The following is a 61,272-nucleotide window of genomic DNA, read 5'->3' as shown; positions in this document are numbered from 1 at the left end:
CTGAACTTCAGCACCTTCAATCGACAAGTTTCCCCCTGGACCAAACGCAGCCCCAACGCTCTGCTGCGCGCGCGGTGCTGCCATCGCTGGTAGCAGCATCCCTGCTTCGCGGCACAGCTGGCAGAGCAGCTGGCTGAGGACAGGCTATCCAACTTGCAAGGACCCACAGGCATCACCTAGCCCGGCTCCCGGCTCCGCACAGCAGCACCCAGCCTTAGGCCACGTGGCACAGAGTCCCACGAGGCTCCCACAGCTCCCAGCTGTGCCACCGCCCTGGGGAGCTGCTCCGCGCCCAGCGCCCGCCGCTGCTCAGCCGTGCCCCGACAGCCGAGCCGAGCCGAGCCTCCCCTGGCGCAGCTCCGTGCTGTTCCTCCGCCCCGTCCCGTCCCGTCCCGTCCCCACACAGCGCACACCAGCGCTGCCCCTCCGCTCCCACGAAGCACCGAGGGCTGCCGGGACGGAACCGCAGCCGCCGGGACAACCACAGCTGCCATGAAGGAAGGAGCTGCGCTCCTCCTCTCCACTATAGCACGCCGGGCATCCCAGGGCGCTGCGGAACCCGCGGCCCCGTGCACAGGACCCTCACGGCGGGCCGACGACGACCGCCACTTCATCTCGCTAGGCGCGCCAACGGCAACGCGAAGCTCTTCTGCAGAGCCATGGCGAGCAACACGGCGACCGGCGCAGCCGCGAGCCCGCCGGGCAACGGCGCCGGGCCCCGCTAACGAAGCGCTTCCTTCAGCGCCTCGGAGAGAGCGCGGCCACCACCGCGCGCACCTCCGCGTCCGCACCGCGACGACAACCGCGCGCCGCTGACGGAGCGGCCCGGGGCGCGGCGGCGCAGACGCGCTGTGGAAGGCAGGGCGGAGACGGCGGCCCAATCCCCGCGGCTGCCCAATCAGCGCCCGGCGCGCGCGGAGAGGGGGCGGGGCCGGGCGGGACGCGGGGCCGGGGACGCCACGCGGCGCCGCCATTTCGCGCGGGCCGCGCCGCTCTTCTCGTCCGGCCGCACAGAGCGCCGCGCCGCCCCTTCCCCGCTGCGCAGCCCTGCGCTCGCTCGGCCTTCTCCGAATGCTTCGTTAGCACGGCCGGCCCCATCGCCCCGCGTCTTCCCTGCTTTTCTTTGGTTGGTGGCCCTGCCTGCAGCAGGGGGGTGGGAGCGTAATGGCTGTCGAGGTCCCTTCCAACCCAGGCCGTTCTAGGATCCTATGACGCAGCCAAACAAGCCTCGTCCCAGCAGGCCACAGCTCGAGAGGAGGGGAGGGGGCAGCAGCATTTCTCAAGTTCAACCGCATATTTCTCTCAGTGCGATGCACTCCTCATGGTCTTTGTCCCATGAAACCCCCTGCCCAGCAATGCTGCTGGGAGACGGAAATGGAAGGAGAGCTGGGGGCAGGCCTGGTACAGAGCAGAGCCCTGCAGCCACCCAGCTGCAGTCCTGCTACCCCGGGTACCGATGGCACTTGGCTCCAGGGGCACTTTGCTCCAGATGAGCATGCCGTGCACGGAGCTGAGGCCGCGATGCCCCAGGGGGCTGCACCCAGCCTTAGGCCACGTGGCACAGAGTCCCACGAGGCTCCCGCAGCTCCCAGCTGTGCCCACCGCCCTGGGGAGCTGCTCCGTGCCCGGCGCCCGCCGCTGCTCAGCCGTGCCTCCACAGCCGAGCCGAGCCGAGCCGAGCCTCCCCTGGCGCAGCTCCGTGCTGTTCCTCCGCCCCGTCCCGTCCCGTCCCGTCCCCACACAGCGCACACCAGCGCTGCCCCTCCGCTCCCACGAAGCACCGAGGGCTGCCGGGACGGAACCGCAGCCGCCGGGACAACCACAGCTGCCATGAAGGAAGGAGCTGCGCTCCTTCTCTCCACTATAGCACGCCGGGCATCCCAGGGCGCTGCGGAACCCGCGGCCCCGTGCACAGGACCCTCACGGCGGGCCGACGACGACCGCCACTTCATCTCGCTAGGCGCGCCAACGGCAACGCGAAGCTCTTCTGCGGAGCCATGGCGAGCAACACGGCGACTGGCGCAGCCGCGAGCCCGCCGGGCAACGGCGCCGGGCCCCGCTAACGAAGCGCTTCCTTCAGCGCCTCGGAGAGAGCGCGGCCACCACCGCGCGCACCTCCGCGTCCGCACCGCGACGACAACCGCGCGCCGCTGACGGAGCGGCCCGGGGCGCGGCGGCGCAGACGCGCTGTGGAAGGCAGGGCGGAGACGGCGGCCCAATCCCCGCGGCTGCCCAATCAGCGCCCGGCGCGCGGCGCGAGGGGGCGGGGCCGGGCGGGACGCGGGGCCGGGGACGCCGCCATTTCGCGCGGGCCGCGCCGCTCTTCTCGTCCGGCCGCACAGAGCGCCGCGCCGCCGCTTCCCCGCTGCGCAGCCCTGCGCTCGCTCGGCCTTCTCCGAATGCTTCGTTAGCACGGCCGGCCCCATCGCCCCGCGTCTTCGCTGCTTTTCTGTGTGCTGTCGATACATCCGAAGAAGTCTTTTCTGCTTCCCCGATAGCCCTTGCGAGATTAAATGCCAGTCGTCCGTGGCCCACCGTGAGGCTCCCACCGCGGTGCTGTCTGCGGGGCGGCTGCTCTTAGAGAGGGACAGGCACCCAGCCTGGAAGGACCTCGACAGGCTGGAACGGTGGGCCCAGGCGAATCTCGGGAGGTTCGACGCAGCACAGAGCAGGGTTTTGCAGTAGGGCTGGAGGAATCCCAGGCGTAGGTGCAGACTGGGAGAAGTGCTTTGGGACAGCCGGGCACAGAGGGACCTGGGGCCCGGGTGGATTACAGACGGAACGGGAGCCAGCAGCGTGCTCTGCAGCTCGGAAAGCAAAAGCTGTCTTGGGCTCCATCACGAGGGGGGTGGCAGCAGGGACAGGGAGGTGACGGTCCCTCTCGACTCTGCCCTCGCGAGGCCCCATCTGCAATACTGTGTCCAGGTCTGGAGCCCCCAGTTCAGGAAAGACAGGGAGCTGTTGGAGAGGGTCCAGAGGAGAGCCACAGAGATGATCGGGGGGCTGGAGCAGCTCCCCTACGAAGCCCTCCAGGCTGAGGGAGCTGGGCTTGTTCGGCCTGGAGAAGAGAGGGCTGAGGAGTGACCTCAGGACAGCTTTCCAGCACCTGAAGGGAGCCTGCAAACAGGAGAGGGAGGAGTCAACTCTTTGAAAGGGGAGGTAACAGCAGGACAGGGGGGAATGGTTTGAAGTTGAAGGAGGGAAGGTTCAGGTTGGATGTCAGGGATGCTCTTGACTATGAGAGCGGGGAGGAGCTGGAACAGGCTGCCCACAGAGGCTGTGCATCCCCCGTCCCTGGAGGTGTTCAGGGCCAAGTTGAGTGGGGCCCTGGGCAGCCTGCTTATAGGTATATACGGATGTGTGTTTCTATACGGATTAGATACGGAGATTGGTGGCCCTGCCTGCAGCAGGGGGGTGGGAGCGTAATGGCTGTCGAGGTCCCTTCCAACCCAGGCCGTTCTAGGATCCTATGACGCAGCCAAACAAGCCTCGTCCCAGCAGGCCACAGCTCGAGAGGAGGGGAGGGGGCAGCAGCATTTCTCAAGTTCAACCGCATATTTCTCTCAGTGCGATGCACTCCTCATGGTCTTTGTCCCATGAAACCCCCTGCCCAGCAATGCTGCTGGGAGACGGAAATGGAAGGAGAGCTGGGGGCAGGCCTGGTACAGAGCAGAGCCCTGCAGCCACCCAGCTGCAGTCCTGCTACCCCGGGTACCGATGGCACTTGGCTCCAGGGGCACTTTGCTCCAGATGAGCATGCCGTGCACGGAGCTGAGGCCGCGATGCCCCAGGGGGCTGCAGCTCCCTGCCTGCACCCTGCAGACACGAAGCAGCGTGTTGGGGAGGAAGAAGGGGAGCAGAGGACTCGCAAAGGCGATGTGCCTCTGCCGTGTGCTGGCGTTACCCTGCAGCACAGCAGCGGGTAGCGATGCTACCATCCAGGGGCAGTGGCAGGGCGTGGGCTGTGCCAGAGGGCAGACCAGGGCCCCGAGAGGCGTGCTGGCAGGACAGGCTCTGCATTCACGAGCACCGCCTGCTGGCTGCCCAGGCCTTGGCTCCCGGCCCCAGTGCTGTGCCACCGATGCTCCTGGTGCAGCCACTATCCTCCTGGGTGCTGCCTCAGCCGAGCTGCCCTGCAGCGTTTCTGCTGCACACTCTGCCAACACGCGTGAACGTATGTGGGGGGGAGAGGTTACGGAATCACAGAATCCCAAGGTTGGAAACGACCTGCAAGTTCATCTGGTCCAACCCCCCTCCCATTCCTATCAGTACCACAAGCTACTAAACCATCTCTCGTAGCTCCTCGTCCAGGCGCCCCTTGAACACTGCCAGGGATGGCGACTCCACCACCTCCCTGGGCAGCCATTCCAGTGCCTGACCACCCTCTGAGAGAAGAAGTTTCTCCTCATGTCCAACCCAAACCTCCTCTGGTACAACTTCTGGCCGTTTCCTCGGCTCCTACTATTTGCCTGGGAGAAGAAGCCAGAACCTTTTGCACCACAACCTCCCTTCAGGAAGTTGCACAGTGCAGTGAGGTCTCCCCTGAGCCTCCTCTTCTCCACACTGAACAATCCCAGCTCCCTCAGCCGCTCCTCATAAGGTTTGTGCTCCAGACCCCTCACCAGTTTCGTTGCCCTTCTCTGCACACATCCCGGGGCCTCCATGTCTTTCTTGTGGTGAGGGGCCCAAAACAGCACAGCACTCGAGGTGCGGCCTCACCAGTGCAGAGTACAGGGGGATGCTCACCTCCCTGCTCCTGCTGGCCACACCATTTCCAATGCAGGCCAGGATGCCGTCGGCCCTCTTGGCCACCTGGGCACACTGTTGGCTCATGGTCAGCCCAGGTCCCTTTCCTCCTCGCACTCACCCAGCCACTCATCCCCAAGCCTGTAGCGCTGCATGGGGTTGTTGTGGCCAAAGTGCAGGACCCGACACTCGGCCTTGTTAAACCTCACCCCAGTCACCTCGGCCCGGCCATCCAGCTTATCCAGATCCCTCTGCAGGGCCTCCCTGCCCTCAGGCAGATCGACAGCACCTCCCAGCTTGGTGTCATCTGCAAACTTACTCAGGGTGCACTCAGTCCCTTCATCTAAGTCGTCAATGAAGACATTAAACAGGATGGGCCCCAGCACCGACCCCTGGGGGACACCACGTGAAACAGGTCTCCAGCTAGACTTCACTGCATTGACCACCACCCGTTGAGCACGGCCCTCCAGCCAGTTCCTTACCCAACGGAGGGTAAAACTGTCCAAGCCACGGCAGCCAGTTTCCGCAGAAGGACCCTGTGAGAGACCGTGTCAAAGGCTTTGCTGAAGTCTAAGTAGATACATCAACAGCCTTTCCCCCATCTACCAGTCTGCTCACCCAGTCGTAGAAGGAGATGAGCTTGGTCGAACACGACCTGCCTTTCATGAACCCATGCTGGCGAGCCGTGTGATCTCTCCCAGGAGGATTTGTTCCATGACCTTCCCTGGCGCTGAGGTCAGGCTGACAGGCCTGTGGTTCCCCGGATCCTCCTTACGGCCCTTCTTGTAGATGGGCGTCACATCAGCAAGCCTCCAATCCTCTGGGACCTCTCCAGTCAAGCAGGAGCGCTGGCAGGTAGCCGAGAGCGGCTCAGCAATCACCCCCGCCAGCTCCCTCAGCACCCTAGGATGAAGCCCATCCGCTCCCATGGACTTGTGACTGTCCAGATGGAGGAGGAGCTCCCTAACGGCCTCCACCTCCATCTCCGGGGAGACATGCTGCCTATCAGCCCAGATATCCAGATCAGGGCACAAAGCGCCCCGAAGATAGCTGGTCTGACTATTAAAGGCAGATGTGAAGAAGGCGTTGAGGACCTCAGCCTTCTCCTTGTCATCTGTGGTCACGTTCCCCGCCGCGTCAATTAAAGGACAGACATCATCCTTGGTTTTTCTCTTGCCATTGGTGTATTTGTAAAAGGATTTCTTATTCTCCTTTACTGCAGTGGCCAATCCAAGTTCAAGACGGGCTTTCGCCTTCCGGACTTCCTCCCTGCGGCACCCCATTGCCGCAACGGCGCTCTTCTCCCTGCAGCCTGGTCACCAAGAACAAGAGGGAGCTACGAGCAGCTCCCTCTGCAGCCGGAGCACTTCTGGGTGCAGGCACTGCTGGAGCTATCCAGGACAGAACAGCTGCTCTCCCACCGCTGCGAAGGAAGTGAGAACACGGAGATGGTGCACAACACGTCAAAACGCTTGCTGAGGAGTCAGGAGCTCCGGTGCCTAAATAGATCTCTTGCCCTAGCAGACTGGGGATTCTGTGGTTTATTTGCGACGCCATCTTCAGTCCGCACCCACACAAGACCTGCGAGTTGATGTGTCTCCCAACTCCCCACTGGAGCTGACGGCCCCCCAGCACAGCCCCCCCAGTGGGCATCCCAAAGCCACCCCTCAGGGCCCCCAGCACCCCAAGCCCTGCTCATTGTGACATCGGCACCGCGTCACCAACACCCACGTTCTAACGGTGACATCACAATGTGCAGGGCAGCTTCACACTGCGCTCGCCCCTGTCCCCCCAGTCCCGGGTACCTCTGGATCGAGGAAGCAGCACCACTGCTTTGCTCCAGAAGTAAAGCCCAGGAATGGAGCTGAGGTCTCGACGCCTCAGTGCGCCACGTCCCAATCCCCCCACCCGCCGCCCTGCGCCACGGCCCAGGCCCGGACGGGAGCCGTCACCCCCAGAAATGAGGCCAAGTGTCTCGGAGGAGGAAGGTGAGTGCAGAGCATTCCTGCTGCAGTGGATGTGCCTCCGCCACGTGCAGGAGCCACCCTGCTCACGGGCTTGGGGTGATAATGCCCTTGTCCCCACCGCAGGGTGCAGGCTGTGCCGGCGGGCAGAGCACGACCCCGACATCTATGGAGACACGTGCCGTCAGGACCGGCTCTGCATCCATGAGAACTGCCTGGTGAGCCCCAGCCCCAGGCCCCCAGCCCCCAGCCCCCAGCCCGCCGCTGCCCCCCACGCGCACTAACAGGTCCCCGGTTGCCTCCTGCAGTACCACGCCAGCGGGCTGTACCAGCGCGGCGCTGACGATGAGGGATTCTTTGGATTCCTCATCCCGGACATCGAGGAGGTGCTGCAGCGCGTGGCACAGAAGGTGAATAGGGCGACGCGTCCCCACCTCGGTCCCCGTGCCACGTGGCTGGGAGACTCCAGCAGAGCCCTGGTTGTCCAAGGAGACCCACGGCTGCACAAATCGCAACTGATGAGTGCTGCGGGGTCCCTAGCCACGTGGCCCACCACATCATCACCGTGCTCTGCTGGGCAAGGGTCACCTGTGTGTGCACAGCACTGACGCCCAGCACCGCACTGCTGTCCCCAGAGATGCTGCGTCTGCCAGAACCAGGGCGCCTCGGTCCGCTGCCATCACGGCAGATGCTCCCGCACCTTCCACTACCCCTGCGGAAGAGAACGCGGCTGCATCTCCCAGTTCTTTGGAGAGTACAGGTGAGCGCGGGCACCCGCGGGGCTGCAGGATGGATGGGGCAGGAGCTGAGCTGCCACCTCCATCCATCCTGCAGGTCCTTCTGCTGGCAGCACCGGCCGACCCAGCACGTGAGGCCACTGCAACAGGACAACCCGCAGTGTGCCATCTGCTTGGAGGCGGTGGAGGGACGCCCCACCTACACCACCCTGGTCTGTCCCTCCTGCACCGGCGCTCAGTTCCACCGCCACTGCATCCAGGTAGGCGGCATTGCCTCCAGACCACAGCATCATCCCCAGCACCACCCAACTCTGCCACCCTGGCATCGTCCCCAGCCCTGGGGCCCCCAGCTCATCTTCTGCCTTCCCCAGGCCCAAGCTCTGCGCGCTGCCCTGCACCACTTCCGCTGCCCGCTCTGCCAGGACATGCAGACCTTCCAGGCAGAGATGTTCCGCCTCGGCATCAAAATCCCAGACAGGTCAGCACCCTCCGCCCTGCCACCGCCCGCCCCCCCCCCTCCACCTCCCCTCGCACTGCACTCAGCTGTCCCCGGCTCCCTCCCACAGGGATGCGGCCTGGGAGGTGGAAGAGGGAGCTTTCCATGACCTGTACCAGCGGCACAGCTCCTGTGACACCGGTCTCTGCCTGTGCCCACTGGGAAGGGACCACTCTGAGAACACCGGGTGAGTGAGCTCTGACCCCAGTGTCATGGCGACCTGGCGCCTTCATCCCCTCCTTGCAGCTGGGATGGAGGCTGGCCAGGATGCTGAGCTCAGCACGGCACAAGCTGTGCCCTGGTAGCTCAGTGCCAGCCACCGCCGTGGGAGCGCACGCACGCACCGCCCCACGGCTGGCATCCCACAGCCCTGGGACCCCTGGTGACCGTGCGGCTCTGGCTTCTGTCACTCCCACAGGCCCTGGAGGATGCTGCTCTGCAGCTCCTGCGGTTCCTGCGGCACCCACCAGCACTGCTCTGCCATCGCAGAGGACGTGGAATCGTGGGAGTGCAGCGGCTGCAGCGGTGTGGGCACCGGTAAGAAATGCAGCACGGGGACGTGGTCCCCACAGACACGTGGCCGTACGTCCTCGGGAGAGGACGTTGGAGCCACGATGGGCACAGACATGTGCACTGCGCTCATCTCCCGCACCTTGCAGCCCCTTCAGTGTCAGCCGCGGCGCAGTGATCCCCGCACAGCACCCAGCTCCTGGCACTTCGGCTCCAGCACAAGAGGCTGCGACACCGCGACGCTCAGCTGCCTGCGCGGCTCACAGCAGCCCCGCAGCCACTGCGCCTTGCCAGCCTCTGAACAACGGCCCTGCTGGCTGAAGCGCCACAGCGGAGTTTGCTGATGTGCCGGAGCACTGCGGGGCGCGACACCACCACTGCCACGACTCTCCTGCCTGCGCTTCCCTGCTGAGCTGCTGCTGCTTCTGCAAGAGCGAGCGATGGGAGCCCAGCCAAGGTGTCAGCACCGTGGAAGATGCCAGTGCAGGGAGCTGAGACCAAGGGTTTCGATAGTCCAAGTAATTTCTCTTGGCATCGAAACTCCTAACTCCTTACTGTGACTGCTCATCTGATTGTGACTGCTGCCCAGAGAAGCCGAGAACGGCCCATCCCTGAAAGCGTTCAAGACCAGCTTGAAGGGAGCCCTGGGCAACCTGGACTGGACCTCACCTGGACGATGGTGACCCTGCCTGTGGCCGGGGGGTTGGAACTTGAGCCTTACGATCCCTTCCAACCCAAGCCATCCTGTGACTCTATATGTCAAACACCTATTCCTTTCAATTGTCTTCTCCATCAAAATAAACATCTTATTTAAAACTTCACTGACTTGGATGGAGTGGAGCCACTTCACATACAGCTCCTTATTCTCAGCCCCAGCGCAACAATGAAGGCAACGGCAGTGCTGCACATCCTTACCGAAAGGACAAGCGCCACAGAAGTTGCCTCTGAACTTCAGCACCTTCAATAGACAAGTTTCCCCCTGGACCAAACGCAGCCCCAACGCTCTGCTGCGCGCGCGGTGCTGCCATCGCTGGTAGCAGCATCCCTGCTTCGCGGCACAGCTGGCAGAGCAGCTGGCTGAGGACAGGCTATCCAACTTGCAAAGACCCACAGGCATCACCCAGCCCGGCTCCCGGCTCCGCACAGCAGCACCCAGCCTTAGGCCACGTGGCACAGAGTCCCACGGGGCTCCCGCAGCTCCCAGCTGTGCCACCGCCCTGGGGAGCTGCTCCGTGCCCGGCGCCCGCCGCTGCTCAGCCGTGCCTCCACAGCCGAGCCGAGCCGAGCCGAGCCTCCCCTGGCGCAGCTCCGTGCTGTTCCTCCGCCCCGCCCCGTCCCGTCCCCACACAGCGCACACCAGCGCTGCCCCTCCGCTCCCACGAAGCACCGAGGGCTGCCGGGACGGAACCGCAGCCGCCGGGACAACCACAGCTGCCATGAAGGAAGGAGCTGCGCTCCTCCTCTCCACTATAGCACGCCGGGCATCCCAGGGCGCTGCGGAACCCGCGGCCCCGTGCACAGGACCCTCACGGCGGGCCGACGACGACCGCCACTTCATCTCGCTAGGCGCGCCAACGGCAACGCGAAGCTCTTCTGCGGAGCCATGGCGAGCAACACGGCGACCGGCGCAGCCGCGAGCCCGCCGGGCAACGGCGCCGGGCCCCGCTAACGAAGCGCTTCCTTCAGCGCCTCGGAGAGAGCGCGGCCACCACCGCGCGCACCTCCGCGTCCGCACCGCGACGACAACCGCGCGCCGCTGACGGAGCGGCCCGGGGCGCGGCGGCGCAGACGCGCTGTGGAAGGCAGGGCGGAGACGGCGGCCCAATCCCCGCGGCTGCCCAATCAGCGCCCGGCGCGCGGCGCGAGGGGGCGGGGCCGGGCGGGACGCGGGGCCGGGGACGCCGCCATTTCGCGCGGGCCGCGCCGCTCTTCTCGTCCGGCCGCACAGAGCGCCGCGCCGCCGCTTCCCCGCTGCGCAGCCCTGCGCTCGCTCGGCCTTCTCCGAATGCTTCGTTAGCACGGCCGGCCCCATCGCCCCGCGTCTTCCCTGCTTTTCTTTGGTTGGTGGCCCTGCCTGCAGCAGGGGGGTGGGAGCGTAATGGCTGTCGAGGTCCCTTCCAACCCAGGCCGTTCTAGGATCCTATGACGCAGCCAAACAAGCCTCGTCCCAGCAGGCCACAGCTCGAGAGGAGGGGAGGGGGCAGCAGCATTTCTCAAGTTCAACCGCATATTTCTCTCAGTGCGATGCACTCTTCATGGTCTTTGTCCCATGAAACCCCCTGCCCTGCAATGCTGCTGGGAGACGGAAATGGAAGGAGAGCTGGGGGCAGGCCTGGTACAGAGCAGAGCCCTGCAGCCACCCAGCTGCAGTCCTGCTACCCCGGGTACCGATGGCACTTGGCTCCAGGGGCACTTTGCTCCAGATGAGCATGCCGTGCACGGAGCTGAGGCCGCGATGCCCCAGGGGGCTGCAGCTCCCTGCCTGCACCCTGCAGACACGAAGCAGCGTGTTGGGGAGGAAGAAGGGGAGCACAGAGGACTCGCAAAGGCGATGTGCCTCTGCCGTGTGCTGGCGTTACCCTGCAGCACAGCAGCGGGTAGCGATGCTACCATCCAGGGGCAGTGGCAGGGCGTGGGCTGTGCCAGAGGGCAGACCAGGGCCCCGAGAGGCGTGCTGGCAGGACAGGCTCTGCATTCACGAGCACCGCCTGCTGGCTGCCCAGGCCTTGGCTCCCGGCCCCAGCGCTGTGCCACCGATGCTCCTGGTGCAGCCACTATCCTCCTGGGTGCTGCCTCAGCCGAGCTGCCCTGCAGCGTTTCTGCTGCACACTCTGCCAACACGCGTGAACGTATGTGGGGGGGAGAGGTTACGGAATCACAGAATCCCAAGGTTGGAAACGACCTGCAAGTTCATCTGGTCCAACCCCCCTCCCATTCCTATCAGTACCACAAGCTACTAAACCATCTCTCGTAGCTCCTCGTCCAGGCGCCCCTTGAACACTGCCAGGGATGGCGACTCCACCACCTCCCTGGGCAGCCATTCCAGTGCCTGACCACCCTCTGAGAGAAGAAGTTTCTCCTCACGTCCAACCCAAACCTCCTCTGGTACAACTTCTGGCCGTTTCCTCGGCTCCTACTATTTGCCTGGGAGAAGAAGCCAGAACCTTTTGCACCACAACCTCCCTTCAGGAAGTTGCACAGTGCAGTGAGGTCTCCCCTGAGCCTCCTCTTCTCCACACTGAACAATCCCAGCTCCCTCAGCCGCTCCTCATAAGGTTTGTGCTCCAGACCCCTCACCAGTTTCGTTGCCCTTCTCTGCACACATCCCGGGGCCTCCATGTCTTTCTTGTAGTCAGGGGCCCAAAACAGCACAGCACTCGAGGTGCGGCCTCACCAGTGCAGAGTACAGGGGGATGCTCACCTCCCTGCTCCTGCTGGCCACACCATTTCCAATGCAGGCCAGGATGCCGTCGGCCCTCTTGGCCACCTGGGCACACTGTTGGCTCATGGTCAGCCCAGGTCCCTTTCCTCCTCGCACTCACCCAGCCACTCATCCCCAAGCCTGTAGCGCTGCATGGGGTTGTTGTGGCCAAAGTGCAGGACCCGACACTCGGCCTTGTTAAACCTCACCCCAGTCACCTCGGCCCGGCCATCCAGCTTATCCAGATCCCTCTGCAGGGCCTCCCTGCCCTCAGGCAGATCGACAGCACCTCCCAGCTTGGTGTCATCTGCAAACTTACTCAGGGTGCACTCAGTCCCTTCATCTAAGTCGTCAATGAAGACATTAAACAGGATGGGCCCCAGCACCGACCCCTGGGGGACACCACGTGAAACAGGTCTCCAGCTAGACTTCACTGCATTGACCACCACCCGTTGAGCACGGCCCTCCAGCCAGTTCCTTACCCAACGGAGGGTAAAACTGTCCAAGCCACGGGCAGCCAGTTTCCGCAGAAGGACCCTGTGAGAGACCGTGTCAAAGGCTTTGCTGAAGTCTAAGTAGATACATCAACAGCCTTTCCCCCATCTACCAGTCTGCTCACCCAGTCGTAGAAGGAGATGAGCTTGGTCGAACACGACCTGCCTTTCATGAACCCATGCTGGCGAGCCGTGTGATCTCTCCCAGGAGGATTTGTTCCATGACCTTCCCTGGCGCTGAGGTCAGGCTGACAGGCCTGTGGTTCCCCGGATCCTCCTTACGGCCCTTCTTGTAGATGGGCGTCACATCAGCAAGCCTCCAATCCTCTGGGACCTCTCCAGTCAAGCAGGAGCGCTGGCAGGTAGCCGAGAGCGGCTCAGCAATCACCCCCGCCAGCTCCCTCAGCACCCTAGGATGAAGCCCATCCGCTCCCATGGACTTGTGACTGTCCAGATGGAGGAGGAGCTCCCTAACGGCCTCCACCTCCATCTCCGGGGAGACATGCTGCCTATCAGCCCAGATATCCAGATCAGGGCACAAAGCGCCCCGAAGATAGCTGGTCTGACTATTAAAGGCAGATGTGAAGAAGGCGTTGAGGACCTCAGCCTTCTCCTTGTCATCTGTGGTCACGTTCCCCGCCGCGTCAATTAAAGGACAGACATCATCCTTGGTTTTTCTCTTGCCATTGGTGTATTTGTAAAAGGATTTCTTATTCTCCTTTACTGCAGTGGCCAATCCAAGTTCAAGACGGGCTTTCGCCTTCCGGACTTCCTCCCTGCGGCACCCCATTGCCGCAACGGCGCTCTTCTCCCTGCAGCCTGGTCACCAAGAACAAGAGGGAGCTACGAGCAGCTCCCTCTGCAGCTGGAGCACTTCTGGGTGCAGGCACTGCTGGAGCTATCCAGGACAGAACAGCTGCTCTCCCACCGCTGCGAAGGAAGTGAGAACACGGAGATGGTGCACAACACGTCAAAACGCTTGCTGAGGAGTCAGGAGCTCCGGTGCCTAAATAGATCTCTTGCCCTAGCAGACTGGGGATTCTGTGGTTTATTTGCGACGCCATCTTCAGTCCGCACCCACACAAGACCTGCGAGTTGATGTGTCTCCCAACTCCCCACTGGAGCTGACGGCCCCCCAGCACAGCCCCCCCAGTGGGCATCCCAAAGCCACCCCTCAGGGCCCCCAGCACCCCAAGCCCTGCTCATTGTGACATCGGCACCGCGTCACCAACACCCACGTTCTAACGGTGACATCACAATGTGCAGGGCAGCTTCACACTGCGCTCGCCCCTGTCCCCCCAGTCCCGGGTACCTCTGGATCGAGGAAGCAGCACCACTGCTTTGCTCCAGAAGTAAAGCCCAGGAATGGAGCTGAGGTCTCGACGCCTCAGTGCGCCACGTCCCAATCCCCCCACCCGCCGCCCTGCGCCACGGCCCAGGCCCGGACGGGAGCCGTCACCCCCAGAAATGAGGCCAAGTGTCTCGGAGGAGGAAGGTGAGTGCAGAGCATTCCTGCTGCAGTGGATGTGCCTCCGCCACGTGCAGGAGCCACCCTGCTCACGGGCTTGGGGTGATAATGCCCTTGTCCCCACCGCAGGGTGCAGGCTGTGCCGGCGGGCAGAGCACGACCCCGACATCTATGGAGACACGTGCCGTCAGGACCGGCTCTGCATCCATGAGAACTGCCTGGTGAGCCCCAGCCCCAGGCCCCCAGCCCCCAGCCCCCAGCCCCGCGCCCGCCGCTGCCCCCCACGCGCACTAACAGGTCCCCGGTTGCCTCCTGCAGTACCACGCCAGCGGGCTGTACCAGCGCGGCGCTGACGATGAGGGATTCTTTGGATTCCTCATCCCGGACATCGAGGAGGTGCTGCAGCGCGTGGCACAGAAGGTGAATAGGGCGACGCGTCCCCACCTCGGTCCCCGTGCCACGTGGCTGGGAGACTCCAGCAGAGCCCTGGTTGTCCAAGGAGACCCACGGCTGCACAAATCGCAACTGATGAGTGCTGCGGGGTCCCTAGCCACGTGGCCCACCAGATCATCACCGTGCTCTGCTGGGCAAGGGTCACCTGTGTGTGCACGGCACTGACGCCCAGCACCGCACTGCTGTCCCCAGAGATGCTGCGTCTGCCAGAACCAGGGCGCCTCGGTCCGCTGCCATCACGGCAGATGCTCCCGCACCTTCCACTACCCCTGCGGAAGAGAACGCGGCTGCATCTCCCAGTTCTTTGGAGAGTACAGGTGAGCGCGGGCACCCGCGGGGCTGCAGGATGGATGGGGCAGGAGCTGAGCTGCCACCTCCATCCATCCTGCAGGTCCTTCTGCTGGCAGCACCGGCCGACCCAGCACGTGAGGCCACTGCAACAGGACAACCCGCAGTGTGCCATCTGCTTGGAGGCGGTGGAGGGACGCCCCACCTACACCACCCTGGTCTGTCCCTCCTGCACCGGCGCTCAGTTCCACCGCCACTGCATCCAGGTAGGCGGCATTGCCTCCAGACCACAGCATCATCCCCAGCACCACCCAACCCTGCCACCCTGGCATCGTCCCCAGCCCTGGGGCCCCCAGCTCATCTTCTGCCTTCCCCAGGCCCAAGCTCTGCGCGCTGCCCTGCACCACTTCCGCTGCCCGCTCTGCCAGGACATGCAGACCTTCCAGGCAGAGATGTTCCGCCTCGGCATCAAAATCCCAGACAGGTCAGCACCCACCGCCCTGCCACCGCCCGCCCCCCCCCTCCACCTCCCCTCGCACTGCACTCAGCTGTCCCCGGCTCCCTCCCACAGGGATGCGGCCTGGGAGGTGGAAGAGGGAGCTTTCCATGACCTGTACCAGCGGCACAGCTCCTGTGACACCGGTCTCTGCCTGTGCCCACTGGGAAGGGACCACTCTGAGAACACCGGGTGAGTGAGCTCTGACCCCAGTGTCATGGCGACCTGGCGCCTTCATCCCCTCCTTGCAGCTGGGATGGAGGCTGGCCAGGATGCTGAGCTCAGCACGGCACAAGCTGTGCCCTGGTAGCTCAGTGCCAGCCACCGCCGTGGGAGCGCACGCACGCACCGCCCCACGGCTGGCATCCCACAGCCCTGGGACCCCCGGTGACCGTGCGGCTCTGGCTTCTGTCACTCCCACAGGCCCTGGAGGATGCTGCTCTGCAGCTCCTGCGGTTCCTGCGGCACCCACCAGCACTGCTCTGCCATCGCAGAGGACGTGGAATCGTGGGAGTGCAGCGGCTGCAGCGGTGTGGGCACCGGTAAGAAATGCAGCACGGGGACGTGGTCCCCACAGACACGTGGCCGTACGTCCTCGGGAGAGGACGTTGGAGCCACGATGGGCACAGACATGTGCACTGCGCTCATCTCCCGCACCTTGCAGCCCCTTCAGTGTCAGCCGCGGCGCAGTGATCCCCGCACAGCACCCAGCTCCTGGCACTTCGGCTCCAGCACAAGAGGCTGCGACACCGCGACGCTCAGCTGCCTGCGCGGCTCACAGCAGCCCCGCAGCCACTGCGCCTTGCCAGCCTCTGAACAACGGCCCTGCTGGCTGAAGCGCCACAGCGGAGTTTGCTGATGTGCCGGAGCACTGCGGGGCGCGACACCACCACTGCCACGACTCTCCTGCCTGCGCTTCCCTGCTGAGCTGCTGCTGCTTCTGCAAGAGCGAGCGATGGGAGCCCAGCCAAGGTGTCAGCACCGTGGAAGATGCCAGTGCAGGGAGCTGAGACCAAGGGTTTCGATAGTCCAAGTAATTTCTCTTGGCATCGAAACTCCTAACTCCTTACTGTGACTGCTCATCTGATTGTGACTGCTGCCCAGAGAAGCCGTGAACGGCCCATCCCTGAAAGCGTTCAAGACCAGCTTGAAGGGAGCCCTGGGCAACCTGGACTGGACCTCACCTGGACGATGGTGACCCTGCCTGTGGCCGGGGGGTTGGAACTTGAGCCTTACGATCCCTTCCAACCCAAGCCATCCTGTGACTCTATATGTCAAACACCTATTCCTTTCAATTGTCTTCTCCATCAAAATAAACATCTTATTTAAAACTTCACTGACTTGGATGGAGTGGAGCCACTTCACATACTTACAGCTCCTTATTCTCAGCCCCAGCGCAACAACGAAGGCAACGGCAGTGCTGCACATCCTTACCGAAAGGACAAGCGCCACAGAAGTTGCCTCTGAACTTCAGCACCTTCAACAGACAAGTTTCCCCCTGGACCAAACGCAGCCCCAACGCTCTGCTGCGCGCGCGGTGCTGCCATCGCTGGTAGCAGCATCCCTGCTTCGCGGCACAGCTGGCAGAGCAGCTGGCTGAGGACAGGCTATCCAACTTGCAAGGACCCACAGGCATCACCCAGCCCGGCTCCCGGCTCCGCACAGCAGCACCCAGCCTTAGGCCACGTGGCACAGAGTCCCACGGGGCTCCCGCAGCTCCCAGCTGTGCCACCGCCCTGGGGAGCTGCTCCGCGCCCGGCGCCCGCCGCTGCTCAGCCGTGCCTCCACAGCCGAGCCGAGCCGAGCCGAGCCGAGCCGAGCCGAGCCGAGCCTCCCCTGGCGCAGCTCCGTGCTGTTCCTCCGCCCCGCCCCGCCCCGTCCCGTCCCCACACAGCGCACACCAGCGCTGCCCCTCCGCTCCCACGAAGCACCGAGGGCTGCCGGGACGGAACCGCAGCCGCCGGCACAACCACAGCTGCCATGAAGGAAGGAGCTGCGCTCCTCCTCTCCACTATAGCACGCCGGGCATCCCAGGGCGCTGCGGAACCCGCGGCCCCGTGCACAGGACCCTCACGGCGGGCCGACGACGACCGCCACTTCATCTCGCTAGGCGCGCCAACGGCAACGCGAAGCTCTTCTGCAGAGCCATGGCGAGCAACACGGCGACCGGCGCAGCCGCGAGCCCGCCGGGCAACGGCGCCGGGCCCCGCTAACGAAGCGCTTCCTTCAGCGCCTCGGAGAGAGCGCGGCCACCACCGCGCGCACCTCCGCGTCCGCACCGCGACGACAACCGCGCGCCGCTGACGGAGCGGCCCGGGGCGCGGCGGCGCAGACGCGCTGTGGAAGGCAGGGCGGAGACGGCGGCCCAATCCCCGCGGCTGCCCAATCAGCGCCCGGCGCGCGCGGAGAGGGGGCGGGGCCGGGCGGGACGCGGGGCCGGGGACGCCGCCATTTCGCGCGGGCCGCGCCGCTCTTCTCGTCCGGCCGCACAGAGCGCCGCGCCGCCCCTTCCCCGCTGCGCAGCCCTGCGCTCGCTCGGCCTTCTCCGAATGCTTCGTTAGCACGGCCGGCCCCATCGCCCCGCGTCTTCCCTGCTTTTCTTTGGTTGGTGGCCCTGCCTGCAGCAGGGGGGTGGGAGCGTAATGGCTGTCGAGGTCCCTTCCAACCCAGGCCGTTCTAGGATCCTATGACGCAGCCAAACAAGCCTCGTCCCAGCAGGCCACAGCTCGAGAGGAGGGGAGGGGGCAGCAGCATTTCTCAAGTTCAACCGCATATTTCTCTCTGTGCGATGCACTCTTCATGGTCTTTGTCCCATGAAACCCCCTGCCCTGCAATGCTGCTGGGAGACGGAAATGGAAGGAGAGCTGGGGGCAGGCCTGGTACAGAGCAGAGCCCTGCAGCCACCCAGCTGCAGTCCTGCTACCCCGGGTACCGATGGCACTTGGCTCCAGGGGCACTTTGCTCCAGATGAGCATGCCGTGCACGGAGCTGAGGCCGCGATGCCCCAGGGGGCTGCAGCTCCCTGCCTGCACCCTGCAGACACGAAGCAGCGTGTTGGGGAGGAAGAAGGGGAGCAGAGGACTCGCAAAGGCGATGTGCCTCTGCCGTGTGCTGGCGTTACCCTGCAGCACAGCAGCGGGTAGCGATGCTACCATCCAGGGGCAGTGGCAGGGCGTGGGCTGTGCCAGAGGGCAGACCAGGGCCCCGAGAGGCGTGCTGGCAGGACAGGCTCTGCATTCACGAGCACCGCCTGCTGGCTGCCCAGGCCTTGGCTCCCGGCCCCAGCGCTGTGCCACCGATGCTCCTGGTGCAGCCACTATCCTCCTGGGTGCCGCCTCAGCCGAGCTGCCCTGCAGCGTTTCTGCTGCACACTCTGCCAACACGCGTGAACGTATGTGGGGGGGAGAGGTTACGGAATCACAGAATCGCAAGGTTGGAAACGACCTGCAAGTTCATCTGGTCCAACCCCCCTCCCATTCCTATCAGTACCACAAGCACTAAACCATCTCTCGTAGCTCCTCGTCCAGGCGCCCCTTGAACACTGCCAGGGATGGCGACTCCACCACCTCCCTGGGCAGCCATTCCAGTGCCTGACCACCCTCTGAGAGAAGAAGTTTCTCCTCATGTCCAACCCAAACCTCCTCTGGTACAACTTCTGGCCGTTTCCTCGGCTCCTACTATTTGCCTGGGAGAAGAGGCCAGAACCTTTTGCACCACAACCTCCCTTCAGGAAGTTGCACAGTGCAGTGAGGTCTCCCCTGAGCCTCCTCTTCTCCACACTGAACAATCCCAGCTCCCTCAGCCGCTCCTCATAAGGTTTGTGCTCCAGACCCCTCACCAGTTTCGTTGCCCTTCTCTGCACACATCCCGGGGCCTCCATGTCTTTCTTGTAGTCAGGGGCCCAAAACAGCACAGCACTCGAGGTGCGGCCTCACCAGTGCAGAGTACAGGGGGATGCTCACCTCCCTGCTCCTGCTGGCCACACCATTTCCAATGCAGGCCAGGATGCCGTCGGCCCTCTTGGCCACCTGGGCACACTGTTGGCTCATGGTCAGCCCAGGTCCCTTTCCTCCTCGCACTCACCCAGCCACTCATCCCCAAGCCTGTAGCGCTGCATGGGGTTGTTGTGGCCAAAGTGCAGGACCCGACACTCGGCCTTGTTAAACCTCACCCCAGTCACCTCGGCCCGGCCATCCAGCTTATCCAGATCCCTCTGCAGGGCCTCCCTGCCCTCAGGCAGATCGACAGCACCTCCCAGCTTGGTGTCATCTGCAAACTTACTCAGGGTGCACTCAGTCCCTTCATCTAAGTCGTCAATGAAGACATTAAACAGGATGGGCCCCAGCACCGACCCCTGGGGGACACCACGTGAAACAGGTCTCCAGCTAGACTTCACTGCATTGACCACCACCCGTTGAGCACGGCCCTCCAGCCAGTTCCTTACCCAACGGAGGGTAAAACTGTCCAAGCCACGGCAGCCAGTTTCCGCAGAAGGACCCTGTGAGAGACCGTGTCAAAGGCTTTGCTGAAGTCTAAGTAGATACATCAACAGCCTTTCCCCCATCTACCAGTCTGCTCACCCAGTCGTAGAAGGAGATGAGCTTGGTCGAACACGACCTGCCTTTCATGAACCCATGCTGGCGAGCCGTGTGATCTCTCCCAGGAGGATTTGTTCCATGACCTTCCCTGGCGCTGAGGTCAGGCTGACAGGCCTGTGGTTCCCCGGATCCTCCTTACGGCCCTTCTTGTAGATGGGCGTCACATCAGCAAGCCTCCAATCCTCTGGGACCTCTCCAGTCAAGCAGGAGCGCTGGCAGGTAGCCGAGAGCGGCTCAGCAATCACCCCCGCCAGCTCCCTCAGCACCCTAGGATGAAGCCCATCCGCTCCCATGGACTTGTGACTGTCCAGATGGAGGAGGAGCTCCCTAACGGCCTCCACCTCCATCTCCGGGGAGACATGCTGCCTATCAGCCCAGATATCCAGATCAGGGCACAAAGCGCCCCGAAGATAGCTGGTCTGACTATTAAAGGCAGATGTGAAGAAGGCGTTGAGGACCTCAGCCTTCTCCTTGTCATCTGTGGTCACGTTCCCCGCCGCGTCAATTAAAGGACAGACATCATCCTTGGTTTTTCTCTTGCCATTGGTGTATTTGTAAAAGGATTTCTTATTCTCCTTTACTGCAGTGGCCAATCCAAGTTCAAGACGGGCTTTCGCCTTCCGGACTTCCTCCCTGCGGCACCCCATTGCCGCAACGGCGCTCTTCTCCCTGCAGCCTGGTCACCAAGAACAAGAGGGAGCTACGAGCAGCTCCCTCTGCAGCCGGAGCACTTCTGGGTGCAGGCACTGCTGGAGCTATCCAGGACAGAACAGCTGCTCTCCCACTGCTGCGAAGGAAGTGAGAATACGGAGATGGTGCACAACACGTCAAAACGCTTGCTGAGGAGTCAGGAGCTCCGGTGCCTAAATAGATCTCTTGCCCTAGCAGACTGGGGATTCTGTGGTTTATTTGCGACGCCATCTTCAGTCCGCACCCACACAAGACCTGCGAGTTGATGTGTCTCCCAACTCCCCACTGGAGCTGACGGCCCCCCAGCACAGCCCCCCCAGTGGGCATCCCAAAGCCACCCCTCAGGGCCCCCAGCACCCCAAGCCCTGCTCATTGTGACATCGGCACCGCGTCACCAACACCCACGTTCTAACGGTGACATCACAATGTGCAGGGCAGCTTCACGCTGCGCTCCCCCCTGTCCCCCCAGTCCCGGGTACCTCTGGATCGAGGAAGCAGCACCACTGCTTTGCTCCAGAAGTAAAGCCCAGGAATGGAGCTGAGGTCTCGACGCCTCAGTGCGCCACGTCCCAATCCCCCCACCCGCCGCCCTGCGCCACGGCCCAGGCCCGGACGGGAGCCGTCACCCCCAGAAATGAGGCCAAGTGTCTCGGAGGAGGAAGGTGAGTGCAGAGCATTCCTGCTGCAGTGGATGTGCCTCCGCCACGTGCAGGAGCCACCCTGCTCACGGGCTTGGGGTGATAATGCCCTTGTCCCCACCGCAGGGTGCAGGCTGTGCCGGCGGGCAGAGCACGACCCCGACATCTATGGAGACACGTGCCGTCAGGACCGGCTCTGCATCCATGAGAACTGCCTGGTGAGCCCCAGCCCCAGGCCCCCAGCCCCCAGCCCCGCGCCCGCCGCTGCCCCCCACGCGCACTAACAGGTCCCCGGTTGCCTCCTGCAGTACCACGCCAGCGGGCTGTACCAGCGCGGCGCTGACGATGAGGGATTCTTTGGATTCCTCATCCCGGACATCGAGGAGGTGCTGCAGCGCGTGGCACAGAAGGTGAATAGGGCGACGCGTCCCCACCTCGGTCCCCGTGCCACGTGGCTGGGAGACTCCAGCAGAGCCCTGGTTGTCCAAGGAGACCCACGGCTGCACAAATCGCAACTGATGAGTGCTGCGGGGTCCCTAGCCACGTGGCCCACCACATCATCACCGTGCTCTGCTGGGCAAGGGTCACCTGTGTGTGCACGGCACTGACGCCCAGCACCGCACTGCTGTCCCCAGAGATGCTGCGTCTGCCAGAACCAGGGCGCCTCGGTCCGCTGCCATCACGGCAGATGCTCCCGCACCTTCCACTACCCCTGCGGAAGAGAACGCGGCTGCATCTCCCAGTTCTTTGGAGAGTACAGGTGAGCGCGGGCACCCGCGGGGCTGCAGGATGGATGGGGCAGGAGCTGAGCTGCCACCTCCATCCATCCTGCAGGTCCTTCTGCTGGCAGCACCGGCCGACCCAGCACGTGAGGCCACTGCAACAGGACAACCCGCAGTGTGCCATCTGCTTGGAGGCGGTGGAGGGACGCCCCACCTACACCACCCTGGTCTGTCCCTCCTGCACCGGCGCTCAGTTCCACCGCCACTGCATCCAGGTAGGCGGCATTGCCTCCAGACCACAGCATCATCCCCAGCACCACCCAACCCTGCCACCCTGGCATCGTCCCCAGCCCTGGGGCCCCCAGCTCATCTTCTGCCTTCCCCAGGCCCAAGCTCTGCGCGCTGCCCTGCACCACTTCCGCTGCCCGCTCTGCCAGGACATGCAGACCTTCCAGGCAGAGATGTTCCGCCTCGGCATCAAAATCCCAGACAGGTCAGCACCCACCGCCCTGCCACCGCCCGCCCCCCCCCTCCACCTCCCCTCGCACTGCACTCAGCTGTCCCCGGCTCCCTCCCACAGGGATGCGGCCTGGGAGGTGGAAGAGGGAGCTTTCCATGACCTGTACCAGCGGCACAGCTCCTGTGACACCGGTCTCTGCCTGTGCCCACTGGGAAGGGACCACTCTGAGAACACCGGGTGAGTGAGCTCTGACCCCAGTGTCATGGCGACCTGGCGCCTTCATCCCCTCCTTGCAGCTGGGATGGAGGCTGGCCAGGATGCTGAGCTCAGCACGGCACAAGCTGTGCCCTGGTAGCTCAGTGCCAGCCACCGCCGTGGGAGCGCACGCACGCACCGCCCCACGGCTGGCATCCCACAGCCCTGGGACCCCCGGTGACCGTGCGGCTCTGGCTTCTGTCACTCCCACAGGCCCTGGAGGATGCTGCTCTGCAGCTCCTGCGGTTCCTGCGGCACCCACCAGCACTGCTCTGCCATCGCAGAGGACGTGGAATCGTGGGAGTGCAGCGGCTGCAGCGGTGTGGGCACCGGTAAGAAATGCAGCACGGGGACGTGGTCCCCACAGACACGTGGCCGTACGTCCTCGGGAGAGGACGTTGGAGCCACGATGGGCACAGACATGTGCACTGCGCTCATCTCCCGCACCTTGCAGCCCCTTCAGTGTCAGCCGCGGCGCAGTGATCCCCGCACAGCACCCAGCTCCTGGCACTTCGGCTCCAGCACAAGAGGCTGCGACACCGCGACGCTCAGCTGCCTGCGCGGCTCACAGCAGCCCCGCAGCCACTGCGCCTTGCCAGCCTCTGAACAACGGCCCTGCTGGCTGAAGCGCCACAGCGGAGTTTGCTGATGTGCCGGAGCACTGCGGGGCGCGACACCACCACTGCCACGACTCTCCTGCCTGCGCTTCCCTGCTGAGCTGCTGCTGCTTCTGCAAGAGCGAGCGATGGGAGCCCAGCCAAGGTGTCAGCACCGTGGAAGATGCCAGTGCAGGGAGCTGAGACCAAGGGTTTCGATAGTCCAAGTAATTTCTCTTGGCATCGAAACTCCTAACTCCTTACTGTGACTGCTCATCTGATTGTGACTGCTGCCCAGAGAAGCCGTGAACGGCCCATCCCTGAAAGCGTTCAAGACCAGCTTGAAGGGAGCCCTGGGCAACCTGGACTGGACCTCACCTGGACGATGGTGACCCTGCCTGTGGCCGGGGGGTTGGAACTTGAGCCTTACGATCCCTTCCAACCCAAGCCATCCTGTGACTCTATATGTCAAACACCTATTCCTTTCAATTGTCTTCTCCATCAAAATAAACATCTTATTTAAAACTTCACTGACTTGGATGGAGTGGAGCCACTTCACATACTTACAGCTCCTTATTCTCAGCCCCAGCGCAACAACGAAGGCAACGGCAGTGCTGCACATCCTTACCGAAAGGACAAGCGCCACAGAAGTTGCCTCTGAACTTCAGCACCTTCAACAGACAAGTTTCCCCCTGGACCAAACGCAGCCCCAACGCTCTGCTGCGCGCGCGGTGCTGCCATCGCTGGTAGCAGCATCCCTGCTTCGCGGCACAGCTGGCAGAGCAGCTGGCTGAGGACAGGCTATCCAACTTGCAGGGACCCACAGGCATCACCCAGCCCGGCTCCCGGCTCCGCACAGCAGCACCCAGCCTTAGGCCACGTGGCACAGAGTCCCACGGGGCTCCCGCAGCTCCCAGCTGTGCCACCGCCCTGGGGAGCTGCTCCGCGCCCAGCGCCCGCCGCTGCTCAGCCGTGCCTCCACAGCCGAGCCGAGCCGAGCCGAGCCGAGCCGAGCCGAGCCGAGCCGAGCCGAGCCGAGCCTCCCCTGGCGCAGCTCCGTGCTGTTCCTCCGCCCCGTCCCGCCCCGTCTCGTCCCCACACAGCGCACACCAGCGCTGCCCCTCCGCTCCCACGAAGCACCGAGGGCTGCCGGGACGGAACCGCAGCCGCCGGGACAACCACAGCTGCCATGAAGGAAGGAGCTGCGCTCCTCCTCTCCACTATAGCACGCCGGGCATCCCAGGGCGCTGCGGAACCCGCGGCCCCGTGCACAGGACCCTCACGGCGGGCCGACGACGACCGCCACTTCATCTCGCTAGGCGCGCCAACGACAACGCGAAGCTCTTCTGCGGAGCCATGGCGAGCAACACGGCGACCGGCGCAGCCGCGAGCCCGCCGGGCAACGGCGCCGGGCCCCGCTAACGAAGCGCTTCCTTCAGCGCCTCGGAGAGAGCGCGGCCACCACCGCGCGCACCTCCGCGTCCGCACCGCGACGACAACCGCGCGCCGCTGACGGAGCGGCCCGGGGCGCGGCGGCGCAGACGCGCTGTGGAAGGCAGGGCGGAGACGGCGGCCCAATCCCCGCGGCTGCCCAATCAGCGCCCGGCGCGCGCGGAGAGGGGGCGGGGCCGGGCGGGACGCGGGGCCGGGGACGCCGCCATTTCGCGCGGGCCGCGCCGCTCTTCTCGTCCGGCCGCACAGAGCGCCGCGCCGCCGCTTCCCCGCTGCGCAGCCCTGCGCTCGCTCGGCCTTCTCCGAATGCTTCGTTAGCACGGCCGGCCCCATCGCCCCGCGTCTTCCCTGCTTTTCTGTGTGCTGTCGATACATCCGATACATCTCCCATCGGCTGTGCCTGCACCTCCCATGGGCGCGGGTTTCCCTCCCCAGGAGCACCTGCACACAGCCTGCCCTGCTTGCGCACTCAGCCAAGTGCCAGCCGTCCTTCCTCCAGCTTGCAGCTCCCCGTGGGCTGCTCACTATTCAGGGTCCTGCCTTGCTGGACCACCTGCACAGTCCCACCTTTGCTGTCTGCAGGCCGTCCTTGGGCTTCTCCTTCCCACCTGGCGCAGGTGGGACCTGCAGCACATCAGTCAGGAAGCGGATTATGGGACAAACAAAGGGCGTTTGTCCAGGGCCGGGTTCGTCCCCTGGCAGCCACCTCACCGCAGCCCTGTGCCAGCACACAGCCTCCTGAGGGCTGCAGTATCCCCTCCTTTGGCTCTCAGAAAATGTCTTCGTCTTAAGTAGGAGAGCATCCCAGAGCTTACGACTGACGGCCGTGTGTTTTGCTTTGCTTTGCTTTGTGTGGTTCAGAGGCTGTGCAGTGCTTGCTTCCAGCCATGGCAGGGAGCCAGGGCGGCTGGGAGTTTTGCAAAGTTTGGGCAAAAAAAGACTTAAAAGACACCTTTGAAACTGATGTTTGTGAGCAGACTCATTAGAACTCTGCTGCTCCTGCAAAATACAAAGTCAGTGCCTAATTGCTAATTACCAAACCCACAGAAGGCAGTGCCTGCAGATGGGTGATGGTGCTGTCAGTGACAGCTGTTTTGAAGCCAGCTTTGTGCCAAGGAAAACCCCAAATCCCAGCACTTGTGGGCAGGGGCACCTCTGCAGGAGGGGCAGGATAGGAACCTCACTGCCCCTGGGATCAGCTTATCAGAGCCAACAGCACACCCCAGTGCCCACGCTGCTGAAGCTTTGCAAGAGCAGGAAACCACCACATTTTATATGTTCCTCCTACCCAATTGCTTTCAAATTTTCTTTCACTTTTATTGCCAGGCTTGTGGTTAAACACACTTCATTGCAAGCCCAGAGAGTGCAGCACATAGAGTGAAGCAGAAGGGTTTCCTATGAAGGGGAGGTGGGTGAACACCAATAATCCACATCTCGTGCTTTTGGACACCCTGGAGAGCACCTCCTTGATGCCGTGCTCAGAAAAGCAGAGCGCAGGTACCGCTGATGCCCTGTGCACTGCGTGCAGCATGGATGTGCTGGGGATACCCAGCAGCACGCGGAGAGCACTGTGGGTTTAGGGTCTTGTCCTGCCCGTGTCAGTGGGACAGATCCTGGCAGTGCGGGAGGAGGAAAGCAAAGCCGGAATGCCCTCAGCCAGCCCTGGGGAGTCACAGTGCTCCCAGTGCCAGCTGCCCTGAAACCCGAGCCAGTCCCACCGCCATGCCCCGCTGAGCGGCCCCTTGCTCTCCTTGCTCTCCTCTTCCTCTCCTTCTCCTCCTCCCTCTCAGCCATCCCTGTGCCCAGGCACCCCGCGATGGGGCCGGGCAGCCGTCCTGCCCCGCAGCCCTGAGCCTGCAGGGTGACACAGGATGAAGCCAGAAGCTGCTCGGCAGATGAATGGAAGCCTCTTCTCCTCCTTGTTAGCTTTTTTTTTCCTCCTTTATCCCCACTGTAATATTTATTGCATCAACTAATTTTCATTTTTTTTTAACTAACCAGCCAGCAGTTTTCTTGACTACAAAGGAGAATATTTATTTCTGGGTTTAAATACATCATCTTTATACTGGAAAGAAAACAGCAGACAGGTACGTGGATTGATGGAAAACACTGCTTTTGCAACAGGGTCAGTCCAGGCTGCACCAAATCTCTCTCATGTCCAGATTGAAGGAAGGAGCTTTCACAGCTTATTTGCTGAGATCTGCCTTCTCTGGGGTGAAAACAGAGCTGAGACTTTCTGTGGGAGGAAAAGTAGGGGTTCACCTTTATAGGTATAGCAGGGACTATGCTCAGCATCTCAGTGATTAATGCTTTATGGAGTGCTGGGATGGGAACGGGAGGCAGGATGGGTGCAGAGTGCGTGTGGGATGGATAGGGGGTGGATGTGGGATAAATGTGGGGTGGATGCAGGATGGATGAAGGACAAATGTGAGATGGATGCAGGGTAGATGCAGGATGTGTGTGGAATGGATATGGGATGGGTGTGGAATACATGTGGGATGGATGCAGAAAGGATATGGGATGGATGTGAGATGGTTATGGGATGGATGCAGGGTGAATGCAGAGCAGAGATGAGATGGATGCAGGATGGATGCAGGACTGATGTGGGATGGATGCAAGGCGGATGCAGAGTGGGTATGGGATGGATACAGGGTGGATGTGGGATGGATGTGGGATGCATACGGGATGGATGTAGCATGGATGCAGGAGGGATGCTCCCCCACACCAGGGCTGGTGCAGGCAGCATGCTAAGGGGCTGCAGGCCCACGGCAGTGTGCTGGCCGTCTGTCAGCCACTCTCTGCCAGAGATTGGGGAGGGCTGGCAGGACAAAAGGCGACATTATTCGGAGAGGAATAAGCATGAATGGAGTATTGAGAAATGCAATGTTAGGGACTAGATTGATTTCCGAGCCCCGTAACTGAGCTGATTGTCTGCTGGAGGATCTCCTCTGAGCGCCGGGCCGGCAGCAGCCCCATGGCAAGAACAGGGATGTGCAGGGGCTGCATCCTGCATGGCGGCTCCATGGGAAGGGGCTGAGTCCTGCAGCCCAAGGGTGGGCTGAGCTCTCCCATGCCATGCCCAGATGATGGAAGCAATGCTGTCACCACCCTGTGCTGTCAGTAAGAATCCAGCAGAGCCAGATGTTCACCATTCCAGCAGCAGCTGGTGAAGAGAGCAGCAAATCATGGGGAAATTGCATCTTATTATCTTTAATCTTTTCCTCGTTTTCTCCATGCTTGCTTTCCATCTCGTCCCCATGGAGTTTGCATCTCCTGCCACTGACGAATGATGTGATGCTGTGGTACCAGACCTGTGTTCCCACACGAATGCCTCTTTTTTCCCAAGGACTGGGAGCACTGCAGGTCTTGGGGTCCCATAGGTGTTCCAGCAGGGGTGGGAGGTACCATGGTCATGTTAGTGCAGGAGTGGGGTGGGAGCTGGGACTCATCCTTTGTAGAGAAGTTCTGTGATGGAGAGGGCTGGCCATGGGTGACAGCACAGTGACAGCCTGGCAACAGCATCACAGGAGGAGCCATGGGGCTGGCAGCTCAGCTAGGGTGATGGGAGCCTCCCAGAATGTGGGCTGTGACTTTCTGCACAATGGGAATCACCATCACATCCCAAAAGGCAGCCGCATGGTGTGGCTTGCTGGAGATCTAGGTTTGCTTGGTGATGTGGGAAGTGCCTGTGTGGGTGGGGAGCCCATTCCCAGCTCTTCCTGAGGGATGAACTCCACCTGGATGAGGACAGCATGCTTCTCACAGCTTTGGAGGCATCTCCAGAAGGGTGGGTGGTGGCACCATGATGCAACCTTTGGGCTTTCATGCTGGGCAAGATCTCTCCTGCTGCCCTGTGCCTCAGCAGAAGCCCAGTCCTAAAGGTCCAAAGCGACCCCCATCTCACTACGCAAAAAACACCTCTTGTTCTCAGCTGATCCCAACTGGAGCCGTATTTTGACGTGATCGCTGCCCAAAGGCTGATGCTGGTGTCTGCGTGTTGCAGGGACAGCAAGAGGACCCCAGAGCAGCGATGAGCGCTGGTCCCTGTATGTCATGTGGGGCACTGCCTTCCTCCCTGCTCCTCCTCCTCCTCCTCGGCCCCACTGGTGAGCTCTGCTGTTTCTCTTCATGAATAGACACGGCTAAGTCCTATCAGAGGGCCATTTGTCCTATTTTGGTGGTTTTATTCAGAGATGTGACTTGAAAGGGGCTGTGTTTACCTCAAGGCGGTTCCCTTTGTTCTCTGGGCTTTGTGAGCTGGATCAGAGGGAGCCAGGAGCTCTGTTCTCCAGGATGGCTTTCCTCATTAGTGTGGACACACTGTGCATATTTTTCAGGTCTCTCTTGACTTTGCTGGAGGATGCTCTGAAATAAATACTTCAGAGCTTTGATTCTGACTAACGGGTGATGGATATTGAATATTTAACAATGTCCTTCTTATCTGCTGCTTGTTAAAATGGTTTAAAAGTGCTAAAAATCCATACAAGCCAGAATAAATCACTGTTCCAGAAAGGCTAGCAGCCTTTGGTCTTCCCTGTTGGATTCTGAGATGGCTGCAGGGACACAGCAGCTTCATTGCCCCATCTCACACCCCAGCTCCCACCCCCACTGCTGCCAAGCATCCTAAGGCTCCCCCCCCCCCCCCCATGTTTTTGGGGCTGCATCGTATGTTTTTATCTGGCTAAGAGTGCTGCAGAAGCGGGTGTTACCCAGGTGCCTGCACCACTGCAATGTGGCACATGTGAATGCAGGAGGCAGATCTGTGTGGTGCCCTGCAGCAGCCCCCTGCAGCCCTCCCCACTTCAGGATTGCTCATTTTCCCCCTATGGGTGGCTGCATGCCATCAGCTGCATTGATACATAGGATACATAGGAATATGTGGCTTGCAAAATGCTGACTGCAGTGTGTGTGTGTGTGGGGGGGGGGGGAGAAAAAAAAAAGAGAAGGAAAAAGAAAAAGCAAGAATTAGACTGCACTGAGTGGTGCCCAGAGCAGCATTTCCCATCAGGAACCACCAGCAGGCTCTCGTGGCAGGCAGGACCATTTTTCCAGGGCTTGCTGCTGTCACTCACCGCGCTCATAAAGCAAGCTGCTGGCAGCCAAACAATGGCAGGGAGGAGAGGAAAGGCAGGAATGAAAGGCTGCTTCTGTCTGGAAGCTAGCAACTCCTCGGCGCGTGCCAGGGGAGCAGCTTGGTTTCATTCAGCTGCTAATGGCCGCTCTTGGCACCTCTCCATCACATTCCATCCAAGGATTTGGGGGAGCTGCAGCTCCCCTGTCCCTGCCACCTCCTTCCTTGCATCCTGTGGGACCCAGCCCTGCCTTCTCTGTTTCAGGAACCTCCGAGCCCGCCCCGCCGCCGTTCCCAGGTGAGGTTCTTCTCTCCGAGTCGCTCTTCTCCAGGTTTTGCTGTTGAAAAATGCCTCAGAGAGGCAGCGTGTTGGTTCTGAACAAAGAGCAGCAACAGAAAGCTGAACCTCTTTTACAGAAAGGAAATACAGATTCTTTATTATCCTTATTCTGCTTGTGATCAGGCGAGTGCAACCTCACTGCTCCCTGCTAGCTGCATGTCACTCACCACGTCCAACTGAACGATCCCTTGAGGCTGCTTACACCACGCTGCCAGCAGCTTGGGAAATCATTTCTATGCCACCACTTCAACTATGGCCATATTCACTGGGACATGGTCATAGCGGGGGGGGGGGGGGGAGTAAGGGAGGGGGCAGTCTCTGCTCCCAGGTAACAGCAATAGGATGAGAGGCGATGGTCTTGTGTTGCACCAGGGGAGGCTCTGGTTGGATATGAGGAAATATTTCTTCTCAGAAATAGCATTGCTGCAGTGGCACAGCTGCCCGGGGAGGTGGGGTAGCCCCCAGCCATGGAGGTGCTCCAGAACCATGGAGATGTGGCACTGAGGGCTGTGGTCAGCAGGCTCGGTGGGCTGGGGTTGGATGTGGGGATCTGAGAGGTCTTTTCCAACCTCAGCGATTCTGTCAGTCTATGAGATGATCGCACCTTCTCACCTGCGTTGTCCTATGGATGGCTTATCTCCTATGCCTGATAACGCAGACGACAAGGTGACATTGCACCCAGTACAGTGACACAAAGCTGTGTGGGATGTCCATGTCCACTGCTTCCAACCCATGAGCTGCATCCACCACCTGTCACCAAGGCCACCATCAAGCTGACGTGGTGTTAACTAACACAAGGGCAGAAAGCTTGCCGTAGCCAGGAGTCACCCATTTGGTCCAGAGAGCAGAGATTTGGTGCAGAATGGCCCCAGGCCCTCCGAAGGCTGTGGGTCCATTGGACGCTGGGTGCTGCCCTCCCAGCTGCCCACTGAAGCTCTGCGCTGGGCCGTCCTTGCAGAACTGCGCCTGGCCAACGGGCCCAGCCGGTGCCAGGGCCGCGTGGAGATCCTCTACAACGGCTCGTGGGGCACAGTGTGTGACGATGACTGGGACATCGTAGATGCCAACGTTGTGTGTCGGCAGCTGGGCTGCGGCCATGCCATCGCCCTGCCGGCACCCATGACCTTCGGGCAGGGGAGCGGGCCCATCTTCTTGGACAACGTGGACTGCAAGGGCCAGGAGGCGGCACTGAGCGAGTGCTGGAGCCACGGATGGGGCATCCACAACTGCTACCACTACGAGGACGTGGCTGTGGTCTGCAATGGTAATAAGGCTTGGTTCCCTCAGGGCCAGCATGCGGCTGGCAGAATAGTATTGTTTGTATTAAGTGTATATATAGTCACAGCAGGGACCCTGGTTACAACTCGCTTCTGCAGGCAGAAATTGATGCCATCTCTCATTCCCTTTCTAGAGCTCTCCCCCACATCAGCAAGCGAAGGACCGACCAGCAGGACTGCTACAGCCTCGGTGCAGAATGGGGAAGGTGAGCTGCTCATGGCCTGACCTGGCTGGGAGCTCTGCAAGGGGCGGGCAGAGAGCAGCGCCCACATCCTATCACCCATCACCCACCTCCCATCACCCATCCTCCACCATCGCCCATCATCTCACCCACCATCCCAATGTTTCCCCTCCACCAAACAGCCTTGCTGGGCTGGCCAAGAGAAGACCCCCAGAACCTCCACCTTCATGGTCATATCCTGGTTCAGATATTCCTGCAGGATCCCATAAATTGTGCTGCCCTAAAGCAGATCCTCTTCCAGAAACTTGGGCAGTTTCACCACCGTAAGCACATCCAGATCCCACTTCTGTGGGCCAGTGACCTTGAAGGGACAGCAAGACACTTGTCCCCTATCTGTCACCCTCCAGGTGACGGCCGCATCCGGCTGGTGAGCGGGGCAGACGCCTGCCAGGGCCGCGTGGAGATCTTCTACCAGGGGAGCTGGGGCACAGTGTGCGACGACGACTGGGGGCTGAGCGACGCCAGCGTGGTCTGCAAGCAGGTGGGCTGCGGCCAGGCTCTGGAGTACAAAAGCAACGCCTATTTCGGCTACGGCACGGGGCACATCCTGCTGGACAACGTCAACTGTGAGGGCAGCGAGCCCATCCTCTCCGCCTGCTACAGCCTCGGCTGGGGCATCCACAACTGCGGCCACCACGAGGATGCCGGGGTCATCTGCATGGGTAATGGGGCACGAGAATGGGACGTCCTTGCACAGAAACAGCCTGCCTGGCCGGGACAGGAGGGAGGGAGCGCAGCCAGGGCTGGGCATGCCACTGGGATTGCCTCCTCCCTGCACTGCCCAGCCCTGCCATCACCCACTGATTACCATTTATATTGTTAATAATTCCCTTGAACTCCCTTGTTATGTTGGATAATGAGTGGAGCAAGAAGTTATGGTTCTTTTCTTTTCTGCTATTTGCTAACAAAGCTGCTGATGGAGAGGAAGGGCTAGTTTTCTAAGGATGCTCCTTTCCTCCCCAGACACAGGCTATCCTGTGCTGGGGCTGGGTGGCAGCACTCAGTGCCCATCAGATGGGGCAGGACTCAGGGTGTGCAGCTTTGGGCCTGGTGGTGAGGCTGGCTGCTCACACCCTGCCTCTGCTGCTCAAGCACAGCTGGTGAATATTTGATGTATCCAGCTTCAAAAAAGCACTTGTAACACTTGCATAGAGCTGGAGAACCTCCACCTACAGGATGTGGGCAGTACGAATGGAGGAAGTCCTTTGCAGCATCTGATGCACGGACTCAGATGTGTAGGACCCAAATTGTTTATAACAAGTTCTCACATCACTTACATACCTTCACAAGTTTTCTTTTTCTGGCTTTCCCATCCACCCCTACAACTTTCCCACCCACCTTCACGTGTCAACAGAGCATTCTACAAACACTCTTCAACCATTATCCAGTCAGAGCTGCGAGACGTTCGTTCTTCTAGAGGTGTCCTTGGTTCTCATGCTGTTTGTCTTGCTCCACAGCTGCTGCTCTGAACAGTTTTTCTTCTATTCCCACAGTCCATCATCTGCATCTCCATGTCCATCATCTCCCTCTCCCCCACCATCTCCATCTCCTTCCTCACACCACTCCACTCTGCATCCTGGCATCACAGCTAGAGGGTTATGTGCTTTGCAGCTTCTCCCTGCCTGTTACCCCTGTCCTTCTGCCTCCCTGCAGGTCTGGACACATCCACCATCACATCCTTCACCACCTCCACGGCCCTGGACCATGAAGAAATGCTCACTGCCACAGCCACAGGTATGGTGTTGGCAGCAACCAGTGCCTCAGCAGGGAGGGCTCTGAGGACTGGCAGCTCTCTGGGCTGTCCCTTTCCATGGCCAGCCGCTCACATGGGTCCAGGTGCACCTTGGTGAGGCTCTGGGGCTCTCTTGGGTGATCTTCCCTATGGCAAGTGCCAAGAACCTCTTCCTCACCATCAGGGGATTTTGCCATGGGGCCACCGTGGTGCTGACTGTGGCTCAGAGCAGGGGCAGTGGGTGCTGGGGCCAGACACCGAGCACCCATGTGTCCCCATGTCTCAGCAGTGACAGACGGCCACGAGCAGCCCTCGCCTGCGACCGAGGTGATCACCACTGTGCTCATCACTGCTGAGCTGGAAAGTAAGCATGTGGCTGCCATTAGTCTGGCACAGCCCCCAGCCCAAGGTCCTCCTGTCCCAGCTCCCTCACTGCCCTGGGAACATGACCCCATCTCCCCAGGGGGAGGGCCTGCCCCACAGCCCCTGGGATCACCCCACATGTGTGTCCACTTCTCCCAGGGTCTCCCCCCATCTCCCCATGACTCCTCCCATGATCCCAGAGGTTTCACTACACACTCATAGGGATACCTCCTTCATTCCCATGGCTCCCTGAACGTCCCTAGGAGTCTCCTTTCATCCTCTCAGGGCCCCCCCCATCCTCCCAGGGGCTCTCCCCATCTCTCCATCCTTCCCCCATCTCCCCAGGACCTGCACCCCCTACCTAGAGGTGGTCCTTCCTCATTCCCAGAGCTCCCCCACATGCCCGGAGGGATCTCCCCATCTCCCCACGACTCCCCTCATCCTCGCAGTGCCTTTACCCCATACCCATTGGGCTACCTCCCTCATTTCCGAGGCTCCTCCCACGCCTCCAAAAGGCTCCCCCTACGACGGGATCCCTGCGGGGACCTCCCCGTATCTCCCCATCCTTCCCCCACGCTCTCAGGGCGCTCCTCCCATCCTCCCAGCGCCTCCACCCGGCGCTCCCCCCTCCATCCCCGAGCCTCTCCCCACCCTCCCAGGGACTCCCCCAGCCGCTCCCCACCCTTTTTCCACCCTTCCCCTCGCCTCCTCCCCTTCCCTTCCCCCCCCTCCCGTTTCCCGCAGTGGCTGTGCGGGCGCCCACCCGCAGGTGGCGGCGTGCGGCTGGCGAACGGCAACGGGAGCTGCCGCGGTCGGGTGGAGGTGCGGCACGGCGGGACGTGGGGCACGGTGTGCGACGACGACTGGGACTTCCCCGACGCGCAGGTGGTGTGCCGGCAGCTGGGCTGCGGGCCCGCCGTCTCCGCCACCGTCCTGGGTTCCTTCGGGTACGGCAGCGGGCCCGTGCTGCTGGATAACGTGGGGTGCGACGGGCACGAGATGCGCCTGGCCGACTGCTTCCACCTGGGCTGGGGGCAACACAACTGCGGCCATCACGAGGACGCGGGCGTGGTGTGCCGAGGTGCGTGGTCTGAGCATCGCCCCTCCTGTCCGTCTCGCTGGGCGGGGGTGGGATGTAGGACTGGAGTGCGGTCCCAGGAGGATGGATGGGGTTGCTGGCCCAGGTTCCGGCATGGGGTCCGTTTTGCAGTGGTTAGGGAAAGGTTCTGCCCCCCAAAGGCAGTGGGCACAGCCTGGAGCTCAGGGACCTGGGCCACTCCCCAGGACCTGACCCCCTACCTAGAGGTGGTCCTTCCTCATTCCCAGGGCTCCCTCACAGTGCCCAAGGGGCTCCCCCCATCTCCCCACGACTCCTCTCATCCCCACAGTGGCTTTTCCCCATACCCATTGGGCTACCTCCCTCACACACATAGGACCTGGGGGGGTCCTGTGTAGAGCCATGAGCTGGACTCAGTGATCTCAGGTTGGATATTAGGAAGAATTCCATCTCCAAAGAGTGGTGCTGAATTGGCACTGCTGCCCGGGGCGGTGGTGGGGTCACCATCCCTTGAGGTGTTCTATGGAGATGTGGCATGGTGGGGTGGGCTGGGGTTGGACTTGGGGATCTTGGAGGTCTCTTCCAGCCTCAGTGGCTCTGCAGTTGTATGATTCTGTGAACCCTGTGGGTCCCTTCCACCTTGGGATGTTCTGTGACTCGGACTCAGGGAGGACAGCAGCACTGCAGTGCTGTGGCTGGGTGAAGAAGACATGGGTGCTGCTTCTTCTTCCCTTGCCAGCCCCATGCCACGTGCACAGGGACTATTGGCTGGTCCTGGGGAGCACAGGATGTCCCAAAATCATCTTCCTCCCACCTTTCCCTGCCTCATCAGGTGCTGATGACTCAGGAGTCCACTTCGAAGAAGCCACCGCTGCCACCACCACGTCAGCCCTGACCCATCTGGAGGATGGTGAGCATCCTATGGGCGCTGGCACAGAGGTGGTTTGGATGCAGCTGGGAGAAGCGAGGCACTCCCTGGCCCAGCCTGGCTGGGGTGAGCCCGTTCTCCTCCACCCCATCCCAATGTCCCACCACAGGGTTCTTGCGCCTGGTGAACGGCAGCCATCGGTGCGAGGGCCGCGTGGAGATGTTCTACCTGTCCCAGTGGGGCACGGTGTGTGACGACGCCTGGGACCTGCGGGATGCCAAGGTGGTGTGCAGGCAGCTGGGCTGTGGGCACGCTGTGGCAGCGTGGGGGGAAGCACGCTACGGCCCCGGCTCCGGTTACATCTTCCTCGACAACCTCAAGTGCAAGGGCAGCGAGCCCTCACTGCTGCGCTGCTCCCACATCCGCTGGGACGTCCACAACTGTGACCACTCGGAGGATGCCAGCGTGGTCTGCAGCCTCCTATGACCACCCACCCGCAGGGACCATCCTGGGTATGAGGATGGGGGGGAGGGACGGGGGGCACACGGAGAGGGGGGGTGGGAAGTGGGGCAGGAGGGATGTGGGACTCGGAATGTGTCAGGAGAACAGTCAAGGTTTAAATCAGACGGACGGAGCCACTGACAAGCACGCTCAGATGAGCTGTTACGTGTGCTTCTTGCTTGGAAGCGTGCCCCTCCATCCTGTGAATCTGCTGGCTGACTTCACCCAAATTAGGCAACAGGGAAGAGGTCACCGAGCTGAGGCCATTAGTTCCTATAAAATAGGCAGAAGGGGGAGGGAGAAGCTCCTACAGGAGGAAACCTAATGAACCCAGCACCATACGAGGTACCAGAGAATCCACACCCTGTGCACTGCTGGGCACAGCCCTTGGGAGCACTGCTTGTGCTGCAGTGCAACCCAGAGTGACACAGCTGGGCCCAGGCAGCAGTAGTGACTCCCCCTCCCCCAGAGCTGCCCCAGGCATTGGGGCCAGGCGTCCTTTGGCTCCCAAAACCCTGCTGAAGCTTTTCCTCCACAACGCCTGTTGGAGAGAAAAACGAAGTGGCCTTTTTTGTTTGTTTGTTTGTGTGTGTGTGTGAAATCCAGTTGGTTTCAGCCATTTCATTGAAGAGACGAGGGGAGAAAAATGGATTTTCTGCTGCGAAATTGACTTTAGATTTTACCTGGGAAATGTAAAACAGGGCTGAAACCAAACCAGAACATTCCAGCTGCTCTGCGGTGTGTTGCTGCCCTCCTACAATTTGCTTTGCAAAACCCCCTTAATCCAAGTATGAGCAATGAGGAATAAATACGGGGTTTCCATCCCCGCTGCTTGCAGCCCAGTCCTGCAGTTCCCATTAATTCCCAACATGCCCACGTTGTTTCCTCTGCTCCTGCTTCTCCTGCAAGCGCAGCCACAGAAAGTTGGGAAGCAGGGCAAGATGGGGCCCTTGCAGCCCCATATCCCCACCACCCACACCCTGCACCCAGCAGCTCTTTGCAGCAAAGCTTCTTTGTCCCTGCAGAGCCCATGGAAGTGCATGCATGGCTCCTCTGCAGCGTGAGGTGCTGTGTTCTGCAACGGGCTGCTCTGTTCTGCAACGTTCTGTGATGGAGCGCTGTTTCCACCTGAGCAGGAGAACCAGCCCTTCAGGTCTGCTCGAGGGGTGCATTGGCCAGGTGGGGTTTGCTTCACACCGAGGGTCCCAGGGTCTCCCTCCTCCCGTTTCTATGTTTGTACAATTCTTTTGTTAATAATAGGTTTCTTACATGTTTTGTGAATAAATAAATCCCCTTTTCAAGCGCGTGTCTCTGCATCCCTCCCTGTAGGGCTCAGTGAGAGCAAATCCATGCCCGGAGCAGTGCTGATTTACACCCTGCTCAGATCCTTCTGGCCGTAGGGAACAGGGTTGACTCTGGCTCTGCTCCCGGCTCTTTGGCAGCCCTGCAGGCTGCGGGTTTGCTGCTGGAGTGGGCGGATTGCTGGTGTGCAGCTGCAGTGCTGACAGCCATAAATTCAGCAGCGCCGCTCACTGAGGGCGGGGGAGCAGAAGGGACCCTTCTGCAGGGGGTGGAGGTGGGCAGGGAGGCTGCATCCCCAGTCCAGAAGTGTTTTCTGCATCGGAGTCCCTATGACAGGTTAACTGCAGCAATGTGCCCTGCTGCAGAGCACGCTGCTCTCGGTGCATTGGGAAACTGAGGCACGGAAGCTTTCCCCCAGCAGCACGATGGGATGCAAAGTCTGGATGCCGGATCCCCTCCCTTCTGTCTCCATCCCCATGCAGGACAGCTGGGTGACAGCAGGAGGGATGCAGCCACACCAGCTGGAGGATGGCCATAGGGTTTGCCCCCCAGCAGCATCTACAGGACAGAGGGCTCCTTCCTTCCTTCCTGCTGCATCAGCTGCTTTCCCCCCACCCGCAGCAGCTGTGGCTCCGCATGGGTCGATGCCATCGATCGGTTCCTCCTTCCATCCCCAGAGAGGGGACAGCACAGAGGCTGGTGGGGGAAGAGAATGAATATTTCACGAGGCCCCGGCAAAAAGCTGGGTTATTTTGGGGCTTGGATTTATGGCCTATTAGGAATAAGGAATGAGTCTGCGCTGGGGAGAGGAGACCCATTAATCCAGGCTGAAGGAGCACAAATGAGCAAAGGGAAATGGAAGAGGCTTTAATGATTTTGTCGCGTTCCAGAATAATTCCTCGCTGGGAATGGGGGCACCTCGAGAGCTGCATGAGGCTGGGAGCCCCCTGGGGTGGGAATGGGGACGCAGGGCATGGAATGGGGACCCGGGGCAGGGATGGGGACCCGGGGCAGGGATGCTGAGTGGGGCTGCTATTGGGATCACTGCTCAGGGTGGTGCCGGGAGGGACGGAGGTCCGATTGGGGACCAGCACAAGACCACTCTGGATGCTGTATGAAGCGGAGGATGCATTGCACCAGGGTGCTCCCATGCCCCCCTAAGGCAATCCGTGCACCTGTAACCAGAGGAGCTTGGATGAGTCACAGTGGGACCCAGCGAGCATCCCTGTGCCCACACCTCCCGGGTCACCTTGGGCTGCTCTCCATGCCCCTCTCACACCGCCTGCCTGTTTCCCCAGCAGTGGCTGTAGCACGGCACCGCACTGCTCATGTGGGGTGGGTGCGGGATGCAGGCATCACCGTGATCCTTGCCGGGCCCCCCGCCCGTGCCGTCCTCCTTCCCCACGTCTCACAGTGACGTCAGCCCGGCGCAGCCAGCTGCTATTTTGGGAACTGCAAAGTCACTGGTGCAATTAGCACGCTGCCGAAGGCAGAGCGGCCAAGGGGGGGCTGCGGGGCGGCTGCACCCCCTGCGTTTGGTGGGGGGCTGCGCGAGGTCGGTGCTGCTCCCCCTCCCCGCCACCTCAAGGACTCCCTCCCACGTTTGCAGATCTCATCCATCATCCCTTCTCTTGCAGTTGTTTTATGTTTTCTCTCCCCATGGCAGAGCAGTCCCACGTGGGCTGCCGAGCGCCAGCAAAATCCGGCTCGCAGCCGTCCTACAGCCCACACCATCACCGCCTTCCCTTGGGGAGAGGTGCGGCAGCAATCTTCCCAGCCCCACGTTCCCCTCCTGACCCCACGCAGGGGCCCCTATTTTGGCTCAGCTTTGGGGCCGGCCGCATGCCCCGCTCCTCCTGCGCAGGATCAGCCCCTCCGAGCCGCTGTCCTTGTCCCCAGCGGGCTGTCCCCTTTTGTCACCTTCACCAGGGACACCCGCCAGGCTCTCCCTGCGGGTGACAGCTGCTGTCAGGGTCAGGCCGGGCACTCTTCTCGCTGCATTGTGCTTTGTTCCCGGGCTGGGGACGTGCCACGTGCGGCTGTCACGGCCCGCTGCACAGCTCCTGCCCTGCAATGAGGCTCTGTGCATGGGGACATGGGGACAAGGGGACAGACTCAGCCCCTTTCCTGGGGGTTGGCTGCTTTTTTATAGCCCCCCTCCCCCCCATGCAGGGTCACAGAAAGAGGGGAAACACATTGTGCCCACCAGACACCAAAACGGGCAACCAACCCCAGGATGCTTTAAAAATCCCCTGATTTTCCCATGTGCTCCCAGCATCATTCACTCCCATCCTCCCCGGTGGATTAAAAAAAAAAAAGTAAAAAATCCTTTCTCCTAAAGCCTGCAAGAGGCTGAGAGCTGCAGCAAGAAGAGCAGTGCAGCTCTTGGGGAGGGGGTTTGTGGGGCAGGGGCTGGCCTGGGTGTAGGGCAGGCGATGGGGAGGGTACCACCAAAATGGGGTGTTTTCGTGCCCCCAGTGAGGGGCGCAGGGCCGGGGGGGCCGAGTGCAGGGCGAGGCTGTGCTGAGTCACGCTGCAGAGACGCACAGCCAGACTGCAGCAAGCAGCTCGCCTGCAGCCTCTGATGGGGACGGATGTGACAGCCCCGTCCTTTCCCAGCCCACAGCATGGAGGGGCCGGGGGGGGACGACGAGGATGGGGCTCTGCCTATGGAGTGATGCTGTGAAAGTGATTGGGCCCCAACACCCCGGGTCCTGTCCGTCTCTGTGCTGTTCTCACCCTGGCCTTGTCCCCCAATAGAGATGAGGCAGCTCTGGGACCCCCGCAGGACCTTCCACACCCCTCTGCATGGGGACATCTGCAGTGCTGCAGGAGAGGTGTCCCCAGGTGTGTGTGAGCAGGGGGATGGCGGGGCTCTGGGGACACAGTGCCAGAACAGACTGCAGCCCTGCATGGGGTGATGGTAAGCCTCCTGGCAGGACAAAAGCAGGTCTGCATGACAAAGGGAACCTGAGGCCCAGGTGGGTGCTGGGGGGATCGTCTCCTTGTACTGTCACCTCTCAGGCAGTGCCCTGGGGGCTGAAGGACCTGGTGTTCATCCTGCCTGGTGCTGCCCACCGGCCCTGCGGAGCTCGGGGTGCTTCTGGAGGGACTGAGACAGGCAGGGCTTTTTTTAGGTGCTCCATAAGCGCTGTCTGGGCAGTATTTATATCGGCTCCTTAAATAAGAGCTGACATCCGAGCCCCGTGTGCCTGCTTAATTATTAACGCCCTGTGGGGAGCTGGTGTGCCAGCTGGGTCCCTGCACCCCCGCAGGGTCTGGGGCTGCTCCTACACCCTGTGCCCCCTTGGGTCCCCATCATCCTCCACCTCCATGCTCCATCCACCCTCCACCTCCATCGTCCACCTCCATTTTCCATCCTCCTGCTCCATCCTCCCTCTCTGTCCTCACCTCCATCTGTACCTCCATCCTCCATCTACCTCCATCCCAGGCACCCCACCTCTTCCCCATCCCTCTGATCCCATGCTCTGTCTCCCTCCTGCCTTTCTGCCTCCACCGGGCATCGCACAACCACCGCAGGCCCTGACCCAGCTGCTCGTATCCAGCCTCAATTCACAAATGCCACCACCCCTATGACCCTGCATTCAGCAGGGCTGAGCTCAAGATAACTTTTTGGTGCAGCCTGAAGTGAGAATCCGAGTCGGAGAGGATTTACTGCTTTCCCTCACAGTGTCAGAAGGCATTTGCAGCACATAGCAGGGAAGGGAAGAGAACGCAAGGAGAACTTGTCTTCCAGGCCACGGGAGTTAACAAAGTGGCACATCCGAGTGCTCCAGAGCTATTTTAATGCTGTGGGTGGAATGAGGGTTATTGGGTTTTTCAGGGACATCTGCAGAACAGACCTACATCCTCTGGGTCTCTGTAAGCTCCTGCTGGGATGGTGCACTAGGAGAGCTGCAGAGACATACACTGCAGATATATATTATGGCCACTCTGAAGAATTTACAGCATGATGGATATTGCATCCTGACTTGTGACGGAAAGGATTGCCTGCGTTGTGAAAAGTACTCATTACTGGGGTGCACTGACAGGAATAAATCGGCACTCGCTCGATCTGGGGCAAACACACAGTCCCCATAAATAGGAGAGCAGTGACCATTAGGGCCAGTTGAGAGTCTGCTGCATTTGTGTGCACTGCTGGAGGAGCGTCAGGTGAGGAGGCACTCATCTCTACGAGGCCCACAGATCCATGCACAAGAAAAGCCTTCCATGCACACGGTGCTCCCCCAGGGCCAGGCTGCAGACCTGGGCCCATCATAGTGGGCAGCCCCAGTGGGCCCTGATGGCATTTCTGAACAGCTCTGAGCTGAAATACCACAGGGGATGCCACCTTCAGTGCTTTATTTGCTCCAACGTTATCCCCAGTGACCGAGCTGGGAGGATGAATGTGTCTTTATCCTAACAGAGGAATACATGGCTGTTGTTGGCACTGCTTGATAAACAGAACACGGCACAATGGGTGCTTTCAGGTCCAGCACCAGTGGTATCTCTGCCCACCAGTGCCTGCACAGGGCCAGGAGGGCTCCTATTGCAGAGGGAAAGCTGCAGGCCCAGGGATCAGCAGCAGGATGGGCACAGTGTCAGGCAACAGCTGCATGGGAGCCACGGCTCTGTGGGTGGTGGCCACAGCTCCATGGATGGCAGTCATGCCTGCATGGATGGAGGGCATGTCTGCATGTCTGCATGGATGCAGGGCATGTCTGCATGTCTGCATGGATGGTGGCTGCATCTCCATACAGTGGTCACATCCCCGTGGGCAGTGGCCATGTCTCCACAGACAGCAGTCACATCCCCATGCAGGGTGGCACTGGGAAGGGCTATGAGCCCCCCTAAGCACGGATCTGTCTAAGGAAGGGCTCCCTCCGGGTTTCAGACGGCAGTTCTGCAGGCATTTCTGCTTGACTGGTAGAGAGGATGGACGGACGGGAACACGCGGGGCCAGGGCTCCAGGCTGGGAGCCACGAGAACCCAGGCGCGGGGACAGAGGCTGCGGCCGCTGCGAGGCCTCTACGGGCCGCGCCGAGGCGCCGTGCGGGCGGAAGGCGCTGCGGGCGGTGAATCAGCAGCGGGGCGCCGCTCCCGGCAGGGCGGGCCACAAGGGCGGCGGGCTGGTGGGGGGGGGGGGAGGCCATCTTGTGTCGCGCGGCGGGCGGGGCCGCGGCGGCGCGCAGGGTGCTCCGGGAAATGGAGTCCGAAGACGGAGAGCGGCGCGAAGAGGGCCGCGAGGAGGAGGACTACGAATCCCGGCGTGCACCGCGCGTGGGGGCGGGGCGGCGCAGGGCGGGGCGGGGCGGGGCCGCAGGGGGGTTGTGGTGGCCCGCGGCGCGCGCACAGCTCCGGGTGCAGCCGCCGCCGCAGCCGTCGTCACCGCCGCAGCAGCGCCAGGAGCCGCCGCCTCCTCCTCCTTCCTCCTCCTCCTCTTTCCTCCTCCTCCCGCAGCCCGCAGTCTCCGCGCCCTTTCCCCTCCCGGCCCCGCGAAGATGGTGGACCGCGAGCAGCTGGTGCAGAAGGCCCGGCTGGCCGAGCAAGCCGAACGCTACGACGACATGGCGGCCGCCATGAAGAACGTGAGTGTCCGTTCCCCTCCTCTCCTCCGTTCCCTGCCGTCTCCCCGCGCCGTCCCTCGGGCTCGGGCTGGGCTCTGCCGGTGCCCGGGGCGCTTCTGGCTGCGGGCCCTGAGCCCGGAGCTCCGCGCTGGCTCCGCCGCGCCGCCCCGTGCCGTTCTGTCCGTGCCGTTCTCGTGCTGTGCCCTACGCGTGTCCTCTGTCCCGGCCCCCAGCTCTGTCTCCTCCGTTCTGCATCGTGTTTCAGCTCTGTCACCCCCCGCCGTGATCCCCTTCCCCTGTGATCGCCATCCCCTGTCTCGTTCACCGCGTGCTGCGCCGTATCTGTGTCCTCTGTTTCCTTTCCCGTCCGATATGGGCTCTGCCCCATTTGTACCCCCTCCCCGCTGCCCTGATCCCCATCCTTAGCCCGGTCTGTGTTCCCCATCCCTCACCCCTTCCCTTTGCTCTTCCACTCAGTGCCGTGCCCTATCTTTGTTCTCTTATCCCTCAACCCAATCTGTGTCCCCCATCCCATTCCCCATCTATGGTGCTGTGCCCCATTTGTGCCATCTCTGCCCCCAAACCGTGTCCCCAGCCCTCATCTGTGTCCCCTCTGCCCCAACCCCCATCCTGTACTCCAGCCATTGTGCTGTGCACAAGCTCTTGTCCCTTGCCTTAATGTGTGCCCCCCAACCCCCATTCCATTGCCCTCCAGCATGCCCCTTGCTCAGCCCTTTGCTGTGCCCATGCCCTACTATGGGAGCTGCCCATGAGGTGGGCACAGCCCGTGCTTCCCTCTCTCGCAGCCCTATGGGGTGAGGCTGTGGGGCATTGCTGCCCCATTGGCCCCCGTGCTGCTGTTCATCCCTTCCCCAGTGTGGCTGCTGTGCCCCTGACCCTGCGGAGCTGAGCCTTTAGCTGCCAGGGCTCTGATTTATTCTATTTCTTTTTGCTGCACTTGTTTCGAGATTTATGAATTGAGTCATGTTGTATTCATTTCATGCTCTTAAAATAAAGACTCTGCATATAGCAGGCTGATCTGATTTGTGACACCAAACGTTCCCCTTGAATGCTGACATTTTGACAATGTAAGAAGTAAGAGAAAAAAAAAAACATATCTCTGATCTGATCTTGCAAACAAAGCAATCGTGGGAGGCAGGATCAAGTCATTCCAGAAGATTCTGCATTTGTCATATTGCAGAGAGGCTAGACTGGGTGGAGGGAGGGAGGGGGTGCTTTAAAGGGGAAAACTGTTCTTTATGTTTGTCTCCTTAGTCAGGTCTGAACCTTTAAGAGGAGCTGGGGTGTCCTCCCTTGCTGATGAGGAGGGAATGCTGATCTAGGAGTGTCGCAGTCTGCTGGATGCAGCCCTGTTTGCTGTGTTGCACCATTTTGACAATAACCTTGCATTTATCAAGCAGACAAAATCGTCACAGCCCCAGAGCGGGGAGGGAGGAGATGTCTTTTCAAGAAATGAAATATAGATAATCGAAACCAGATAATAGCATATTAGAGCAGCTGGGCTATTCCACTGCTGCACTATGGATTTTAGACTATTTTCCGATAGCGGCATCTCTCCATTTTAAGGCACAGCCTGCTGTGTGAGCAGCCACGGCAGCTCGCCGCACATGGATCACGCGGCCATTAGCACAAAGCCGGCAGGGATGCCTGTGGACTTAAGGCAGGGGCTGGTGGCCGTATTTCTGCCCTGTGAATTTCCCTAGCCTGCTTACCGGCGATCGGCCGCTAACCCGACGTTGTCGTTAGAGACTGTATTTGCATTTTTCCTTTCAGTCCTCCCCGGCCCTGGTGAAACAGTAACCGAGCTTAATGCCGCTTATCAGTCTCCTTGTTGTTCGGCCGTAAGAAAATGACTCCCAGCGGGAGCACCGCCGCCTCCCCCCCCAGCAGACAAAAGACAGAGAGCTTTGTTCCTAATTTCTGCTCGGCGCTGCCCAAACTCCGTCTCAGTCCCACGGCACTGGGCATGTCACACTCGGTTATCCCTGATCCTACCCATCCCCCAGCGCTGGGTGTGCAGGAGGCCTGTGACCTCGCACTCATTTCCGTAGCAACGCGCGGTGATGTCATGCGCTGGTGCGAGCTGCATTGCACCCAGGTGGTAGCAGAGAGCGTGCAGGCTGCATCCAGCCAAGGTAATGCAGGAGCAGGGCTGCCTCCTGCACTGAGAGCTTGCTGTCCGCTTGCTTCCTTGGCACGGTGCTTTGAGATGCTGAGCTGCTTCCCTTGAGCCAGGTGTGGTCATCATCTGCATTCGAGGCTGATTTTTCTGCGGCTTGATCTCACCATTGTGGTGTTGTGGTAACCTGGTGGGTCGCTGCGCAGCATCCAGCCGTGCCATTTGGCTGCCTCATTGCTGAATGGCTGGTTGTGATGCTTTTATATACAGAAAGCAGTGTGCTGGGGCTCTCATTGTGTGCTAAATCACCAAATGCTTCTCACTGCAGCAATGGGCTGGGTCACAATAGTTTCCCCTGTGTAAATTTTAGCTGCAGGTGGTAGCCACAAGTACCAGAAATCAGAGGGGAGATGTTGCTGGGCCACGTGCTGGCCTTGCACGTGTGCGACCTTGACCACGTCCCTTGCATGCCCTGCATGCAGGGATGAGATCAGCCCTCTTGTGTGCCTGAGCTGCTCCTAGTCCCTGCAGGTCCCCAGGGCAGTGGCTGTGCTTGGCTGCCAAGCGTGCTGCTGGTTTATAAGCTGCCAGCAGCACCGCCATCTTCCTTCTGCCCAGTGCTGGCCCTTGGTTAAAGCCTTTTTGGCTTTGTCTCTGCTAAAAGTTTTGCTATCCTTATGCTGGGACCCCTGTGGCTCTTACATCCTTTGTGGGCAGCACGCAGGTGACCGCAGAAGGTGCGTGGTGTAACTTCTGTCAGAAAGGAGACAAGTGAAAAGAATGGGGAGAGGATTATCACGTTGCATCCAGATATGGTATAGTGATGGGGCTGCGCACAGAATCCTTCAGCTCACCTGAAGGTCCCCTGCGAGAGGAGTGTGTGGTTGCCTGGCTCTGGGGACCCAAGCTGTGGGTGCGGAGCATCAGCTGCAGTGCTGGGTGTGGAGGAGTGCTGGAGATAGAGCCTGGGCAGCAGCACATTATGCACACAGCGTGCCTTGATGCAGTGAGTGATGTGGTGGGTGGAGGAGGAGACCAAGGGTGGAGAACCGCAGGACAACCTGTGCAGGCTTCTGCCATGGCTGCTCACCAGCTGTCATCCTGCAAGTCCTGGGAGCAGGAAGAGAAGGGTGAGGTGGAAAGAAAACTCCTGGAGGAGTGCTGAGCGACCATCCAGGAAGGCAGATGCAAAGTAAGGACTATGAGCTGCCTTTGCGGCTCCTCCTGGAGAGTGATGGAAAGCTTTGGGGAAATCATTTCCAGCATCGTGAAGGGTTCACTGGGGGGCCTGGAGAAGCATCCCAAGTGGGCGCTGCTCTCCCTTCTGCAGTCTGAGCATGTCCCATGGCCCAAACTGCTTGGCTGTCTGTGCTGTGGGCCTAGAGCAGTGGCAGCCTGAGCAGAATAGACCCAAGCACCTCAGCGAGGTTCTCTTAGGGCTACTTAAGCACCCAAACCAAAGCTCTCCTTAAACTGCTTCGTGCCCCTTCCTGACTCTTCCAGAGAAATCTCAGCCATGCTGCAGGTCTGGTGTGCTGGGAGCGGGACGTGCCCCTCGTGGAGGGTCCTGGGGTCGGAGGGCATGGCTCTGATCACAGCCTGCTGTTCTGCTGCTCTCCTGACCTGGCAGTGGTTTGTGGGCGGCGTTGGCTTTGGTTAAATAGCATCTCAGGAGGTTGTGGTGGTGGGCTGTGCACGGGGCACAGTGCTGACTACCTGCACAAGTTCAGCAGGGTGTTGCGCACGTTAACTGTGCCTTCAGCACAGCCCTTCAGCAGCCCAAGCTTTTAAAGTTTCTCTTTAAGCTCTTAAGTCTTTGTTGCTAAGCTTCATTGATGACCATCTGGGGCTCCCATGGTTGGCCCAGCGCGACAGCTAGGTGTGGATGGAACAGAAAATAGCTCTTGGAAGTCAATGGTGGAGGCTGTGAAGCTGAATGTAGCTGCTGAGCCCTCTGCAGATGCCTCTGGTACGCGGAGACTGTAAAGCTATTGGGCAGTGCTCTCCAAGAGCCCTTTGGTGTTTGGGGCTTGGCCAGCAGGGCTGTTGTGTGGTGGTAGCCCTGGAGGTGCAGAAGGGCTGATGACAGTTGTCTTGCTTGTTTTTCCTTCTTGTTCTGAATTTAAAACTCAAGGACCTCTGGAGCTGAAGCGCTCTATTCTTGGCTTGTCTCATCTGAACTGGATGATGTCATTTGGCATCCCCTTACCCGTCCTCATGAGCGGCGGGGTGGTGCCTGCAGGACAAGGGAGGGCTGTACAGGCAGTGTTCTGCTCCTGCCTGCCCTGCTTCCTGCCAGCAGGTAATGGATTGCTCCACCCATGGGCCTGCAGGATTTGGATTGTGATGAGGTAGTGAGGAAGAAGCATGTTCCTTCGCCTTCTGTTGCTGGTAGCAAGAAGATCCTTCGTTAATTGAGGTTCCCCATCTTTTCTCTGCTCTCTCCCTTTTTCAGTGTACTGCTGGATTACTTAAATTTAAGTTGTTCTAATTGTGTCTGGGTTGGTCTAGCTGCTAGCATTCAACTTTGCAGAGCCTCAGACCTGGGGGATGAAGCAGGAGCAGCGTGATGGTTCTGATGTGCTGGAAGCAGTGTGATTCCATCTGAGATGGAGGAAGGTGTTGGTGCACAGGGTGTTGTCTGAGCTGAGTGTTCCAGAAAGCTGCTCTCCTGCCTCCCCCAAAAATGCTGAACTGTGGGGCTGTGGTGGGAAGAGGAGAGTGGGTTTGGGTCCAGAGAGATTGCTGTGGACAGGAACAAATTGGCACTGTGACACATGGACTGTATAGCAAAGATCTTCAGCTTCCATTCTAAGCAACTTTATGTCAAGTGAAGGAATGAATGCGTAAAGATCGTAGGCAAGGGTGTGTATTGAAGGAAAGAACAAAACCCCAAGGTTCTGTGTCCACTTCCCCATGCTGGGGGAACCAGCTGCTGCCTGGGAGGTGGCTTTGTCTGAGCTCATGCTTTTCTGCCCGCCTCCACCTCCTGACTGGTGACTGCCAATGAGAAACACACAGTGGAATAACTGCAGGACAAAGCACAGAACAACAGCATTTGCCTTCCCAAGCATTTCTTCACTGTCAGTCTTGATGAGATACAGGCACCATCTTCTGCTTCACCACCAAGCCGTGTTGCAAGGCTGCAGCCATCTCAGCGCACTGATGCACCTTGGTGCCTCCAGGCACTCCTCTGCACCTCAGTGCTCTGCAACACAAGATGGCTTCTTCTGAAGCAATGCTGATAAGAGCACTTTTGTGCTAACTGGTTGGGACCCTTTTCCCTTCACTGTCCAGCCCTTCTTTAGTTCTTAGAAGATAAATAACCTAGTGTGTCCTTGGCTGAAGCTTCTGTCCCTTCTGATAGATTAATGAGTCTGCAGACAAATGGCAATCTGATGTCTGAAAAGCCAAAAAACCAAAACACCATTAAAACAGTGGATGTTGAGCTCATCAAATTCTGCTAGCGATGGCTGCTGTGCTGGAAGGCGATAGCTGGGAACCAGTTTTAGTGCCTGCTGCGATGGAGGGGAAGCGGCTGCAAATCGGTGGCTGCACTGGTGGAGATACGGTGTTTGTCTTTCAGCCTGTGCAACCTCCATCTCGTCTTGAGGTTGTTGTTCAGATAAATGGCCACGGGTGCCTTCGTGCTGGCAGTGGTTAGATAAAACGCTGTGCTGCTGCCTCTGCAGCTCTCCATCTCTGGAGCTGTGAGATCTTCTTCCCCTGCAGACATAAAATGGCTTTCTGGGAGCCCAGCCCTGTGCAGCACGGTGCTGCCTTGAGCCAGTTAGGCTGTCCTGAGCAGGCACTGACCTGAGCACTGGCACTGCTGGTGTCCAGGATGGGACCCTCCTGGGACCCACATCACCTCTTGTCCCTGCAGCATGCAGCAAGCTGAGCTTTTCAGCAGCACATGGGAGGCTTTGTAACCTGCACTCATTTCAGGGCAAGTAGGAAAGGGGAAGGATGGAAACCCAGAAGCAGTGTGCTTCATGTAACGTAGTATTGTCTCTGTCACAGCCAGTGCTGCCAATTCAGCTTTCTCTTGCGTGTTCCTCCCTGTCTGCTTCAGCTAATGAACAGACTCCCTCCTCCCATCTGAAAACTACAGAAAATGCTGACAAAAAGACTTCCATTTCTGCTCTAGAGGCGTTTCTTCTTTGAAGCAGGAGGCCCTGCTCCTCCCTCCGGAGCGCGGCTGTCAAGATGCAGGATCTCAGCATTGAGACGTGGGGTCCTGGCGCTGCTGTGGGGCTTTGTGCTCCGAGGAGCTGCACAAAGGCAGCGGGGCTGAGCCGTGTGTCCATCCAGCCCTGCTCCATGCCCACTGCTGCTGGCCTTGTGCTGGGGTCAGGCAGCTGGAAACGCAGTGGTGACAGAGTGTGTGGTTGCACAGTGTGCATGGAGCCAGTGATCTGCAGCAGCTGATGAGCAGGAAGGAAGACAAAAGAATTTAATAGGGAGAGGAAGTATGAAGGTTTTTATTTTCTGTGCTAGGTTAGATTTAGTGACATCACAAGAATGACCCAGCACGTGCTTGGTTAGGTATTAAACAACCGGAGTTTTGGCCTGCGTCCGGCGATCTGGTGACCAGGGGCAGTGCATTAGTTAACGACAGGAGGAGGGAGGGTAACCAGAGAACATAGCCCTGATGGCATGAGATTCCCTTAAAGTGATCCGAGGATTAGGGATTAGAGGACTTAATGTTTTTCTTTGCTAAAGGAGATGTTGCATGGAGCCAGCCTATGGGCGTTGGAGGCGGCTGCACTTGGACATACGCAAGTCTGCGAGGACTCAAAGTACAAAGCATTCCTTAATTGTTTGCAAATTCCTTCTGATCTTGCTGGGTGAGTTGGCTCGCTTGGACGTATCTTTGCTTACGTCTCGGGCAAAGCTTCTTGGCGTGTCAGGGTGCTGCTGATTCCTCTTTAAGGTGGATTCAGCACGGCTGTAGGGAAATGCTGGTGAGAAGTCTGAGCCAAAGAGTGAAGTAGGTTGCTGATGGACGTCTTGTTTGGACAGTTGTGTTTCTCTGCAGCATCGGGTTTATTAATAGTAGCTGGAGAAGCTGTTGCTGTGCACTGTGCTAACAGCTATGCTTAAAAACTGCTGCAGGAGATCTGCACTTGTAAAAAGGCTAATGCTTAGTATGCGGCAGTGAATGAGGACTTGGGGAGGATTAACAGGCTTTGATTTACACCCAGCTGGGGAACTCGATGGAGCTTTGTCTGTTGATGCTGTCCTTACGTGGGATGAATTCCTCATTTCCTTGAAGTTGAGAGTTTGGCTTCTTGTGCTTGGCTGTGCCACCTGCCATGAGCTGAACTCAGAGCCCCTCAGGCATGCGCAGGGAGCTGGAGGAGGTGGCTGGAGCCCAGTGGTGGAGGTGAAATCCATGGCCAGACTGGGATAAGTGAAGTGACCCACCTCGTAAGGGGGGCCATTCAGAACTGTGCTCCAGGCTGGCAGGGCAAAAGCTTGAATTGCCTTTCTTCAAGTTCATTCAAGAAATAACATTATCTTTGCTAGAGGCGTGGAAGATCAAGCCTGAAATCCCTGAAGCAGGGGAGGGCGAAGTACATCTGGAGGGATAATCACCTTACTCACCGACGCGGAAATGAAACCTGCAGTGGAGCTGTGCTGGAGTCCACCTGGGCGTTCTGCAAAGTCTCATGCTTAATCTGGTAAAACACGTTGCAGATCAAAAGATCTAGAGCAAAAAAAAATATCTCTTGTTTGCCTTTTTTTTTTTTTTGCCTTGATGTGCAATGAGCAGACTTCCCCACAGCGTTTAGGAGAAATGAAATGAAGCAGTTAAAAACCGTATGCACTGGCTACAGGGAGTCCTCTGCCTGGTGTCACCTTCTCCCATTTCATCGTGCTGGAGCAGCAGCCTGCCAGCTGCAGCGCTTGGCTCTGCAGGAGGAGGCCATGTGAGCAGGAAGGAGACACTTGCCCATAGCACACTGACTGTCCTCTCAGTATACCTGAGTAGTCTGTGAGCACAGCACAACACCATCTCTTTTTGCAGCCCGCAGCGGGGTCAGACATCTCATATTGGCATTGCATCCCACCCAGAGCTTCAGATGCCGTGATTTGGTGGCAGGTCACTTGCTTCCCAGCAGTGGGGCTGGAGCTGAGCCTGATTAGTGCTCGTGGAAGCTGTGAGGTAAGTCTTTAAGCAGCTAATGCTCCCAGCAACATCACACACCCTCCATGCCACGGAGCTTGGTTTGTTTATCTAGCTTGTCTCCACTAGAGTACCTCCAACATTAGCTTGATTGTATTGTTCTGCCATCAACTAGGAGGAAAAAGCACATCTTGTAGAGTCTTACTGCTTTAGGAGTGAGCAGTGGTGGTCCTGTGGTTCCTTCAGTTGAAAATCCCATGAGTAGATGGGCTTCTCTTTAAACACATACAAAAATGCTGCTGGGGAAAGGGGCCGCAGTTATCCTTCAAGAATTGACATCTGGAGAAGCTCCTTTGTGCAGCCCAGAAAAGCCTCGAGAAACACTGAATTGGCATTCACCTTTAAAAAGGTGAGTTTTAAAAACTGCTGGTGTGCTGCGAGGTCTTATCTGAGCTGCCATGTCAGTGCCATGCTGCTGGTTTGGTCTTCTGCAGAGAGCTGGCGCAGAAGGTGAGCGACCTGGGTAATGGGAGGCAGGAGAGCAGCGGAGCAGAGTGGTGATCCTGAGCTGCTGCAGAGCTGCTTGCAGAAATGCAAAGGAGGGCAGATGTTGTTGCCAGCCTGCCATGTCTTGGGGAAGGGATAACTTAATGTCCTTCTGTTCCTTTTGTAGTTAGCAGGCAAAGGTGCTGGTATCCCATCTGTCAGAGACAGCGTGACGCACCCAGAGTGCCAGGTCTGAATGCTCAGCCGATGTGGCTTGACTTGCTGCTTTCTCCATCTGCCAGTAGGAAGATGTTAGATAACAGAGATGGATGGTTTTTCCCAAGAGTTTTTAATAGGTGTGAGGCAGCTAGTGGCAACCATGAGCTGTTCTGTGACAAATTCTCACCTGATTCAAAAGCCTGCCTTTCAGTAAGGCCAACAGGAACCAGGGTGAGGAACATAAGTAGAACTTGAGCTCTAATTCCTTAATGTCTCAAAGTGAATAGCCATGGGCACAGCTCCCTGTGCTGAACCGAAAGTGATGTGCAGCTTGAATGCACTTGAAATGCATACACCTTGTCCACCTTGTTGGAGGCTTGGGTTGCTTCTTCCTTGTGACCATGTTGGAGAGAGTGGAAATTCATACCATCAATCAAGAATGAGTTGAGAAGTGTTGAATGGAAGATGAAACATAGACAGCAAAAATAAGGCAAGTTACCAGAAGTCACTGTTCAAGGTCAGGCTGGATGGGGCTCTGTGCACCATGATCTAGCTACAGATGTCTGATGTGATGGTTGGACTGGATGATCTTAGTGATCATATCCAGCCTTAATGATTCTGTGTTCATTGCAAGGGAGTTGGACTACGTGACCTTTAAGGGTCCCTTCCAACTCAAATGATTCTGTCAGGTGGTTGGATTGTCCTCAAGCCAGTGGTCATGGCAGGCTGCAGGGCCCAGTGCTGTACCTGGAAGCCATGTACAGAGAGCAGAGGGGTATGCTCCCTTGTGCCTGCCCTATCTGGAAAGCTGCGGAAGAACTGGAGAGGCAAATCTTTGGCACCCAGGTGTTCTGCAGTGGGAAAAACTGAGCTGTTAGACCAGATCCTGGGGCTGCAGCTCTGCAGATAAGGAACTGCAACGAAGCACTGTTATATGCAGAATGGGGACAGCTCAGAGTTCTGTCTCTGGCTTTCTCCCCACAGTTCCCTTATGACCTTTTGCATGCAGAAACTTAAGGTAGCAGTGATCCACATACCTGGAACTTGCGTTTTGTCTCACTTAAATCCATCCAAGCAATTAGAAGTAGGTCTGCAGGCTCCGAGGACAGTCAGACTCGTGTGCTGTGTGATGAAATTCACTTGACTTAAGTGGTTGTTGAGCTGCAGAGGCCGATAAATAAATGAGCTCTTGGTCTTCGTACGCCTCTCAATTTGCAGACTTTGTCTCAGGTGGTTCAGTGTCGCCTTAAATAATAAGGGCTGCAGGGCCTGATGAAAGCTCCTATTAGCTGGAGCAGCATGCAGAGATCCTAATCAGTGTCTGAAGTGCCTCAGTAGCATCTGAGATCCAGTTATGCTATGTGTAATAAGCAGCCTAGCTTTCCAGGCGCTGCCTCTTGATGCACCGTGGGCAGTTTGGAGCTTAATGGCAGAACTGTCCATCGTGCCTCCGGGTGCATTTGGCTTTTTCATCACCTGGTGATGGAAGCAAGCCCTGTGAGCTTCAAAGTGGGAACTGGACTGCCATTATTCATACTGAAAGCATTGAATGAGACAGCAGAGGGGAACGAGCTTCTGCCCACAGCCTGCGTGTGCATTTCTGGTTTTGTCCAGGGCTGGGGGAGGGGCTGATCTGTGGCCTGTTCCCCAAATCAGAAACGCTCAGAAAATGAGCACAAGGGACAGTGGAGGAGGTCAGAAGGAGAGAGAAGCACTTATGGTACAGCTTCCATTTTAGAAGTATAACGTCAGAGAGGAGGCTGGAAAATGGGTGAGGACCTGAACCTGTGAAGTCTGGTAAGATTCTTGATTTAGATCTGGTTTAACGCACGCCTACCATGTGTTGAAGTAGGACAGAGCTTGAGAAAGGCATCTTTCCAACAGCACACTGGGACAGCTCTTGGGCATTCGAGGAGAAGCTGTTCTTTGCTGAGCTGTGGCCCTAAACAAGCCAATGGGCAATGGGGACGGTTCAGCATGCTCAAGGGAAGTCATTTCTTCAGAAACCAGATGTGGGGAGAGGTGAGGCAGTGAGAATTCCAGTGGTGGGACTTTTGGCCAGAATGTGGCTTGAAAAGCTCGTTGGCCTTTTAAAAAATAAAACAGAAAAGGGGACCTAGGAGCCAGACCTCAGTGTGACTAATAAGCCGTGTGTGAGGGAAGATGAGGCGAGTGCTGGGGTTTCTGTAGAAAGATAACATGCTTAATTACATGGTGCAGAAACCATAGGTAGAACAGAAGCAGCCCTGCTCAGCCTGAAAGGGGTAACAGCTGGGCTTGGGGCAGGCTTCTCCAGCAAAGGGAAGAATGGCAGTGAGCATTGCAAACTGCAGTGTCTGACTGTAAATGAACCCTGTGCAGGAGCACAGCATAGCAGTAATCAGTGACGGTTCTGAGAAAGGTGAGGCGTGTTGTGGCCAGCTGGGGGATCTCAGTTGTAGGCTTTGTAGATATGTGGTGTCTTCAGAGGCCTGAGGTCTCTTCTGGGCAATCAGAAGAGCAAGTGCTGTGCATTATGGTGTGGATGAAGCTGTTGGATGTTGATGGTACTCCCTGGGGAAGAACGCCTGGGTCTGTTCAGCTTGCTGTGCTGCATGCTTTAAGACATCAAAACTAGGTAGCAGCCATCAAGGTGGGTATTTAGTCATCAAATGTCAGTGAAAGTCCACGTGTGTGAGGGTAAGTGGGTAAAACTAAACTCCGTGAGCAGCTCTGCTGCACCTCTGTAGCTGAAGGGTCTGTGTTGCTGAGCATTGATCGGTCCAAACCTACCAATGTGAGGGGTGAAGTGCAGAATGGAGCCCTGCAATAAGCCTATTAGCAAACATTCCCTGTGGATCCCAAAGGAACCCACTAATTTAGGATGCTTCTGGAAGGAGGGCTCGGTGGGACAGCTATGGGCTTCCAGAGAGCTCAGACTTTGAGTTTAGCGGCAGGTGAAGGTTTGTGTATTGGCTCTTCCATGTAAAGCTGAGCCTTCCCCTGGCTGCAACGTGATACTTGAGCGTGTGGGGAGCCTGCCAGGGCCTGAGTGTAGCGCTGAGTCACAGCTCACAGCTGCAGCAGAGAAACTGGGAGAACCTTCTCTGGGCTCGTGCTGCCTGCCGAGAGCTCTGCTGCTAAGCATAGGGCTTTGCAGGTCTATAAATCTCCAGACTCAAGCAGCAGAAACCCTAAACTCTCAGCAGGCTTTGTCCAGAGGGGACTGCTGCAGTAGCTGTGTTGCTGTATGGAGCTCAACCCCGTGGATGTGCAGGGACACAAAGGGCGAAACGAAGCTTGGTGCTGGTCTGTGTGCTGCCAGCCAGGGGAGCAAAGCACCAAAGGTGTCTTTTCAGTGCATCACTGCGGTGCTGCATCTTGCAGGAAGCCTGGTGCTGCTCCTGGTTACGTGCTCAGTGCCTAGAAAGGAGTTACGTGCTTAACAAGGTCCCCTTTCTACTTTGATAACTTCCCCACCAGTTCCCTGGAGAAATCTTTGTGTTCTCCACAGGTGTACGTTCCATCTGTCAGCCTGGTGGGTTTTGGTTTTTTTTGAAAGGATTTTGACAGGCGACTTTCTTCTGTAATCCTTAATAGCTTCAAATTTAAAATGTTTATGGCAATGATAATCCTCCGAAACTCCCTTTAGCTTTAATAAATTTGTCCTTCTACAAGACTCCTGGTGGGAGGAGGTAAATCTAATTCTGCACTATGCTTTCTGTGGTGATGACTATCTGCAGATGTGGCTGTGGGCATATTTAGATTAATCTGCCCGGGCCATGCTTGAAACTGGTGTAGGACAGGAACATCTTGCTGAAAGCCAGCCCTATAACTGGAGTCAAGGCAGAAGCTCTACTGGAGGTGTTCAAGAACCATGGAGATGTGGCCTTGAGGGGCCATGGTTAGTGGACCTGGTGGGGCTGGGTTGAGGTTGGACTAGATACTAGATTGTCTTAAAGGCCTTTTCCTACCTTAGTGATTTTACTGAGCTGCCACATCTCTTGTGGTGTAGCAGTCAGTGATGGACTGTCTGGATTTCTGACTGGAAGATAAGAGAACATGTTGGGTTGTGACTTCTGGCTGTCTCCAGTCCCAACTCACCAGAGTGGGGCTGCCTGGATCAAGATCTTGTCTCCATCTCCAAGGATGGACAACCTGTAAGCTGTATGGCAGTGGGGCACCATAATTATGCTTGAGGAGCTTTGGGGGGCTGTGCCCTCACTGACACAGTGTTCACTCACTGATGGCGTGTAGTTCCAGGATGCCCAAATAAAATTCTGGGCTGGGCCATGCTCCCCTCCCAGCCGGATCCCTGTGCTTCCTGGTTGCCATCATAACCATGGTTATCTGGGCCTAGAGCAAACCTTGCCCCCGTCAGCACTGGTGTGAATGACTCAGTATTTGCAGAAGCCTTTCGTGTACAAACTATGACCTCACCCTCACAGGAGTGTCTGCCTGGCTTGGAAGGGTCCCACAGGGATCCCGCAGGTTCTGTTCTGTTGGCATTCCTCCGGTGTGGCAGGACACCTTCAGCAGCTGGATTTTGGGAACAATTTCTTCTCCAAAAGGGTGGTGATGCGTTGGGATTGATGGAGTACATGTCCCTGGAGGTGTTCAAGAGCCATGGAGTGTGGCACTGAGGGATGTGGTTAGTGGGCAGGGACTTGGGGATCTGTGAGATTTTTACCGACCTTAAAGATTCTATGAGTTTTGATGCTATGGCTCCGTCATCTCAGCTGCTCTGTGCTGTGCTGAGTGAGGCAGGGAGAAGTGGTATGGTGCATTAGCGCTCTTATTGTCAATGAAGAAAATCCCGTGTGGGAAGAGCATGCTCTTGCCACGTGAGCTTTCAAATCCTTATCTCCATAGATGCCTTAGGCAGCTATAATTTTAACATCTAACGTATTTTTTTGGCATCTCAAAAGCACATAAAATGCTCATGGGAAATGGAAAAGCTGAACACGTTGTAGCTGAATTATCTGTCTTGTTAATCCATTCAACTAGCTTGTAACCCTAGAACATCACCACCCATCTCAGTGCTTCCTCTCATCAGCATCTTCCCTCAGGTGAAATGAAATGCACCTTTTTCCTCGTGGATTTCTCTCATTCTGGCAAACACCGATATTTCTAAGATGGAAGATAACATGAACAAATCCCAGCCTCTGAGATCAACAAGTCCAACCGTCAACCCGTGGCTCCAGTGGGACTAGATGGTCAGAGAGGTCTTTTCCAACCTTTCTGATTCTGTGAGCTGGGGGCTGGGCCCCACGGCACGGCCTCCCCCTTGGATGAGTTTGGGTGCCTGCTGACTGCGCAGGTTTGGCCGGCTCCGTTCTCCCATTCCTACACAGAGCACTGCAGTGCTGAGTTGCGATGGGAGCAGCGAGCGGCTCTGCGGTTAACCAGAGTCTCTCTTCTCTCTTCCTCTCTCGGTACAGGTGACAGAACTGAACGAGCCTCTGTCCAACGAAGAGAGGAACCTCCTGTCCGTCGCCTACAAGAACGTCGTGGGGGCACGGCGCTCGTCCTGGCGAGTCATCAGCAGCATCGAGCAGAAGACCTCCGCTGATGGCAATGAGAAGAAGATCGAAATGGTCCGGGCCTACCGCGAGAAAATCGAGAAGGAGTTGGAAGCCGTGTGCCAGGACGTGCTGAGCCTGCTGGACAACTACCTGATCAAGAACTGCAGCGAGACGCAGTACGAGAGCAAAGTCTTCTACCTGAAGATGAAAGGGGACTATTACCGCTACCTGGCCGAGGTGGCCACGGGCGAGAAGAGGGCGACCGTGGTGGAGTCTTCAGAGAAGGCCTACAGCGAGGCTCACGAGATCAGCAAGGAGCACATGCAGCCCACCCACCCCATCCGGCTCGGCCTGGCGCTCAACTACTCCGTTTTCTACTACGAGATCCAGAACGCCCCGGAGCAGGCCTGCCACCTGGCCAAGACGGCGTTCGACGACGCCATCGCCGAGCTGGACACCCTCAACGAGGACTCCTACAAGGACTCAACGCTCATCATGCAGCTCCTCCGCGACAACCTAACGCTCTGGACAAGCGATCAGCAAGATGACGACGGTGGAGAAGGCAACAATTAGACCCCCAGATGGACTGGCAGCCGCACGCTGATGCTAACTACTGCAGTCTTTATTTTTTTCCCACGAGTGGGGGGGTCAGGGGTGGGGGAGGGATCGGGAGGGGACACCTTCCCAGGGAGGCCCCCACAACCTGTCTTTGATTGCCTCTTTGACATTTTTGCCAAAACACCACTAGTGGAAGTCAGGCTGGCTGTGCTGGTATGGAATAGCAGCCTCACTGGCATATGGACTGTTCTGTAGATTATTAATACAAGTGGAGCTGTCTTTAATTTAACTTTATTGCTAGAAATAAAAGGGTTTTAAGATGAATTAACTTGGAATGGAATGGCCCTCGTTTTTGAGAAAAGCTACACAAAAGGAAGTTCTGTGGTTCCAGTAAGGCTTTGTGCGTTTGTTTCCTCAGCTCAAGTGCCGCGTCCGTACCGGAGCGCTCTGCCTGTCAGGGCCCAGCTTCAAATCCCCACGTTGAAAAGGAATAATAATAATAATTTACAAAACGACTAAAGAGTTTGGGGCTTGTAAAGCTCCAGGATTTAGGCCATTTAATCTTTTTTTGTGACAGATATTAGGGTAGCTTACAGTATTAACACTAAATTGCAGTTTACAGTATTTCTACATTACAGCCATATGACATCAAGCCTTTGATTGTTTTCTTTTGCTAGTTCTTTTGGCTTGCCTTCCTGATCAGTCCTCGCCTGTGGACTGGCTTTAGCTATTCTGTGTCGCCCAAGGCAAGAGGACTGCCTGCCCCACAAACATCAAAAGCTGCTCTAGTTTTCGGTCAACAGCTTAACAGGTGCTTGGCTAGCGGCTGTTTAAACTATTTTAGTCCACAGCAAAAGGTTTAAGAACTTAATTAGGAAAAGGGGGAAGTGTTTAAACTTAAAATGCCACTGAAAAAAAAAAAATAATAAAAAATAATAATAATAATAATAATAAAAAAAAAGAGAATTCAGGTCTGTATGTCATGTACTGTGTTTGGTATTTCAAAGACCATCCTGATTTAAGGTGCCACAGCTGCTTCCTCAGGGATTGCACTGCCATTTCACTCTGCCTGACTTTCTCCCACTGTACCATGAGGTTTGTCAGCAGATCTCAGGCACCCCGGGCTCCCTTGTTTGTCACCAGGGAAGCCAGGTGCGATTTCTTTCTCCTGGGGAAGCTTGTGGTGTAATGAGTGAACTTCAGGAGCTTAGAAACTAATTTGGTAGAGAAATCCTCAAGGGAAGAGCTACAATCATAGACATTTCTATCAAGCATCAGGAGCCCAGGAACTTAGTTCTCTTCTTAACAAAACCTTTTCCAAATCTCTTATCCGCCAGGGGGTGGGAGAGGGCCGTCCGAGTTGCTTTAGCAGGTGAGGTTTACCCCATTTGGAGTCAATTTTGTTACCTAACTGTTGGAAGTTCCCTGCTGCCCCGCGTTGCTCCGGCCCACAGCTGTGTGCTTTCCCCATTCCGCAGGGGGTGCAGCGATGCCGCGGCCCCACAGCTGCTCTCTGGGCTCTCTGGGCTCTTTGGGCTCTTTGGGCTCTTTGGGCTCTTTGGGCTCTTTGGGGTGCCTTGGTAGAGCCGTGCCCAGGCTGACGGCCTGCGGCAGCGCCGTGCAATGGAGGATCTGTGTAGCCGCCTTCCCTCCCCTCGGTTTTCCCCTCGCTGTCCGGTGAGCAGTGTTGTCCCGGCTGTATAATTTGGAAGTGATTTACTGGAATTACAAAACCTGTTGGGGGTTTTTCTTTTGTTGTTGTTGGTTTGTTTTCCTTTCTGGCTTTGGCTCTGGCTGCTTTAGGAAACTTGCGCAGGAGAGATGGCACGAGAGGGCTCCAAGGGGAGTGGGGTCAGGGGTTGATTTTTAAGCAGCTTGAATGGTTTCTTTCATTTTTTAAGAAATGCACTTGCCTATGATACTGTCTCTCCAGTGAAATGATTACTGCTCCATTACTCTATTGATACAATATTGTGCATGCTAGTGTCGTATTTCTATACAGTAGCTTGAAATTTATTAACTTATACTGTAGATGTTATGTATTCCTATGACAAAATAGTCTTCAAAAATTTTTTAAAGTTTTTTAATTTATTTTTCTTTTGGGGGTAAAGTTTGCTCTACCAAATAGTGATCGTAACAAACTGATCTGTTATGGATGTTGCTATAGTGACATGCAATTATATATGATTTTGTTTTTAAAAAGGAAAAAAAAGCAAAAGAAAAACACCAGTGTTAGCTTAATCTTAATGTCTGGTGTTCGTCATGGTGAAATTATAACTATTACAGTGTAGGAGAACAATGACTGTGTTCTTTGAATGAGCCTTTGTTTGTGCTTTTTGTCATGTTATGCAGTGAACTATTTTTAAGGTCTAATCAGTGATTATTTTTCCAACTCCGTGTTTCTGTAAGGAATTATTTCACACACGGACCATTCTTAGCAGTTTTCCTCAGTGATGGAATATCATGAATGTGAGTCATTATGTAGCCGTCGTACATTGAGCAAAATAAACTTACAGATCTGACGTCAGCGCTGCTCAATTCTCTTGCGTCTCTCGAGTCGCCGGGGGCTGGAGGGCTGCTCGGCACCCACCTCTTCCCAACCATTCGCATCCACCTCTTCCCAACCTGTGTTGGTACCCCAGCCATCGGTGTCCCATTCCCACCCTTGGCCTTGGGGACTTCCTGGTGTCCCTCCCCAGCTGTTGGCATCCGCTTCTTCCTAACCCGTGTTGGCGTCTCCCCCTTCCTTCCCAACCTGTGTTGGCGTCACCTTCCCAACAGTTCTCATCCCCAACCGTCGATGTCCCCTTCCCACCCTTGGCTTTGGGGACCTCAGGCAGTCCTTTCCCCTGGCCCAACACGGGGCTGGGGAACCCATGGGTGTAATCTCAGTGCCTTGCTCGTGGCCCTGCTCTGCCTGTCCCTGCCTCGCTGCCTCCCAGCAGCTTTTTCCGCTCAGCACGCTGTGCGCTGACTCACTCTGTAAAAATAATCCCCTCCCTTGGAAACCGAACGCCCAAAGTGGGTGTTGTTGACTCGCCCACGGCCAGGCTGTGCTGCTGCCTCCCCACCTGTGTGCCCAGCCCTGGGGCCTGGCACAGCGCTGCCGTGCTCATAGAGGTGCCTGGGGGCTGGGACAGCACACGGTGCCGCCTCCAGCTGCGGTGCCGCCCTGCTGCACTGGGTGACGTGTGTTCATTGCACACCTCTGCACACAGCCAGGACGTCCATTGCTGGACCCTAGGGCTGGCACTGCTCTCGCTATGGCAACTGTCTCCATCACTGGTTTCTGTGGCCACCCATCCCACAGTGTTACACGCGTGCCCTGGGGGTCCCCGTGCTCTGGGGGGCTGGGCTGACAGAGGAGCCCCACGGCTGTAGGATTCCTCCCCGGTCATTGCCTGCCTCCGGGATGACTCAGGGGGGAT

At 58.6% G+C, this 61,272-nt stretch overlaps 4 protein-coding genes across 4 annotated transcripts; all 4 read left to right on the top strand.

Moving 5' to 3' along the window:
- Positions 1–13,835: 13,835 nt before the first annotated feature.
- On the top strand, positions 13,836–15,932 carry LOC128083722 (PHD finger protein 7-like). The gene is made up of 8 exons (XM_052689260.1): positions 13,836–13,863; positions 13,966–14,057; positions 14,155–14,256; positions 14,482–14,606; positions 14,681–14,843; positions 14,955–15,061; positions 15,149–15,265; positions 15,497–15,932. The coding sequence occupies exons 1-8, from the start codon at positions 13,836–13,838 to the stop codon at positions 15,930–15,932; spliced, it is 1,170 nt and encodes a 389-aa protein (XP_052545220.1).
- A 4,961-nt stretch (positions 15,933–20,893) lies between these two features.
- LOC128083721 (PHD finger protein 7-like) lies at positions 20,894–23,085 on the top strand. The gene is made up of 7 exons (XM_052689259.1): positions 20,894–21,217; positions 21,308–21,409; positions 21,635–21,759; positions 21,834–21,996; positions 22,108–22,214; positions 22,302–22,418; positions 22,650–23,085. The coding sequence occupies exons 1-7, from the start codon at positions 20,894–20,896 to the stop codon at positions 23,083–23,085; spliced, it is 1,374 nt and encodes a 457-aa protein (XP_052545219.1).
- A 4,805-nt stretch (positions 23,086–27,890) lies between these two features.
- Positions 27,891–35,940, top strand: SSC4D (scavenger receptor cysteine rich family member with 4 domains). The gene is made up of 10 exons (XM_052689258.1): positions 27,891–27,915; positions 29,821–29,853; positions 30,737–31,159; positions 31,307–31,378; positions 31,762–32,232; positions 33,068–33,148; positions 33,436–33,510; positions 34,279–34,597; positions 35,142–35,476; positions 35,604–35,940. Exons 1-10 carry the CDS (start codon positions 27,891–27,893, stop codon positions 35,918–35,920), a joined length of 2,151 nt encoding a protein of 716 aa, XP_052545218.1. The 3' UTR covers positions 35,921–35,940.
- Positions 35,941–42,577: 6,637 nt separating this feature from the next.
- On the top strand, positions 42,578–60,366 carry YWHAG (tyrosine 3-monooxygenase/tryptophan 5-monooxygenase activation protein gamma). The gene is made up of 2 exons (XM_052688746.1): positions 42,578–42,825; positions 57,203–60,366. The coding sequence occupies exons 1-2, from the start codon at positions 42,739–42,741 to the stop codon at positions 57,857–57,859; spliced, it is 744 nt and encodes a 247-aa protein (XP_052544706.1). The 5' UTR covers positions 42,578–42,738; the 3' UTR covers positions 57,860–60,366.
- Positions 60,367–61,272: the final 906 nt, after the last annotated feature.

Source organism: Tympanuchus pallidicinctus, unplaced genomic scaffold (assembly GCF_026119805.1).
Source record: "Tympanuchus pallidicinctus isolate F22 unplaced genomic scaffold, pur_lepc_1.0 scaffold24, whole genome shotgun sequence".
NCBI classification, from domain to species: Eukaryota; Metazoa; Chordata; class Aves; order Galliformes; family Phasianidae; genus Tympanuchus; species Tympanuchus pallidicinctus.
The sequence above is the reverse complement of the archived record's forward strand: the minus strand, read 5'-3'. Positions and strand labels throughout refer to the sequence as shown.

Excerpts from the sequence above, each read along its gene's own strand:
- LOC128083722 (XM_052689260.1), top strand. The coding sequence starts at position 13,836 with ATGAGGCCAAGTGTCTCGGAGGAGGAAG. Across the intron at positions 14,257-14,481 it reads TGCAGCGCGTGGCACAGAAG|AGATGCTGCGTCTGCCAGAA; the intron begins GTGAATAGGGCG and ends TGCTGTCCCCAG. Across the intron at positions 14,844-14,954 it reads TCCACCGCCACTGCATCCAG|GCCCAAGCTCTGCGCGCTGC; the intron begins GTAGGCGGCATT and ends TGCCTTCCCCAG.
- LOC128083721 (XM_052689259.1), top strand. The coding sequence starts at position 20,894 with ATGGAGCTGAGGTCTCGACGCCTCAGTGCGCCACGTCCCAATCCCCCC. Across the intron at positions 21,218-21,307 it reads GCATCCATGAGAACTGCCTG|TACCACGCCAGCGGGCTGTA; the intron begins GTGAGCCCCAGC and ends TGCCTCCTGCAG. Across the intron at positions 21,410-21,634 it reads TGCAGCGCGTGGCACAGAAG|AGATGCTGCGTCTGCCAGAA; the intron begins GTGAATAGGGCG and ends TGCTGTCCCCAG.
- SSC4D (XM_052689258.1), top strand. The coding sequence starts at position 27,891 with ATGGTCATGTTAGTGCAGGAGTGGG. Across the intron at positions 29,854-30,736 it reads CGCCCCGCCGCCGTTCCCAG|AGAGCAGAGATTTGGTGCAG; the intron begins GTGAGGTTCTTC and ends CATTTGGTCCAG. Across the intron at positions 33,149-33,435 it reads GCTCACTGCCACAGCCACAG|TGACAGACGGCCACGAGCAG; the intron begins GTATGGTGTTGG and ends ATGTCTCAGCAG.
- YWHAG (XM_052688746.1), top strand. The coding sequence starts at position 42,739 with ATGGTGGACCGCGAGCAGCTGGTGCAGAAGGCCCGGCTGGCCGAGCAA. Across the intron at positions 42,826-57,202 it reads TGGCGGCCGCCATGAAGAAC|GTGACAGAACTGAACGAGCC; the intron begins GTGAGTGTCCGT and ends CTCTCGGTACAG.